The following is a 72,089-nucleotide window of genomic DNA, read 5'->3' on the forward strand; positions in this document are numbered from 1 at the left end:
ATGGTCAATGTTAAACTTGTAATGTTCAAACTTATGATTTCTCGATCTCTAAGTAAACTGATAAAACCAAATTATATTGATCACACTAGCAATTCATTTGAGCACGGCCATGCATTTCTCAGTCTCACTTATCGAGGGGCTCAAAAGATATCTTTCTTAAAGAGAGGAACAAAATCTATCTTGATTGTTCAATATCCTCTATATAATTTCTATTATGCTCAATCATAACATTTATGATTATCCGATTAAAGATAACATTTGGTTATGTCAAAATATAACAGTCCATATGTTGAAAACTATTACAATCTTAAGTTAAAGGATTAAAACATAACTATTTTGAGATTCACTTATGACAATAACCCATGTAGTGATCTCAATGTGGGTCCATCCAATACTTTATTCTCTAACAAGTATCTATAATTATTGAATTATATCAATATACACATAATCATCTCATGATTATCAATCAATAATCATACTAGTCATATTTTATTATTATCACCATAAGAATAAGTAACCAAGGATGTTAATCATTATTATGTAATATGCAAAAAAATAATAATGATAATAAAACCTCTTTTATTAATAAATAAAATGACATACAAAAAAGTCCAAGATAATGGTCTAGAGCAAACACACTAACAAAACTGCTTACTTAGAATTTCACGGGGATTACCACCTCAGTCCCATGCACAAGGGAGAACATGGTTTCCCTTGTGGCTGTTCTCGGGGTTGTTTTATATGCCCAGAGTATGTGGAGTAATTTCTCGGGCCAGTTGCTCTTGGATTTATCGAGTTATTTCTTTAACCCTTGTAGGATTGTCCTATTTGTTAACTCAGTCATTCCATTGGTTTGAGGATGGTTTGTTATGCTGAATTTTAAGTCAATTTTCTATTTTCTGCATAAATCTTTATACTTAAAACTCGCAAATTGAGTTTCATTGTCAGTGATTACTACCTTCAAGACTAAACCGGGTGAAGATATTCTTGCTGGCAAAACAGATCACCTATTGGGTGGTAATGGACTGAATTGCCTCTGCCTTAGCTCATTTGATAAAATGATCTACCGCCACTATCATGAACTTTCTTGACCCAGTTGCTTTTGGGAGAGGGCTAAGGATGTCTAGCCCCCATTGAAAGAAATGCTAGGGGCTTCCAATCCCTGCTTGCATCTCTCCAGGGGTCCTTGGAATGCTTGCATGCGCTTGACATTGACAGTATTTCTAGACGAGTCCTTTTGCATCTTGCATTATGGAGTAATATCCTTGCCCAAATACTTTTCAGGAGATAATTTGAGCCCCTTCATGACTTTTGCAATCTCCCTCGTGGATATCTTTAAGGATTTCTCAGCCTTCAACCTCCATTACGCATCGTAGCCATGGTTGAGTTGATGATCTCCTATATAGCCAACCATTAATTAGTGCATATTTAGAGGACCTTCTTATTACCTATTTAGTCGATAGCTCATCAGCTGACAGTTCATCCTCCATCAGAAATTTGTATGTCGGTGTCATCCATATTTCACCTTCCTCAATAGGAAAAGACTCCTTCTCGTTTATTGTTGATGTATGTAGCTCTTTGAACTAGAATGGTTGAGTCAAATGTTGTTCATCTGCTGCCGCCATTTTTGTCATATAATTAGTTCCCTCGTTGTCACTTCTTATCACCTGGTGAAGTTCACAATTGCCCTGTCCATCTTTGATCCTCGCCATTAAGGAGCAGACCTTTTCTTCGTATTTGACAAGGTTAGGCTCCCAGAATTTAAACTGTCATTGGTACTGATTAACAACTAACTGTGAGTCACTAAAAATAATAGACTTCTGTATACCTATTTTTGCAACAATTTTCAGTGCCATAATCACTGCCTCATACTCGGCTATGTTGTTTGTAGCACTAAAGGTGAGCTTTGCTGCGTAGTGCAGCTGTATCCCGGTTTGGCTCTGTAGGAGGATTCCAATTTCAGAATTTTCAGCTCCACAAACACTGTTCACCCATACTTTCCATTCTTCAAGGGCGATTCTGAAGTTCCTAGAGGTGGAGTCATCTCTGTAATGAAATCAGCTACTGCCTGCGCTTTCATCACATTTATAGGGACATACCTAATGTTGAAGGTTGATAGCATTATCGCCTTGATGGTTATGGCCTATGGAGTACCCTTTGCAAGGGATAATTTGTTCTGACCTCTAGGGTGTATGACTCAAAATAGGGATGCAATTTTGTGGCAGAAATCAAGATTACGAACGCTAATTTTTCAAGAGGGGGATAATTTAACTCCGCCCTCTTCAAAACTTGGCTGGCGTAGTAGACTGGGTTTTGCTCCCCTTTATCCTCTCGAATGAGCACAAAGCTTAATGTTTTCTGCATCATACACAAATACAAAAACAGGATCTCGCCTTCGACGGCCGAGCATAGCAAAGAGGGAGATAATAAAAAAACTTTAAAACTTTTAAATTTTCAAATACTTCTACACACTCTTCCCTCCATACAAATTTATTTTTGTCTTTTAAGGTTTTAAAGAACAGGAAACATCTTTTGGCTGAGTATGATATAAATCGGCCAAGAGCCATAACCTGCCCATTCAATTTCTAAACATTATTTATGGTTCCAGGGACCTTCATATCTTGGATGGCTTTCATTTTTTTTGGTTTTACTTCTATACCTCTTTCTGAGACTATGTACCCTAAGAATTTTCTAGCCTTTACCCCAAAGGTATACTTTTTTTTTCAGGATTAAGCTTCATACCTGCCTTATCTAGTACGTCGAAGACCTTTCGGATGTCACCTGGATGATCTTCTAAGGATCGGCTTTTTACCACCATATCATCCATATATACCTCAACCGTTGACCCCACCATATCTTTGAAGATGCCTGACACCATCCTTTGGTAAGTTACCCTTATATTCTTTAGTCCAAACGACATCACCTTGTAATAGAAAACTCCGACATTGGTGATGAACGCAGTTTTTTCTGCATCTTCAGCATCCATCATGGACTGGTGGTAACCTAAAATAGCATCAAGGAAAGAAACCAATGTATATCTTGAGGTAAAGTCTACTAACCTGTCGATGGACAGGAGTGGATAGTGATTGTAACGACCCGGAAATCGATACCCCTCTGTAACGGTCCGAACCGCTACCGGCGCTAGAATTCAGATCGGCTTAAGGCCGCCGAGACCCGTAGCAAGCCAAACATACCTCCTATCACCTGGTCAAATCCCATACATGATCAAAACATTAATATAAAAGCTTAAACATCTGATGTAAATACCGAGCTTGACCTGTATGCAACATAACTGAAACATAAAGAACCCCCTACTAGAGCCCTCAAAAACTCTAGCTGGGTCAACATAACATACATCAAGTTGGGATCACATCCAAAGAGCTAGAACTTAACCTATGCATGCATCAGACCAGAAACATAAGACCTCCACTAGGGTCCTCAACAAACTCTAGCGTGGTAAACAACACATGCCACAAGTTTAGTTCAAACACAACTCAACATCTAAACATAACATACATCATGTATTAAACAGGGACTAACCAAGTCTTAGGACCAAGCACAGTACTAATACATAAACCAATCTCTACTTTACGTTACATTACATTATCTTACAATCCATTACATCAATTTACAATACATGTCCACACTAAAAGTACTAATCTAATACTATTACATAAGCAAAACCTTTACTCTTGAGACTTCCCGATCGACCTCATACCTGCAACACTGGGGTTAGGGGAGAGGGGTGAGCTAAAAAGCCTAGTGAGTAGAAACAAAGAAAACAGTTCATTAATTACATGCTTACATGAAATGCGTCACAGCACAAACAAATCATATCACGGATTGGACCCAACCCCAAAACATCCCTAAGCTATTTGCCCAGCCCCCATGAAAGGTACCACAGGACTTCGTAATGCCTGGCCCAGCCAGGTCTTATCCATAGGGCTAGTGGGGTCGTCCTTGGTCCAATCTCCATCAACAGTAAATAATGCAATGCGTCATATTCGTGTAACTAGTGCAATCAACCTATTACATATAAACATGATGCATGAACATGCTTTAGGCATTTGCTTTCTTAAAGTAAAAGATTAAGTTTAGTTCTACTCACCTCTGGCAGACGCTGAACTGACAAAACCATACCCCGAGGCCTGAACGCCTCCCTGTGACTCCCCTGTCCCTTCTTCCTCCATGCTAACATCCAAATTCCCATCCCTTCTCTGATCCTCTTCCATAACCTCCCTCACATCTGAAGAACTTCCTCCTCTGTCTATCCCCCTTCTGCTAGCATTAAAAGACCTTCTAGGGTCCCTTAACACTCTTTCTCTGTTTGCTCTACAAGACATTGCCCTAGGCAATGTAGGAGGACGGGCGCTCGTGCCCTCATCCTCAGGTGGCACTCCAGTCAATCGTGCAGATCGACGAGTTCCTCTCATCCTGTTTTCTGAAAAACAGTACACATTACACAAACATTAGCATCATATGGTTCATGTGGGCACACATGAACCCTCATCACATATACATCATTCATCTCATAGCTTCAATGCACATGTATATAATCATGGCATTTCACATCATCATACAAGACAGGACTCCACATCCTATCCTAGAGGACATGATCTTTCCTATTGTGCTTGACCTTCTATAATATCTATGAGCCCGACACTCTAGGTCTGATCCTATGAACCTAGGGCTCTGATACCATTCTGTAACGACCCGAAAATCGGAACGCTACCGGCGCTAGGATCCAGGTCGGCTTAAGGCCGCCGGGACCCGTAGCAAGCCTAACATGCAACCTGAAAACCTGTTTAATCACATACATGATCAAGAAAATACATAAAAATTAAAACTTTTCTTTTGTTCAAACACCAAACTCAACCTGTGCATGCACTGAACATATCATAAACATAATCATAACCCCTCTGTGGGATCTCAACAATGCCCCAATGGGCGATACATCATACGTTGAGTTGGTTTGCATACTCATCATAAAATATTTAAGATCATGTATTAAAAGGGATATCTTATACATATAGTCCAGCACAACCTCTACTCCTCAAGGTCATTACATACCTAAAACTGTACTTTTACATAACATTAATACATTTATCATGTCCACACTATCTATTACATACACATGACTTCATTACTCTTACGGATCTCCTGGTCTACCCTGTACTTGCAATCCTGGGGAAAATGGGAGAGGGGTGAGCTACTAGAGCCCAGTGAGCAGAATAATGAAAACATTTAAATCATATGGCATCATGGAATGCATCACATCACAGCTAATCATATCAAGGATGAACTTGTCACCAATAGCCCTCTACATGGTCCAACTGTGCCAGAACGTAGAATGGGTCCTGGTCTTTCCCTTACATAACATATCATATCATAACAGTCCAACTGTGCCAGAACGTAGAATGGGTCCTGGTCTTTCCCTTACATGGTGCCAGCGAACGTAGAATGGGTCCCACTGGTCTTACATTTCGTACTGTACATATCACATCGTCATATCATAGATCGAGGGCTTTGGATCATCCAACGTTCATCCACATCAATCAACAATAAAGTATGCAATGCAACATATTCGTGAATTCTAATGCAACAACCTAGTACATCTCATGGCATTCATGATGCGTGAAACATGTTGAAAGTCCATTATTTGCTTTAAAACATAATAAGCTATTCCACTCACCTCTGGGTAGCTCTGACCAGACACTGGAGCAGCTGACTCACTGCTGGGGTCCTCGGTTCCTCGGTTCCTCTGGTCCGAACCTACACAGGTGGACTCAAATGAGGGACCAAACAAACATGAACATAACTCTAAACTACTCCCCAAAAACCCCCTAAAACATCATGGAACAATCATAGAAAAACATGCAAGAGAGGGCTGGACAGGGCACTTTCGGCGGCATGTTCGGCGGCCGAAAGTCCCTCCAGAGCCGAAAGTCAGGCAGGTTCGGCGGCACCTTCGGGGCCGAAACTCCCAGACAGAGACGAAAGTCCTCTTTCGGGGGCAAGCTTCGACAGCCGAAGGCTGCCTCCATAAGCATGTTCGGCGGCCCAAAGTTCCTTCGGCTGCTGAACCTGGTTTCTCCCTTAGTGGCAGAAATTCAGCTCTTCAATGCACATTGCCTCCAAAACTACCCAATCATGCATAAACCTATCCTACAACATTCCCAAATATGCACAAACAAGCATATAAGTTCCTAGGGGCATCAAACCAACAAAAACCCCAACTACAACACAACAAACAACTCACATTGTTCATAAACACATATAAAACCCATAAACCTAACTATGAGCTAAACATGCATTTTACCCCATAGATCTACTTAAAGCTTGCTTAAAACATGCATTGAGCTTAAGATCGGCTCTTACCTCGTGGAGATCGAGAGAGAGACGACCCAAACTTGGAGATGGGAGGGGTTGAGTTCCCTTGAACTTCAAAGCTCCAAAACTTTGCTCAAAGCTTGAAAATCTTCAAAACAAAGTAAAAACTCATGAAAATCGAGTAGGATTGGAAGGAAAGAACTCATGGTCGGTGAGGAACGACGGAGAGCTCACCTTGGCCAAAAATGGGGAAAAAGCTCGCCCGTTTTCGGCTAAGGGACCCTTTTATAGTGGCTGGCCAGGCCACGTTCGGGGGCCGAACGTGCCTCCGCATGCATGCCATGTTCGGCGGCCGAACTTGAGGTTCGGCGGTCGAACCTGGACTTTCCTCACTTATGCTTTCGGGGGCCTAAAAGCGCTCCCGAAGGCATGCATGTTCGGCGGCCGAACTTGAGGTTCGGCGGCCGAACCTGAGTTTTCCTCCAAGGTTGTTTTTATGCAAAAACTCATTTCCAATTTACTTAAAACCATGAAATACCTTAAAACATTTTATGAAAACATGTTTCTACCCTACTAGAGGCTTCCGACATCCGAGATTCCACCGGACGGTAGGAATTCCGATACCGGAGTCTAGCCGGGTATTACAGAACGTGCCTCCACATGCATGCCATGTTCGGCAGCCAAACTTGAGGTTCGGCGGCCGAACCTGGACTTCCCTCACTTATGCCTTCGGGGGCCTAAGGCACACCCGAAATGCATGCATGTTCAGCGGCCGAACTTGAGGTTCGCTGGCACTATGTAAGAGAAAGACCAGGACCCATTCTACGTTCTGGCACAGTTGGACTATGTTATGTTATGCTATGTAAGAGAAAGACCAGGACCCATTCTACGTTCTGGCATAGTTGGACTATGTAGAGGGCTATTGGTGACAAGTTCATCCTTGATGTGATTAGCTGTGATGTGATGCATTCCATGTTATCATATATTTTAAATGTTTTATTATTCTGCTCACTGGGCTCTAGTAGCTCACCCCTCTCCCAATTTTCCCCAGGATTGCAGGTACAGGGTAGACCAGGAGGTTTACAAGAGTAATGAAGTCATGTGTTTGTAATAGATAGAATGTGGACATGATGATTTGTAAAATGATGTAAAGTTATGAGTAGTTATGTAATGTAATGATATTGAGGATTAGAGGTTGTGCTTGACCTATGTGTAGGGTATCCCTTTTAATGCATGATCTTAAATCTTTTTATGATGTTTATGTAGACCAACTCAACATATGATGTTTTGCCCATTGGGGCATTGAGGAGATCCCACTGAGGGGTCATGTTTATGTTTATGATTATGTCCAGTGCATGCACAGGTGGAGTTTGGCATATGAATGAAAGAAAAGTTTTAAATTTTTATGCATGTTCTTGATCATGTATGGGATTAAACAGGTTTACAGGTTGCATGTCAGGCTTGCTACGGGTCTCGGCGGCCTTAAGCCGACCCGGATCCTAGCGCCGGTAGCGGTTCGATTTTCGGGTCATTACAGAATGGTATCAGAGCCCTAGGTTCATAGGATCGGACCTAGAGTGTCGGGCTCATAGATGTTCTAGAAGGTTAAGCACAATAGGAAGATCATGTCCACTAGGATAGGATGTTGAGTCCTGTCTTGTATGATGATGTGAAATGCCATGATTATATACATGTGCATTGATGCTATGATATGAATGATGTATATGTGATGCGGGTTCATGTGTTTCCACATGAACCATATGATGCTAATGTTGTGTGATGTGTACTGTTTTTCAGAAAACAGGATGAGAGGAACCCGTCGATCTACGAGATTGACTGGAGTACCACCTGAGGATGAGGGCACAAGCGCCCGTCCTCTTACATTGCCTAGGGCAATGTCTTGTAGAGCAAACAGAGAAAGAGTGTCAAGGGACCCTAGAAGGTCTTTTGATGCTAGCAAAAGGGGGACTGATAGAGGAGGAAGTTCTTCAGATGTGAGGGAGGTTATGGAAGAGGATCAGAGGAGGGATGGGAATCTGGATGTCAGCATGGCGGAAGAAGGGATAGGGGAGTCACAAGGAGGCGCTCAGGCCTCGGGGTATGGTTTTCCACCCCATTATCCACCCTTCCCACAGGGTTCAGGGTATCCGATGGGAGGCACATCGGATTATTCCAGCTTTAACCCCTACCCTACCTACATGCCTTATCCACCTTTCTATCCACCTTACATACAGTACCCAGCTTATCCACCCTCACCCTTCTATCCTAACCCGGCAAACCCCACCTCGGGGAATGCTGCACCCCCACCTCCACCACCTACAGAACCAGCAGCCCCAGTTACTCGACCTCCTAGACCTAGCTCAGCTGGTGGGAGCAAAGTAAAGATGACAGATTACCTTAAGCTGGATGCTCCCAAATACAAGTCAGGGGATGATCCCTTTGAGTACCTGAGAGTAGTGAAGACAATAACTGATGAACTAGGGGCTGATGATAGCAAGGCCATTCAGATGGCAGGGTTCACCTTAAAGTGCAAAAAGGCACGGGAATGGTTCAAGTGTTATGTGGACCCGAGACTGGACGGCATGACATGGGAGGAATTTGCGAATGAGTTCGCTGGATGGGCTTTTCCAGACAGTTCCAGAGAACTGAAGATGATTGAGTTTGAGCAACTGAGGCAGACAGAGCACATGAGTGTAGAGGAGTTCACGGATAAATTTTTGGAGCTATTGCCTTTTTCGGGGCAAGCTTTAGATACAGATACGAAGAAAGCCAAGAGATATGTTATGAAGCTGCATTCTAGGTACTCCTCGTTGATTCAGTCAGTTGAGAAGGAAAGTTTCCACACTGTGGTGGATATGGCTCGAAGGATAACACCACCAAGAAGCCGAAGAAGAATAAGTTTTGGAATAAGTTGAAATCCGGTCTGGGTTTTGGCGGTGGCTCGAGCTCAGGCTCAGATGGTACAGAATGCCAGAGATGTGGAAGACCGCACAAGGGAGTGTGTCGAGCTGGGACTAATACATGTTTCAGATGTGGACAGGAGGGACACATGGCTCGGGAGTGTCCTAGAGCACCTTTTATGGGCCAGCCCCAGCAGACAGCTTCTGGTAGTGTGGCACAGCCAGCAGCTCCAGCCACAACTCAGGGTAGTGGCAGAGGTAGAGGGAGAGGGGCAGCCTCTTCTTCTGGTTCCCGAGGTGAAGGTCCATCAACTCTAGCCAGGATCTTCACCATGACTCAGCAGGAGGCTAACACATCCAACACCGTGGTGTCAGGTAATCTCGTCATTGGGTGTTCTGATGTGTATGCATTAATGGACCCGGGTGCATCTCATTCATTTATTGCTCCGAGAGCCGTCGAGAGGTTGGGTCTGATAGTCTCTGGGTTAGAGTGTCCCCTATGGGTCAATGGACCGAAGTGTGACCCGTCAGTGGCAGAGTCAGTCTGCCAGTACAGTCCAGTTTTTGTTGAGGGAAGATGCCTCTCCACCGACCTTGTGGTTCTAAATTTGACAGATTTTGACGTCATTCTAGGGATGGATTGGCTATCTACCCATGGTGCTACCTTGGACTGCAGAGACAAGGTAGTCAAGTTCAGAGATCAGAACGGGTCAGAGGTCGTCTTCAGAGGAGACAAGAGGGGTACACCTAGAGGTCTGATATCAGCTCTTCAGGCTCGTAGGTTGCTTAGGAAGGGATGTCAGGGGTATTTGGCTCATGTGAGAGAGCTAGATAGTCAGGTCAGGGAGCCAGCCTCGGTGCTAGTTGTCAGAGAGTTTCAGGATGTTTTTCCAGACGAGCTTCCAGGGTTACCACCTGCTAGGGAGATAGAGTTCGAGATAGAGTTGATGCCTGGAACTAGACCGATCTCTATCCCTCCCTACAGGATGGCCCCAGCCGAGTTGAAGGAATTGAAAGAACAGTTGCAAGAGCTGGTAGAGAAGGGCTTCATCCGACAGAGTACCTCACCTTAGGGTGCTCCGGTCTTGTTTGTGAGGAAGAAGGATGGATCCCTTAGACTTTGTATCGACTACAGGCAGTTGAACAAAGTCACTACCAAGAATAGGTACCCTCTGCCAAGGATCGACGATCTATTCGACTAGCTAGCCGGAGCGGGTTGTTTCTCCAAAATAGATCTGAGATCTGGGTACCATCAGCTGAGGATAAGAGAGGAAGATGTGCCAAAAACAGCTTTTAGGACCAGATATGGGCATTTTGAGTTCCTTGTAATGCTGTTCGGGTTAACCAACGCCCCTGCAGCATTCATGGATCTCATGAACAGAGTGTTTAGCCAATACCTGGATTACTTTGTTATCGTCTTCATAGATGATATCTTAGTGTATTCTAGGAATGCAGAGGAGCAGGCCCATCATCTGAGGTTGGTTCTGCAGACCTTGAGGGAACATGGCTTGTATGCCAAGTTCTCTAAGTGTGAGTTCTGGCTGAGGAGCATCTCATTCTTGGGACATGTAGTGTCAGAGAATGGAATAGAGGTGGACCCCAAGAAGATAGAAGCTGTGGCTAACTGGCCTAGACCCACTTCAGTGACAGAGATTAGGAGTTTCTTGGGTTTGGCGGGTTACTACAGGAGGTTCGTTCAGGACTTCTCAAAGATTGCAGCTCCTCTAACCAGACTAACCAGGAAGAATCAGAAGTTTGTGTGGACTGACCAGTGCGAAGAGAGTTTTGAAGAGCTTAAGAAGAGGTTGACTTCAGCACCAGTGTTAGCTTTGCCAGCTAGCAGTGAGGATTTCACGGTCTTCTGTGATGCATCCCGAGTGGGACTGGGTTGTGTGTTAATGCAGAATGAAAGGGTAATCGCTTATGCTTCTAGGCAGCTGAAGAAGCATGAGTTGAATTACCCCACACATGACCTGGAGATGGCAGCAGTAATCTTTGCACTCAAGATGTGGAGGCACTACCTCTATGGGGTTAAATGTGAGATCTTCACCGATCATAAGAGCCTGCAGTACATCCTGAGTCAAAGAGATTTGAACTTGAGACAGAGAAGATGGGTGGAGCTGCTGAGTGACTATGATTGCAAGATTCAGTACCATCCGGGTAAGGCGAATGTTGTGGCAGATGCCTTAAGCCGGAAATCACTTGGCAGTTTATCCCACATATCGGTAGAGAGGAGGCCAGTGGTGAAGGAGTTTTACAAGCTCATCGAGGAAGGTGTACAGATTGAGTTGTCTGGTACAGGTGCTTTGGTAGCCCAGATGAGAGTGGCACCCGTGTTTCTGGAGCAGGTGGCTCAGAAACAGCATGAGGACCCAAAGTCAGTAAAGATTGCCAGGACTGTTCAGTCAGGCAATGATAGTGAGTTCAGATTCGACAGCAAGGGGATCCTCCGCTATGGGAGCAGACTATGTGTATCAGATGACATAGGGCTAAAAGGAGACATTATGAGGGAGGCTCATAATGCAAGATACAGCATTCACCCCGGAGCCACCAAAATGTATCAAGATTTGAAGAAGGTTTATTGGTGGCCAGCCATGAAGAAAGAAGTGGCACAGTTTGTGTCAGCCTGCGAAGTATGTCAGAGGGTGAAGCTGGAACATCAAAAGCAGGCTGGAATGCTTAACCCGTTACCTATTCCAGAATGGAAATGGAAAAATATAGCTATGGACTTCGTAGTGGGGTTACCGGCGGCGTCCAACAGATTAGACTCCATATGGGTGATTGTGGATAGACTCACCAAATCTACTCACTTCATCCCTGTCAGGAGTGGCTATTCTGTGGACAAGTTGGCGCAGGTGTATGTTGATGAGATCGTCAGGCTGCATGGGGTTCCTGTTTCGATAGTGTCAAATAGAGGGCCCCAGTTCACCTCCAGATTTTGGCAGAGTCTGCAGAACGCCATGGGTACCAGGTTAGATTTTAGCACTGCTTTCCATCCACAGACGGACGGACAATCAGAAAGGACCATCCAGACTATAGAGGATATGCTCAGGATGTGTGTGCTGGACTTTGGCAGTTCTTAGAGGCAGCATCTACCTTTGGTGGAGTTTTCCTACAATAACAGCCATCATGCTAGCATCGGGATGGCTCCATATGAAGCTTTATATGGAAGGAAGTGCAGATCACCTGTTTGCTGGGAAGAAGTTAGGGAAAAGGCCTTGGCAGGGCCTGAGCTAGTAGAGATTACCAGCAGGGTAGTACCCATAATCAGAGAAAGGATCAAGACTGCTGTAAGCAGACAGAAGAGTTATGCAGACATCCACAGAAGACAGGTAGAGTTTCAGGAGGGGGATCTGGTATTGCTCAAGGTGTCTCTTATGAAAGGAGTGGTTCGCTTCGGGAAGAAAGGTAAACTAGCCCCACAATACATCGGACCCTTTGAAATCTTGCAAAAGATTGGGAATGTGTCGTACAAGCTGGATTTACCTGCTTCTATGGAAAGAATCCATCCGGTTTTCCATGTTTCAATGTTGAGGAAGTTTGTGTCAGATCCGAGCAAGGTTCTTAGTGAGCTTGATGTGGAGGTCCAAGAGGATCTCACCTATGTTGAACAGCCAGTCCGGATCATAGACACCCAGATCAGAAAGCTAAGAAACAAGGAAATTCCGATGGTGAAAGTCCTGTGGAACCACCACAATTTGGAAGAATGCACTTGGGAGACACGGGAGTCTATGCTCCAGCAGTACCCTCATCTCTTTTAAGGTTAGATCTCTATGTGTTTATGTGCTATGTATGTATGTTATGTTTTATGCCATGCTATGTGCTAGTTGAGGAACATTCGGGGACAAATGTTCTTAAGGGGGGGAGAATGTAATACCCGGCTAGACTCCGGTATCGGAATTCCTACCGTCCGGTGGAATCTCGGATGTCGGAAGCCTCTAGTAGGGTAGAAACATGTTTTCATAAAATGTTTTAATGTGTTTTAGGGTTTAAACATGAAAGGAAATGAGTTTTTGCATGAAAACAACCTTGGAGGAAAACCCAGGTTCGGCCGCCGAACCTCAAGTTCGACCACCGTTCAATGCATGCATTTCGGGTGTGCCTTAGGCCCCCGAAGGCATAAGTGAGGGAAGTCCAGGTTCGGCCGCCGAACATGGCATGCATGCGGAGGCACGTTCGGCCCCCGAACGTGGCCTGGCCAGCCACTATAAAAGGGTCCCTTAGCAGAAAACGAGCGAGCTTTTTCCCCATTTTCGGCCAAGGTGAGCTCTCCGCCGCGCCTCACCAATCTTGAGTCCTTTCCTTCAAATCTTTCACGATTTTCATGAGTTTTTACTTTGTTTTAAAGATTTTCAAGCTTTGAGCAAGTTTTGGAGCTTTGAGGTTCAAGGAAACTCAACCCCTCCCACCTCCGAGTTTAGGTCATCTCTCTCTCGATCTCCACGAGGTAAGAGCCGATCTTAAGCTCATTGTATGTTTTAAGTAAGTTTTAAGTAGATCTATGGGGTAGAATGCATGTTTAGCTCATGGTTAGGTTTATGGGTTTTATATGTGTTTATGAACAATGTGAGTGGTTTGATGTGTTGTAGTTGGGGTTTTTGATGGTTTGATGCCCCTAGGAACTTGTATGCTTGTTTGTGTATGATTGGGATTGTTGTAGAATAGGTTTATGCATGATTGGATTAGTTTGGAGGCAAATGTGCATAAAAGGGCTGAGTTTCTGCCACAATGGGAGAAACCAGGTTCGGCAGCCGAAGGAACTTTCGGCCGTCGAACATGCTTGTGGAGACAGCCTTCGGCTACCGAAGCTTGCCCCCTAAAAGAGACTTTCGTCTCTGTCTGGGAGTTTCGGCCGCCGAAAGTGCCGCCGAACATGCATGAGTTTCGCCTCTGTCTGGGAGTTTCGGCCGCCGAAGGTGCCGCCGAACCTGCCTGACTTTCGGCTCTGGAGGGACTTTCGGCCACCGAACCTGCCGCCGAAAGTGCCCTGTCCAGCCCTCTTTTGCATGTTTTTCTATGATTGTTTCATGATGTTTTAGGGGATTTTTGGGTAGTAGTTTAGAGTTATGTTCATGTATGTTTGGTCCCTCATTTGAATCCACCTGTGTAGGTTCGGACCCGAGGAACCGAGGACCCCAGCAGTGAGTTAGCTGCTCCAGTGTCTGGTCAGAGCTATCCAGAGGTGAGTGGAATAAACCCTTATGTTTTTAAGTAAATCAATTATACAGTTTTGAGCATGTGCATGCATCATGAATGCCATGTGATGTTTTAGGTTGTTTGCATTAGAATCCACGAATATGTTGCATTGCACATGTTAATGTTGATGTGGATGAATGTTGGATGATCCATAGCCCTCGACCTATGATGTGACGATGTGATATGTACGGTACAGAAATTAAGACCAGTGGGACCCATTCTACGTTCGCTGGCACTATGTAAGAGAAAGACCAGGACCCATTCTACGTTCTGGCACAGTTGGACTATGTAGAGGGCTATTGGTGACAAGTTCATCCTTGATGTGATTAGCTGTGATGTGATGCATTCCATGTTATCATATATTTTAAATGTTTTATTATTCTGCTCACTGGGTTCTAGTAGCTCACCACTCTCCCAATTTTCCCCAGGATTGCAGGTACAGGGTAGACCAGGAGGTTTACAAGATTAATGAAGTCATGTGTTTGTAATAGATAGAATGTGGACATGATGATTTGTAAAATGATGTAAAGTTATGAGTAGTTATGTAATGTAATGATATTGAGGATTAGAGGTTGTGCTTGACCTATGTGTAGGGTATCCCTTTTAATGCATGATCTTAAATCTTTTTATGATGTTTATGTAGACCAACTCAACATATGATGTTTTGCCCATTGGGGCATTGAGGAGATCCCACTGAGGGGTCATGTTTATGTTTATGATTATGTCCAGTGCATGCACAGGTTCAGTTTGGCATATGAATGAAAGAAAAGTTTTAAATTTTTATGCATGTTCTTGATCATGTATGGGATTAAACAGGTTTACAGGTTGCATGTCAGGCTTGCTACGGGTCTCGGCGGCCTTAAGCCGACCCGAATCCTAGCGCCGGTAGCTGTCCGATTTTCGGGTCGTTACAGTTTTGAAGCTGCATCGTTATCCTAAAGATCGCCAAGTGACTCTTGAGATCAGTTGTTCTATCATACTTATCCAAGCTTGGCAACTTGAACTTGCTAGGTAAAGTTTCTGCTAGGATCTCTTCTGACAGAGGTGAGACATTGTCCAGGCCATAGTCCTCCTACTACTCCTTCTGGTACTTTTGCGCAGCTCGAACCAGCTTCCAATCAATGTCCTTTGGAGTCTTGTCCGATAATTCCTCGTCCTCTAACTTGGCCTTTCCTTTGAATTGCTTTAGTCCGAGTCCTTAGGGTCTCAATGGAAGCTTCTTCCTTTATCTTAGGAGTCATAAATGAGCCCTCCTCCCGAGCTTTATATTGCTCGAGGGTAGCCTGCAACCTTTTAATGTACTGAAGCATTTACTAGTTATTCAGTTTGCTGAGGTTTGTCTCATTGACCATAGAGGGTGTGTTTTGTCCACTACCAGAGGTGGAAGAAATGATGGCACCTTTGTTAGCAGCAGCTCGTGAATTATCAGCCATTTAAGAAATGGAAAAAAAAAAAAAGAAAAGTGTCTTTTTAACAAAAAGAGAATAAAAGACGATTTTAATCCAAATGAATAGAGATAATTCAATGGAGTTTTTCGGTAACGGAACCAAATAATGTGGCTGGAAACAGAACTGAGTTGTGATTGATCAATTTGCAAAAAAAAAGATGTGAGGTGGTTGGCACCTATGGGCAACCACTTTGATGTTCAAGTCAGTAGGCTAATAGAATGGACAAATGTAATGAATTGCTTAGAACTCAGAATAATTGTGCAAGAATGCGTACTTTGATTTCTGTGCACATTAATTTTTACATTGTAAGAAGGTGGAGTTGATTATCAAATCTTATGGAAATCCGACTGGTATCGGCTAGTAGATAAGGAATTTTGCGATTATAAGTGTAATGAGACATGTTAGATTGTATCTGCTAACGATAACTTTCCGTGAAGTCTCGTCCTAGTCAAGAGAGGGCGAGTCTTAGTGAACAACCGAGCACTACAGTGTCCGGATCTTTTGTTTATAGATAAGTCTTGTTATGTGATTTTGTCTTATGATAACAGTCCATAATTTATTTTGGGAGATTATTATATTACATTAAATAATAATAATAATAATAATAATAATAATTATTATTATTAAAATTATAATAAATAAATAATATATTTAATAAATAATATTTAAACTTAAAATTTGTACTTTCAAAAATTTTGATGCCAAATCTATCAATATATTTTTTTCATAAAATAAAGAATAATAATTTAGAGGGAAATTGAAGGAAAAAGGAAAGAAACACACACACACACACACATATATATATATATATATATATATATATATATATATATAAAATAGATTAAAAAGTGTTTTAATTAGATAAAATTAAAAGAATCTTAAGAAAAAAAATAATTGAACTTGATTGATGAAATTGAAAATACCATCACTGCGGATGAAAACTATCCCAAAGCACTCTTGCAAAATACAAAATTAGGAATGATCTATTTAGTGTTTTAACATTTTTAAGCTGTAAAAAATGATGAAATTTGGAGTTAATTTTAAAATTTACTTAGTTTGAAATATTCACTTCTACAATGACGAAGGAAAAACATTTTATTTTTTTTTTTATAGTCTATCGATTATTATTCGCATATCGTGTCTGTATATGAAAAAGCATATTTATGAAAATAGATGAGAGCTTTATTGCATTGGATACCTCTTTTGCCTTTTTAATTAATAGGTTTCCTTTGGCTTAAAATGAAATATATTTTAACGTTAATTAATGATGACATGAAAAACAAATAGAAACTTTACTAGGAAAATTAAACAAAAGAAAGTAATTAATAAGAAAAAAAAAAAAAAGCGATGGTCTGAGATGGTTGGAAGAAAAAGAATCTCCTATGTTCATGCCTAAAAAGGTGGAAAAGCAATAATATTAATAAATACAAATCAATGAATTAAGCATGTTTGTTTGAGTGGAAAACAATAGTTTAATTAAGGCATTTAGATGGGTCCCAATATTTAGCATAGTTGTTTCCCATGTATCTTTCTTTAATTTTTTTCTTGGATTGAGTGTCCATTTAGTCATCTTATTCACATCTGGCAAAGCAAATTTAGGAAGCTTTTGTTTGGAATCAAGCTTTTCTTGCTTTGAGAGATTGGACAGACATTTTTCTTGGTTAGAGAGTTTGGCTTATTCAGCCATCCACTTTGATTGTTGATTTGGATGTATTTTGAAGTTTATCTTGTTAAAAAAAAAAAAAAAAAAGAATTTAACCCCACATGAAATAGGGCTAATATTGATTTAGCATGTTAATTTTTAAGTAAAGATCTTAAGATTACTCTTAAAAAATTAAGAGTTTAACCATATATTCTTTGCAAGAAGATTTTAGTGGTATAATATGAGTTTCTATTATCCATGAAAATTGATATGAGTGATTCAATATTTTATTTTTAATTAGTACGAAAAATTTAATTTTTATGAAGAGAATAACTATATAAATAAAATTTAATCTGATATTTCTTATCATTTATTATCTAAATTTATTTTATTTTAAAGAACTAATCATAATTCATTTAAAATAGAGCTAACTATACAAACATATTTAATACTAATATACTAAACCGGAAATACATGTAATTAAGGCTGAGCAATATTAAATTTTACTAAACTGAAAATACTTGTAATTAGAGCCGAGTAATATTTAAATTAAAATTTAAAAAATCTATCAAACTAAATTAATTTAAAAATTATTTAGTTTTTTATTTCAAAAGAAATGAAATAAAAAATATAGTGAAATTAAGATGATTAATGTATGAGATTTACCCAATAGATCGATATGAACTGTGTTGTAATAAAATCTGTTGTTGTTGACATATTATTTTCAGTTCTTTTTTTCTTCCTTTTATAATATGAATTTAGAGATGGAAGGGATAAGAATATTCCATTCTATCATATTCATAAATTTAGTCTAATAGTAAATGTATTTGAATAAATTTGAAAGATCTCTCCGTAAAAACTACGAGATCAATCTAAAAACGTTTTCAAAATTATATTTAGTTCAATTTTTATTTTTTAAAATTTCAACTCACTTCATTTTTCATCAAAAAAATTAATAAAATCAAATTGAAATAATTAGTGAGCAATCATATATTATTTTTTATAATATAGAAAAATTAAATTATAATAAAAAATAAAATATTTTAATTTAATTTTAAAATATTAAAAATAAAATATAAAAAATAAAAAAAATATTAAAAAACTAATACACCGAACCGAATTGAATCACTTCTACTTTTTATTTTTTATTTTTTTAACCTATCAACGAACGATGTATCTTATCTTTCAGTATCTTAATTTATTTTACACATACTAGTATAACCTACCCTAATATATAATTAGTCATATACGTATATTTCATTAAGTCACATGATAAGATATTTTCAACTTTATTTGATTTGTTATAGAAATAATAATAATAATAATAATAATACTAAATAAATTGATCATTGATAATATAAAATATAATAATTTATTTTATCATCGAGAATGTGTTGTATATATTTGATTTTTTAAATATTAAAAAATAAAGTCCTTATTTTGTTTAAGAGTGAAAAATAATAACAAAGAAATATACTATTTTTCATTAATATAATACAAAAGCACATAACAAATTTATAAAATATATATTATATCCAAACAAAACCTAATTACAGAAAGAAAGAAAGAAAGAAAAAGGAATTGAAAGTTCTTCCCTGTTCCCACCACACCACTTTGTTGTCCCCTAAATAAATAACATCAATTCTCACAAGCCAACTCCAAATTCATCATGACAACAACAAAAGTAAACTCCAAATTAAACATATAACAATTAATAATTAACGTTTCTCTTCTTTAATTAATTCATCCTGTGCATGCAGGCACCTGATTCACTCAGTAGATTCCTTTGTTTTAAAACGATAAAGGAGCTTCTTTTTCTTAGAGGTTGTGTTGTCAATGGTGATCACAATCTTACCAGGTTCTCCCACTTTGAAACTGTTGCAGACTACTGGCTCTTCAGTTGCAGCCACCTTTCTTGCCTTCTGAATTATTACTGTGTAGCTTTCTTCAGCACTTGGTACAAATTCTGCCCCATAGGTCACATCCCATCCCACCACTCGGACTTCCCATGTTAGTAGACATGCCTGCTCATCAATCAGCCACCATAGATTCATCTTATTAGATCATCAAGCTTCATATAGTATTTCACTCGCTTTCTAGCAATTTGGTGTGTACTTTCATGAAAATTCTTACTTAAAGTTGATCCAAAAAATAACATATACGGTAAAATGCGTGTGTACGTTTCTATCTTAAATCCATCAAGATTTTCTTCATAATGCAACGAGTCTCAAGTTGATATATATTGTCATGTCATGCAAGCAGACATTTAATACGACAAGTTTCTTTTTCTTGGATTCTCAAAGAAACTAAATACGTACATTTTAAAATAAAGACGAAAGGTGATTAATCCTCTTACCTCAGAAAGACAGAATTCAACAGTGTGCTTTGCTGCAGGCTTCATTGTGACCTCAGTTACAGTATCGGCTGTGCAAAACTCCCCATCTTTACTCAGTCCTCCGTACTTAAGCGGTATTTGCTCAGCAGAAATGTACCTTAACCATGGTTAAAAAAAAAAATTAACTCACCACTTCAATCATGTAACATGTTCCAAAGAGAAAGGTGACGTAATTTTTATTTATATATTATACCAACCTCAAAAGGGTCTCTGCTGATTTGGATGGGCTAGCAAATACAAACTTGCTTCTAGTCCTCTGGGTCAAAAATGGGCTTATCATTCTATTAACTGCCAAATACCACCAAGGCACGTTGATGAACACCTGAAAGATCCCACATAATAACCCCAAGATTAAAAGGTGGAAACTTATGCAAATTTGAATAAAATATAAAAGAAAAAGTTGAATCATTAGAGCAAATGAAATGTAAATTATTACCTGTTTCGCGACAAATTCAGGGTAGTTGTCTTGAAGCAATTGAAGTGCTTGTTTGGTAGCTTGTCTAAGCTCCCTCTTGCTAGGTCCAGGAGAATTCTTCAAGTCATTGACCTGTACGATTGTGGAGATACCACCAGGTTTGAAATCCAATTTCCTAATACTCTTTTCCAGGAACTGGATTCTCCACCTCAGGAATCTCTTCCTCTTCTCTTCATCAGAAAAGCTCTTCCGGTAAAGATCTTTGTCTTGGAATTCACCATACACATTGTAGCATACTGGGTGTCCTTCTTTATCAAACCCATGCATAAAAACCGCCTTACCTAAATCATCACCCAGGTCTTGTTCAAGCAATTCATCAATGCCAAACTCTTTTCTCCATTGAATAGTGTTCTTGAGCATTGTGAATGCATCTCTTACCTTGAAATCCCTTGCACGTAGAAATTTGAGAAGAATCACATCGCTCCTTTCATCTGCTAGAAGTGGAATACCCCAGATGGATACTTCCTCTGGTGGGACTGATATAGCATTTTTTGCTTCCTCTTTGTCTGTTGATGTAGACTTTGCTTCAGACTCTTTTTCCGGAGGCAAAGTCTGCTCCTGTGTAGCAGAAGAAGAGACTGCCACTATTGTCTCTTCAATGGCTTCCACAGTCTTTGCGCCGTCGTCGTCTGCAGTATCAGTAGCAGCAGAAGCAGCATCCACCTTTTCTTCAGTAACCTCATTTTCCACCATTTCAATCTTTGCATCTTTTACGACTTCGTCTTTTGTTTCTACTGCTGCAACGTCAGGCTCTGCCTTTACATGTTCTTCTTCTGATGCCGGTGTTGCCTCTTGGGCTGGTTTTTGCTCCTCCTCTGCCCCGACAGCTTCTTTAGCTTCTTCTCCTTCGTTGGCTGCTGCCGCTGGTGGAGGTGGTGTTGTGGCCCCGAATTCATGCTTGTTAAGAGCTTCTTGAACTAGTTCTCTAAGCTCTTCAAGCCCTTTCTTCTCAGCATCCGAAAGGTCAGCAATTTTGGTGCTCTCTTCTTTAAAACAAACAGACTCAGGGACCTTCTCATCATTCTCGCCACTGGATTTGGACACCTCAGTTTCTACAGCTTCCTCCACCTGCAGCTTTGGCTTCACCGGTTCCTCCTCAGTTTCCGGAACTGGTGGTGCCTGTTTCTCAACCACAGGAATTACTGGCAGCTGTGGTGCTGGAGTTGGCGTCATTTTCTCAGCCTGAGGAACATCAGCAACAACTACCACTTCTTCTTCCACTTGGGGGACATTTCCCTGGGGAGCTTTTTGAACCTCCTCAGCCATAGTTGATTTTACTGACTCAGGAAGAGAGATTCAGAGAAAGAAAAAGAACCGTTGGTTTAGTGATGGATGAGAGGGGGATATGGAGGAGGCAGTTATATAAGGAGTGGGGCGGAGGAAGTGGCAGTAGCGTGGTTATGGTGAGGCGTGGGGCATTAAAGGGGAAAAAACCGAGCTGTCAAGCTCAAAGAAGCCAGCTTGGAGAAAAATTAGTGAGAATGCGCGGGGACCCAGTACTGTCCGATTAACAATCTGTCCACTTTTTTTTCTTTATTCGTTATAGAAATCATCGGCGTATGTGCCGGCATTTTCATTTGTGTGGGGTCTTTGAGGGTGTGGTGGACCTACTACCAGTTTCTGCCGTTCCCCAACTGCAAAGTTGAAAAAATGCAACAAGGGCATGAGACTGTTTGGACACCTAGGATCCTTTGAAATCCCATCTGTTGCCAAGGGCTTTACTACAATTTACGCTATAATGTACACGTGGTACAAACCACGGTTATATTATTTTTAAGAAAAAAATTATTATTTAATTTTTATAATATAGAAATTTATTATATAATTCATTAATTTTAAAAATATATTAAATTTGTTACCTTGGTAATGAAAAAGAGATAGTTTTGTGGTTAAATGGATGGTTGTCGGGTGGGGAAGTTGTTTAGGATGTTGTAGTGCAGAGGTGCTTTCCTCATCATCTATCGGACATCGTGGCTGCTTATGTCTCTAATTATGGTGAATAGAAGTTCAGGGATTATTTGCCTCATGCTACTCTGATAGATATTTTTTTATTTTTCCTATGCTTTTACAAATATAAATAAATAAATATATTAAATAAATAAATAAATATATTATTTTTATTGGATTATAAATAAAAATATTAAATAAATAAATTTGACTTATCTAATTAAGAGTTAGGTTTGAACTTAAAATAAATTTTAACATAATTAAAAATAAAAAATAATTTAATCAAGAAAATAAATAAATATAAAGTGATCGCAATGCACTGGTGAGTGATGAACATTTTATTTTTATAAATACATATTAAAAAAATAATTTATTTTTTATTATTTAATTTTAATTTAAAAAGTAAAATATATTAATAAATTTATATAAACAGAGTTTAATTAAATAACTTTTTCTTTTAAAAAAATCATTTTTCTTAAAATGATTTAAAATTTTCTATTAAAAAATATTTTTTATTAATTAAATTTTTTAAATATTCTAAATATTAAAAAATATAAAAAAAAATTTATTGAAAAATATTTTTCGTAAAATAAAAGAGCTGAAATTGATAAAATATTTTTGCTTTTATATTATTTAAATATTTAATCCAAAATAAAATAGCTAAAATTCAAATAAAATAAATTTTAATTTTTTTTAGTCTATTAAATAAAAAATTGAAACATTTTTTCATAATTATATTATAATTTTTTTTTAAAATAGAGATGAGAATTAAAATATGAAAACTCTTAAATTTACTTAAATACATTTACCATTTATCATCAAATTAAATTTGTAAATTATAATTTTAGCATCTTAAATAATAAAATCAATTATTTCAATTTTAACTATTTATCTTAATCAATTTTAATTAAAAAATTTTTAATTTATAAATCATGTTATATAGAATTATTTTTTAAAAAAAATTATTGGATAAAAAAATTATAATATTTATATTAATTTATATTTATATTTAAAATTTTAAATTTTTATAATAAAACTAAACTTTTTTATTTTATCTCAATTATAACCAAAATAACTAAATTGAATTTCAAAGTTATTGAAAAATTATGATATAATTCCTAAAATTTTATTTGACTAATAAAATAATTCTTAAATATATATTTTTATTTTAATAATATTTTTTTATTAATTCTATTTTTTATTTTTTATTTTATTTTTATACATATTATAGTTTAATAAAAATTTAAAATTAAAAAGTTATAATATAAAATATGTAATATTTTATTTTAATTAATACTATTGATATGAAATATAATTTTTATTGAATCGACTAATAAATTAATATAGTTTGCTTATTATATAGATAAGCAGAATAATTAAATATCTCAAATAATTTATCCGATATGTGATTAACATATATGATTTTTTATAAAAATTATAAAGGATAATTTTATATGCTAAAATATATAATATTTTATTTTATTTAATATTATTAATATAAAATATAATTTTTTAAATATTAAAAATATATAAATAATTTATAATAATAAGTATATATTTTCAATAAAATAATTAAATATAATATTTATATATGATATTTTATATAGTAAAAATTTATTAATAATAAATATTTATTTAATATTATACATGATAAATATAAAATAAATATATTATAAAAATTTATTTATAATAAATATTTATTTAATATTATATGTGATAAATATAAAATATATATTTTTAATATAAAATTTAAATTAAAATATTATATGTTTATTAATATACAATTTTAGGATTATATTTTCATTTTTTATTAATTTTTTTAGTTATAATTGTGATAAATTAAAAAAATTTAATTTTATTATTTAAAATTTTAAATTTTAAATATAAATATGAGTTAAATAAATATTTAAATTTTTTTATTTAATATATCTTTTAAAAGGTAATCATATATGTTATAATATGTAAATTAAAAATTTTGATAAAATTAATTAGAATAAATAATTAAAATTGAATTAAAAATTTTTGTTGAAAGTTAATTGAGATGAATGACTAAAATCAAAACAAAATGCGAAAGAATTTACTTTATTTTTAACCTTACTCTACGGTGCATATTACTCAATTCTCTCGAATAGGAAACACCCCGCCGCCGCTCCACCCCATCCCCACTTCCCTAGGCACTAAGTCCCTCGCCGTCGCTGCTGTTGCTTATTCTTAGTCACGCCGCAGCTGCTCCTCCTCAGTCACGCTGGTGTCTCGCCGCTGCTTTTTCAATTGCGCTCCTGTCTCCCCACTGCTACCCCTACTCCATCGCCGCTGCTTCTGTGTCCCACGGTCACGACGCAGGTTTGTTTGAATACTTGAGATTTGTTGCTGATTGGGTTTCTATCTTTGAATGCTTTTTTGTTCTGTTTCTGAAATGGGTTTCTATCTCCACGGTTTCTCAACTCTTTGAATGGATAAATATTTTGTTTCTGAAACTACTGAGTTTTGTGTGTATATGTTGAGACTTGTTAAATTAGCACATATGTGATTTTTTAATCTGTATGTCATTGTATTACACGACCAAACGACATGAGAGAACGATTAACCTCCTAAATCATGAGGGATAACAGTTATCCAATTACATGGAAGAAGAGCTAATTTGCAGCATACATGCTATTTGCATTTTACATATTATCCTCAAATGATAAAATTTTTAGTATTTGCCTATTTCTGAAGCCAGTTCTTTTTACTATTTGGTTTTTCTCCCTTGTTGATTGTGCTTTTACTTGGGTTCAAACTTGTAATTTACATATAGTTAATCGGGTTAGGGGGTGTTTGGGTAATGCTCAACAGGTTTAGTTTAGACGCGGGTGGTGAAGTATCATTCTAAATAAGTTTAGGTAATATATGTAAATGGGTTCGGATTTGGGTATTCTAAATTTTGTGGATTGGGACAGGTGCTGGTAGTGAAATATAATTTCTAAATGTGTTTGGGTAGTATTCGTATAAAGGGGTTTGGATTTGGGTATTTTAAATTTTGCAGATACACTTCCTAAGAAAAAGTGGTTATACTGAAAACAGGAAAAGCCCTAGAGAAAAGAGAAGAAATGTGGTCTCTTCGCAGGTTGTCTTCTTCGTCATTGCTTGGCAGTTATGGTGGCTTCAAATGCATCTCTTACATGCCCTCTAGATTTTCTGCTTTTTCTCCAGGTCAGTTCTCTGTGTCTATCTCTTGGGTAGGTTCTTTCATTTGATTGAAGCTCTATGAATTATTTGGCTGCTGTCTGTTTTATGAATGATATTGGTTTCATCTCATTTTTGCTTTTTAGTGTTTCAATTGATTTTGATAAGTAGATAGTTTATTAATTGATACTCTCTGATTTTTGTATGGCTCATGTCCTTGAGTTGTTGAATTTCAATATGAAAAAAAAAAACTAGTAGAAATTGGATGAATTTGTAGTTACCAAATTCATCCAATGAGAACAACAGCAAACTCTAAATATTGATGTGAACCACCTGAAGAGCCACATGAGCAGAACTCAACCATGAAAACGGCTTGTAAAGGGAGGGTTCCTAGGAGCTTATAGATTTCTTGTCACCTCTCGGAAAAAAAAGTATATTTTTTATTTCAATAATGTGCTATGCATTAAATAATGGTAGTTTACATCATATTCAACAAAATGAGGCTGAAAGTGGAACCAAATTCTGTAACTTTGATTGTTATGTCGCAGGGGTATTATGCATATGCAACTTCACTCTTAAATCATCAAGAATAAGCCATTAGTTGATGCGGTATGTGCCAAATTCAATCTTGAGAATATATAGGAAATTGGGTTGTGTCAATGAACTGAACTATTTTAAAACTCACTGCTATAAATGAAATTAAGCGTGGCTGTAATAGTTTTGGATTACTAATGAAAATTAAGAAATGAGGGGAATGTTAAATTTGGATCAGGTCTAACTCACCAAAAAACTAGCTCAAGGCGAACTCAAGGGAGGAGTGCCTAACACGCTTATAAGGAGTACATTACCCCTGTTCCAAACTATTGTGGGATTCAACACGCCCTTCACGCTCAGGACTATGCCGGAGCATGACATATTTATGGGAGATCCAACATCAGTGAAGAGACTCTAATACCATGTTAAATTTGGATCAGACTTAGCTTACCTCAAAAGTTAGTTCAAGGGGAAGAGTGTCTAAAGCTCTCGTAAGGGCACATTATCCTATCCCAAACCGATGTGGGATTCTCTGTACCCTATCCCAAACCGATGTGGGATTCAACAAAGAAGTTTAATGTTAGGGGAGGGAAAGAGAAAGGAAAGGTGTTTTGGAATATTGGATTGGGGGACAGTAGAGTAACAAGAGTTATTAGCAATCCAAATTGTAAATTGTTTGCATACATGTGGATTTTAGACATTCTTCATCAAAATTTAAGCTCTAATTAATATCCTAATAGTTGATAGAAAACTTGTTATGTTCTACAGGTGGTTTGGATAATGGCAATAGTAGTTCACGTTTTGAAAATGTTTCTGCTCCGTATCTTTCAAGGTTCCAGAATTCTGCAGGTCTGGAAAAGGTTGAGTCTGGGAGGAATTCCAACCCCATGGACTTTGTGAGGGGAATAATAGAACATGATAATCCTAGATTTTCTCAATACAATGTTGAGCATAATGCTGATATTGTGCACATGAAGCTTATGCGAAATAATAGCTTTATTAGTGTGACAGATTCTAAAGGAAATACAAAGCTTGTGGTTACATCAGGTTCAAAGAAAGTGGTAGGCGATGGAAAAGCAACTCGATATGCTGCTGAAGCAACTGCAGAATATGTTGGAAGAAAAGCAAGAGAGATGGGGTTGAAATCGGTTGTGGTGAAGGTGGAAGGGTTCACTTACTTCAGGAGGAAAAGGCAGGCAATCATGAGCTTTAAGGAGGGCTTTTGTAATTCTCGAGCAGACAGGAATCCTATTGTATACATTGAAGATACCACTCGGCGTGCACATAATGGATGCCGACTTCCAAAAAAACGCCGTATTTAGATTATAGCATGTTAGCCATTTCTAAAATATTGATTGAAGTGCCTTTTAATCAGTATTGATGCTGTTTTGTTCTGTGGATGCCATTGACATACAAGATTGAAATAATTTCAATACTGCAATTATAGAACTGTCTGTCCTATCTATTCCATTGTTGTTTGAGCAATTTTCTCTATAGTACAAACTATTGAAAACTTTCTATCTGAATTTCAGCATATACATTTAGTGCAAGCATAGAGCAAGCATGCAGTTCATATCTTCTTATTGAAAGCATTCTATTGTATGTTGATGCTGCCCAAGTTACTAAAAATTCCATGTGATGTTTCTTGTGAAATTGAGAAAGTGGAACAAAATTATGAGAGGTTATTTTGATATAGGAAGTATTTGAGGTTACAACATAGAATCAAATTTCACTTCACTGAAGGAAATTAATGTTGGCAAAAAAGTAAAAAATCAAAAAATCTCACACATGGTAAAAATTCTTAGTAAGTGTATGACCATAACAAAGAAATAACAATGGTTTATCCTCTATGATCTGTTGGTATTCTACAATATCAATTTTGTTTGACCTGAGATGTTCTGCATCAACATTCTAATTTCTGTACCTATTATAAAAATGTCAAATTTACCTATTAACTGTACAGTGAAAATAAAAAAAAATATTAAATTTCATTTTTTTATCAAAATTTACTCCATAACTATCATTAGAATACCTAATAAATCAGAATAAGGTCAATTTTACCCTCTAAAATTCAAACAAGTGATGACTATTTGGTATTTTAATAATAGTTTAGTGGTAAATTTAGATAAAAAATAAAATTTAGTATTTTACTTTATTGTATAATTTAAACGACAAATTTAGACTTTTAGTGGATTTATTAGATTACAACCTTATCTTATCCAGTAATGCAGCAAGCAAATTCTCCATTATCTTGCAACTTATTTTCTTTAGATGCACAAGAGATAAATTCTTTAACTTTTTGGACCTCTCTTTCCTTCCTGTACTATATGCTTCATTTTGCTTCTTTAATTGTTATATGTATAGGATAATAATGAAATTCAGGTACTTTTTTTTGTTTGAAAAATTCTTACTTATACCCGATCAATCATAAACTCAAAATACATATGAGTGAATTTCATTTATTTTTTTATGAAAGATTTATCTGTATGCATCTTGCGTTTATGGTAAACTAAATTCAGATAAGTTTTTTTCTAACGGTTAATAATATACATTTAATTGATATTTGATAAATTTTTTTCTCCACCTGCTCCATGATAGATCTGACTTTTTACTTGGTCCATCATATGGGTCCCTCAAATGGGTCTCTCAATGTTCTGTTTGATGAAAGGACCTGCAAAATAAGGAATAACGGTCAGGGGTCTACCGGGGATGCCCCGGTGGAGATCCTCCGACGTTTAAGTCAGATTCTATGAATTAGAGTAGTATATCTAGGCAAGAGTTGCAGAGAAAAAATAAAAAATAGAGTCCCCTCAGGAGCCGGAAGAAGAAGAGAGAGCCTTCCCCTTGAAAGAGAAGACCCCCCAGTCTATAGTGCTACCTGTCAATGTCACTCAGACCCGTACGTACGGACGTGTCAGACCCCTCCACGCCAGGCGGCCATTTAATTCTCCCTGTCACGCATGCGAATAGGGTTGGTGAGTGACTGGGCTTGCTTCCCTATTAGGCCTGTGCTCGTATCTGATCCGAATTGCCCTGGGTTGTTGGTCCCGGGCTTGTGAAATCGGGCCGTCTTTCGAGCGTATGGTCTGATGGGCTTTAGACTTGTGGCCTTCTTTTGGATCCGTCCTTATTCCTGAGCTAGGAAAGCCAGGCGGTTATCAATTGCCCCTTTACCTCCTCGGCAGTTATTCCATGACTGGCGAGGGGGTAAATCCTTAAGCTCTATTAATGACCGTGTAGCCTGAGAACTGCTCTTGTCGAAAGTGTCCTTTTCTTGCCTTTTTATTTTTTTGTCTCTTTACTTTGATGTTTGAACGTATGGCGATATAGAGATGTGTATTCGATGATGAATGATATTTCACCTCGGCATGTACCTCATCATTATTTTTCACTTAGACCGTCTTCTGGCTTTGTCAATTTTACTTAATTGATGGACCAGGCCGGCTCTACTAAGACTTTGCTAGTCGAATTGATCTGATCTAAGAGCTCGGAGCCTGGTTAAGCTTCTGACTTGCGAGTTTTTCTTATTCTCATGAGGGCATTTCTGTTTTTGACTCACGGTCTCGTCAATGTTGCGAGCTCGGAAATGTAATACCTAAAGAAATGTCTTATTTGTATGAGTGCCCCACTTTAGATGATTTTAAATCTTGTTCTTGTTACGAGCTCGGATACCTTGTTCCTCTTGAGATAACCTTCTGGCAGTCAGTGCGGTTTGAGCTGTGTGCTCTACTGGATAGAGAGCTCGTTCTTTTGTCGTTTTCCTCTTCCTGGGTTATTCTTGCTAAATGTTTGTTTATTGCAAATTAATCCGAGTTGTGAGCATGGTCCTTTGCCTTCGTTTATCCTTTTATGCGTTCCTGCATTTGTGGGCCTTTTCATAGAGGGAGCTCGGTTCTCTGTTATTTCTTCTATACTTAGCTTTATTCTATTTGAGTGTTTTCATATCGTGAGTTCATCCGAGCTGGGAGCTCGGCTCTTTGCTTTTTGCTTAGGCTTTTATGCCTATAGCCTGTGACGCTGCTTGTATCGCGAGCTCGGGAGTTCGGAATTTCATTTTCTTCACTTTGGTGCCCCGAGCTCTTTTGTGAAGTCAGACTTAATTTCTTGCTTTTTGTCGAGCCTTATACAGGCTGTCTAACTGTTTGTTTGTTCGGTTTTGACTTTTCTTTTATAGGCTTATAGCATTGCCGTTACAGACATAAGGCCCTTCCAAGCTTCTGGGGAGATCAACCCTGGATTGAAGAGGTTGGACTATCTTTTTTGGACTTGACTATACTGCGGTTCGATTCTTTTGTATCTTAATGAATCAGGGCTTCCTACTATCCCTGAGTCGACCCTGGATTGAAGAGGTTGGACTATTTGTTTTGGACTTGACTATACTGCGATTCGATTCTTTTGTATCTTAATGAATCAGGGCTTCCTACTATCCCTGAGTGTTTTATGGGCTGTCTGCCCTCGAGCGTTTTACGGGCTCTTGGCTGCCTAGACCTCTCTCTAGGCTAGCTGAGCTGATTTAGTGCCAGCAGTTAATTCTCGAGGTTGATGCCTCTTATGATTGCCCCTGATTCTTTGTTTGGTTCTATATTTTGGTATGCATTTTGCTTAGGATTCGCCTCGCTTTAATTCGGTCTGCCTATTGGATTTACCAGTACCGAGCTCATTTTCTTGAGATCGGCATGGTGCTTTGGCGCTTTGGCGCCGCTAGCCTTACATTGGCCGTGAGTAGTATTGCTACATGATACAGGCGTTGGGGCGCCTTAGTTTAATTTCGTTATATGCTGGCTATTTTGCGAAATCTAGGTCTTATTAGCTTGAATCCGAGCTCTTTTCAGATTTTTTATTTCTGTTTCAGTACCCTCCTGAGGTCAGCACGGCGCTTTGGCGCTTTTGGCTGTTGTGTGAGATCAAAGTCTCTTTACCTTAAGATTCAAGTTCCTTGTGGAGGTTGGAATTAAGCTTTTCGTTTATTGTCTAGGACCTCAGTTTTTGTGAGATCGGGGCTGCGTTTTTATGAGTTGTTTTTGCTTGTTGCATCGGGAGATCTTGGGGATCCCGGCCGTTTTTGCTCCAAGAGATCTTGGGGATCTCGCCGGCTGTTTTTGCTCCGGGAGATCTTTGAGATCTTCGCCGGCCGTTTTTGCTCCGGGAGATCTTTGAGATCTTCGCCGGCTGTTTTTGCTCCTGGAGATCCGTTTTTGCTCCGGGAGATCTTTGAGATCTTCGCCGGCCGTTTTTCTCCTTTAGGTCTTGCGCAAAATTCGGACTCTGTGGTCTTACTGTCGCTTCGTCATCTCAGTGATTCAGAAATCGTTCTGCAAAATAAGAGCTTGCACATAGCGTATATAACAAGAAGGCTCGTTATTAATTCAATAATATTTATCAATAAATAATATGTCGCACAAGACACTTTAACTCTATATTTCAGTTTTCGATGATGATGATTAATAATTAATTGCTTGCAGTAGTAGTGAATCGTGCGTAAGCTAATAAATCATTTATGATGGCATTGTTGTAAAGAATTTGGATACTTACCTCCTAGTAATTAAGAGCCACGTCGGCCACTTTTGTATGAGTTGCGTTGACGCGTCACTTTACTCCAATTCCCTCAACCTCACTCTTGAAAAATTGATAATTTCGGTATTTGGCCGACCTGCTGCAGTCCGAGCTCCTTTCTCATGATCGTGGCAATTGATGATTTCCCATTGTATCCCTGTCGCACTGAAGCTTGAGAGGCGCTGTTATCCAACCAAATTGGATGGCTATGAGTCGCGCCTGGCTGCTCTACAACATCATTCCATCCGACCTGAACTGCGAGTCTGATCTCGAACATGGTTCCGACCTCAACGTGTAATAATACTGTGATTGTTGGATTTGCCGAGCTTCTTTTCAGTCCTGCTACTCCGGCCAGCGAAACCATTGATGGTCCTATTAGTAGTGCTTGATCAGTCGTCCTCTCGACAGTCAGACAGACTAATGTCGACCATGCCGACCCGGGTATCTCAATTCACATTGCCTTCAAGCTGGACGACATACAGAGTCTGAGTTCATCCACCTTGATCTGCCTGGATATTTGATCATTTCTTATTGTCTTCAGGTTGCCCCGATACTTGAGGGGCGCTGTCTGCAACCAAGTTGGATGGCCATGAATCGTGTCCCATCCGACCTCATGCCCTGGAATTTTATAGCCGATCTGCCCCTCTCACCTTGACAATATATACACGGCCACCTCACAACTTCAACAAATGTATATATTACACATTCTTTTTTCCTTTTATAGAAAAGATTAAAGTTTATACTCATAAACAAGTATTTCTATCTTGAAATTTTGCTTCACCAGATTTCAAAGAAAAAACCAGCCGTAATAAAATCTAATAAATATTAAAATAAACTATCTGAAATGCTATCAAAATATTCTTTAGCACAATGAACCTTTCTTTTCAGCTGGGTTATTCGCTCAAACTTTCATGCCTTATGTGGGTCTCAATGGGTGGATCTGGAAACTTTAGAGATAGTAAAATCTCTTTCGTTTCCCACAGACGGCGCCATTTGATAAATCTTTTTCTCCTCCTGCTCCATGATAGATCTGACTTTCTTTTTGGTCCATCATATGGGTCTCTCAATGTTCTGTTTGATGAAAAGACCTGCAAAATAAGGAATAACGGCCAGGGGTCTACCAGGGATGCCCCGGTGGAGACCCTCCGACGTTTAAGTCAGATTCTATGAATTAGAGTAGTATATTTAGGCAAGAGTTGCAGAGAAAAAATAAAAAATAGAGTCCCCTCAGGAGCCGGAAGAAGAAGAGAGAGCCTTCTCCTTGAAAGTGAAGACCCCCCCAGTCTATAGTGCTACCTGTCCATGTCACTCAGGCCCGTACATACGGACGTGTCAGACCCCTTCTCCACGCCAGGCGGCCATTTAATTCTCTTTGTCACGCATGCGAACAGGGTTGGTGAGTGACTGGGTTTGCTTCCCTATTAGGCCTGTGCTCGTATCTGATCTGAATTGCCCTGGGTTGTTGGTCCCGGGCTTGTGAAATCGGGCCGTCTTTCGAGCGTATGGTCTGACGGGCTTTAGACTTGTGGCCTTTTTTTGGATCCGTCTTTATTTCAGGGCTAGAAAAGCAAGGCGGTTATCAATATTTATTAAAAAAATTATAATTAGTTTATTGTACTTTTTTATGATTGTCTTAATTGTTGTCCCTTGAGGCAACCCAAGAGGGGGGTGAATTGGGTTTATAAAAATTTAATGGCAAAGACAAGAAATTAGAAGAGAATAGGGAAGAGAAAAATCAACACAAAGATTTATAGAGGTTCAGCTATCCAAGCCTACGTCCTCTCCTCAAGGTCCACTTGAGAGTTCAACTCCACTATCAAATCTTCTTTGGGTGAAGATCAAAACCCTTACAATCTTAGAGCAAGCCTTTGCTCTTTACAAATCTCTTTTTCCACTCAAGAGCAATTCTTTGCTCAATGCCACACTCACAACAACAGAATCTCTCAATCAACCTTTACTCACTCTGAAAAGCCAACCAATTACAACTCAAAAACAGGCTTTCAAGAAATTAATGCTTTGGCTCAAGGTTTAGAGAGAGAGAGAATGAAAAACGCTGTAATCTCAATAAATGTTTTACTTAGATGGTTGTTGTAACACCTTAACATCAAAAACAAGTTGTATTTATAGTTCTATCATAAATATGGCCGTTGGGGATGCATTAAATGCAAATAGAGCCGTTTATGTTCAGAAATAACCGTTATACCGTGCCCAGAAAAACTCAGGTTCGGCGGCCTAAGCTTAGAGTTCGGCGGCCGAACCATTTGAGGTGAAGAAACTATTCCTTTAAAAAAGAACTTTCGGCGGTCTAAAGTCAGAGTTTCGGCGGCCGAACTTGGGTGACTTTCGTCTTTGTTTCTCTCTTTCGGAAGCCGAACTTTAGGCTTCGGAGGCAGACCCAAAACACACTTTCGGCGGCCGAAGGTTAAATGTTCGGCGGCCGAAAGTGTGGGACTTTCGTCTCTGTCCCTCACTTTCGGAAGCCGAAGGTTACTCTTTGGGGGCTGGTTGAAAAATCCACTTTCGGCGGCCGAAAGTCAATGTTCGGCGGCCGAACATAGGGGACTTTCGTTTCTGTCCCTGACTTTCGGAAGCCGAAGGTTGTGTTTAGGTGGCACAAAAAATCCTTCTTTAAAACTTTGAAAAATCATAACTTAGGCTACAAAAATCCATTTTTCAATCCGTTTGAATTTTTATAACCTATATTTTTAGAACTTTTATTTTGATGAAAAATAATTTCAAAAACACTTCTTTTAGAAAATTTCATTTTGATCCCTGAAAGTCAAGTACTTAGAAAAAAGGCCATATCTAAAAGAACTTTTAGAAAAGAAAGAACCTTGAGCCATCACAATCAATTACTTGAAATTCACAATGAATAGAATATAACAAAGCATAAACAAAAATAATTTCTTATCCCTTTCTTGTGGTATGCTTCCATAATTAGCACTTTTCACTTTTGTGACTGAAGCAATTCCATTTATTTTAATAAGGGACCTGCAAGCTCAATACAAAATACCTTTGAAGATAATTAGTAGCACACCAATTGTTTATTAATCATCAAAACAAGGATTAAGACATTTAGGTCTAACAATCTCCCCCTTTTTGATGATGACAAACAATTGGTAATCAATAAAATAATAATCATAGGTGTAGTGTGTGCATTTTAAAAATTACTCCCCCTTAATGTGCTCTCCCTGTCAAAAATACTTTATGCCATATTTAAAATGTGAGAAGGCACATAAGGGAGGTTTTGACTCAATGCAATGAGATGCAATGGATGGATCCTATATGAATGAATGAGTTCCAACAAAAATGCATCTCAAATGAAAGAGCTGTAAATACACACAATATTCACAATCCAAGAGAGAGAAAAATATTTAATCCAAAAGAGTCAAACAAAAATCAAGGTATTAACAAAAAATAGTCAATATCCATAAAAATTAAATTATCAAATGTATACATAAGTAATACCATCTCTCCCCCTTTTGACATCATAAAAAAAAATACCACAATATCAGAAGGGAAAGAACAACAGCAACTAGATAAACAACAAAAAAATATCACTGAGGCGGCTGAAGAGGTGGCACTCCAGATGACTGCTGAATGAAGTGCAAAATCTGTCTCTGCTGCTCGATCATGGTCTGCTGCTGGTCTGTAAGGCGTGCTAACTGCTGCTCCATCTGAGTCTGGCGATCAGACATCTGAGTCTGGCGATCAGACATCTGAGCAACCTGCAACTCCAGACGACCCATGGCATCATACAGATCAGATGCAGTCCGAGAAGATGTACCCTGCTCGGTGGACCGCCCGGTACTAGTATCACCACGGGGAGCTCGCTCTGTCTCACGATCAGCAGGAGAAGCATCATCTGACTCCTCATCAGAACCATCATGTGCCTGTGCTGCTGCATGTGCTGCTCTGCGAGCTGCAAAATCTCTCCTAGAATTATAAAATTCATTGCCTCTCCTAGTCAAACCCATGTGGTGGAGGGTAGCCTCAGTATAGGGGGTGTACTCACTAGACAAAGGTAAGGCCGACTCGGTACCTGGGTCAACACCTAGGGCTCGGAGAAGAAGAGTAAGATGATGACCAAAGGGGAGACAGCCTCGACTCAGCCTAAGGGAGTCTGCTATAGAGTGAATCATAATATGTGGCAGGTTAAGGGCTCGATCCTCTAGTAGACAAGACACTACAAACATGTCAGAGTACGAGAGTGCAGTCCTATGACCCGATCTAGGGAGAACCTCATAGGTGACTATGTGGTGAACAACTTTAGGGAGAGTGTTGAGGTCATAGGCCTTAAGCCTAGAGGGCTCCTCACGATCTACGTCTCCTGAAATGACCCTAGTCTGGTGAAGGGAAGAGACCTCACCAGTGATCCACTTATGAGTGGTGGAGACAACAGCCCCAGAGTTGGGGATACCTAGGTGACGAGCAATGATGTCAGGAGTGAGGTAAACCCTCTGACCATTTACAAAACTGACTAGGTGAGGGGGAGTGTGACGGGTGAAGGTGTGTAGGTTTGCATAGAACTCCCTAACAATTCTAGGATGGGTGTCGGATGGAGTGATAAGAAGGTGCTCCCAGCCCTGAACAATGAAGGACTGTAGGAAACCATGAGAACGAAAGAGCTGAACACTGTTAGCATGAATGGTTCTCCCAGGATGAACAAACCTGAGAGAAAAAGGCTGAAAAACAGGATCATGCTCTCTAACAACAGGAAACTCAAAGGGTGGAGAGGCAGGAGGGTCAGAGGAGGGGGACCTAGGAGCCTCAGACTGTCTACTAGATTGACCTCTAAAATATGGATGTCTACGGGCTGTGGTTTTTCTACCCATGTTACCCAAACAACAGCTACAGAGGCAAATGAAAAAAAAAAATAGAAGAACTAACCATAAGCAGCAATACCACAAAACTCAGCTCATAATCAACACAAAATCTCAACCAGGAAGCATCACAGTCATGCATTGATATATAAAGTCCTAGCTAACAAGATAACCCAGCTAATCACAACAATAAGATAACCCAGCTACTCAGTTACTGCACCATGGCCATATTCAAAACCAGAAATAAAAAAAAATCTGATGCTTTATAACTTGCAAAAACATAAACAAATATCTAAGACAAAACCAAGCAAATCAACCCAGCTAACCGCGTGTAAAAAATATACTCAGCAGATTTTACAAAAAAAGAAAATACCAGCAGAGTTTATATTCACCCAGATATCAGAAAGGAATATAAAGAGAGCTAACAGAAAATTAAACAGGCAGTTTGTATACATATACCCAGCTATCAACAAATTAACCCAGTTAACAGAGAGCAACAAAACAAACAACAAAAGAAAAAAAATTCAGCAGATTTTAAATACTCATATCAACAAAACTCAATAAAATCACAACCCTAAAGATCAAAACAACAGAAAATAATAAACAAAAATAAGGAAAAAAAAAAGAGAGAGAAAACAAAACTTACCCAAATGAAAAAGCTCGAAATGGGTTCCGTGAGAAGAGAAAAAATGTGTTTTGAGGCGTTTGAGTGAAAGGAAAGATGAAAAATGGAGGTTTTTGAGGAAAAAGAGGCTCAAAACGGGCGATTTGGGAGAGGGAGACGAAGAGAGCTTCGGGGAGAGAGAGAGAGCTTCGGCGAGAGGGAGAGGGCGCGCGAGGAAGACGATGAGCTGTCGCGGGGGGTCTTTAAGGGACGCGCATTTTCGGCGGCCGAACTAATCTTCGGCGGCCGAAACTGGGCAAGATTAGGAGGCCGAACTTAAACTTCGGCGGCCGAACTTCACAATGTTCAGCGGCCGAATAGAATGTTAGGCGGCCGAAAAGGATAAAAGACAGAAAGACATAAAATTTCCTGCTTTTCATATTGCCCTTGAAATTGAAGGTTAGGGGGCCGAAAGTGCCTCCGAACCTGGAATTTTTGGGCTTCCCCTCCCCCTTTTTTTTTTTTTTTTTAAAAAAAAAATTAAAACTATATCAAACAATTTTGACAAGCTTTCAAAAAGATACAAAAAAAATACACTCAACAAGCAACACCATCTAGCATTCCCAATTCCCTTTTAATGAAGTTAAATCTTTCTTCATTTAAAGGTTTAGTGAAAATATCAGCTAGTTGGTTGTTTGTATCCACAAACTCAAGAACAACATCACCATTTAACACATGATCACGAATGAAATGATGTCTAATGTCAATATGCTTAGTTCTAGAATGTTGAATGGGGTTCTTGGTTAGATTGATTGCACTTGTATTATCACATTTAATAGGAATGTGATCAAAAGATACTTCAAAATCTCTTAATTGTTGTTTAATCCAAAGGATTTGACTACAACAAAGACCCGCCGCCACATATTCGGCTTCGGCGGTTGAAAGTGCAACCGAATTTTGTTTCTTGCTACACCAAGAAACAAGAGATTGTCCTAGAAGTTGACAAGTACCCGAGGTACTCTTCCTATCAAGAATGCTTCCAGCAAAGTCGGCATCCGAGTAGGAACATAAACTAAAGGATGAACTTCTAGGATACCATAACCCCAAATGCAATGTACCATGTAAATATCTAAGAATGCGTTTAACGGCATGCAAATGAGACTCTTTAGGACATGATTGAAAACGTGCACATAAACATACGGAAAACATGATATCCGGTCTAGATGCGGTGAGATATAAAAGGCTTCCGATCATACCTCTATAGAGCTTTTCATCAATAGGCTTACCCTTTTCATCCCTGTCAAGCTTGGTGCTTGTGCTCATTGGAGTTCTACTTGGCTTGCTATTCTCCATTCCAAACCTTTTGATTAGCTCCTTTGTGTATTTGGCTTGGTTGATGAAGATGCCATCCTTAGCTTGTTTGATTTGAAGCCCAATGAAGAATTTAAGTTCTCCCATCATGCTCATCTCAAACTCACTTTTCATAACTTTAGAAAACTCTTCACACAAACACACATTAGTAGCACCAAATATAATGTCATCAACATATATTTGCACTACAAGGATGTCATTTCCATGATTTTTGACAAAAAGAGTTGTATCCACTTTGCCTTTTGAAAAACCATTTTGCAAAAGAAAATTACTTAGTCTTTCATACCAAGCTCTAGGAGCTTGTTTTAAACCATATAAAGCTTTAGACAATTTAAAAACATGATTTGGAAAGTTATGATTTTCAAACCCCGGAGGTTGCTCAACATAAACCTCCTCCTCAATAAAACCATTTAAAAAGGCACTTTTCACATCCATTTGAAAGAGATTAAAATTCATGTATGATGCATATGCAAGCAAGATTCTAATGGCTTCTAATCTAGCTACGGGGGCAAAAGTTTCATCATAGTCTATGCCCTCCTCTTGGTTATAGCCTTTAGCTACCAACCTAGCTTTGTTTCTAATGATATTGCCATCTTCATCAAGCTTATTTCTAAACACCCATTTGGTGCCTATGGTGGGGTGATGTTTTGGTCTAGACACTAAGGTCCAAACCTTGTTCCTTTCAAATTGGTTGAGTTCTTCTTGCATAGCAAGAATCCAACTCTCATCACCAATAGCCTCATCTATAGATTTAGGCTCTATATGAGATATGAATGCAATATTATTACATACATGTCTAATAGAAGATCTAGTAGTTACCCTTTGTGATGCATCACCAATTATTAGATCCTTGGGGTGATCCTTCTTGTAGGCCCAATCCTTTGGTAAGTCATGTTGGACTCCTTGACTTTGTGTAATTTGCATTTGTTGCTCTTGAAGTCCAACTTTATCTTCCTTTGCCTCTATTGAATCCTCCTTGGGTTGACATTGATCTCCATGAGATTGAGGATCTTCAATGGTCAACTCATCAAGGTTACCTACAAGATCATCATCACAAGATACCTCCTTTCTAGGAGCAAAGGGATTAGATTCATCAAAAACAACATGCATTGACTCTTCAACTATCAAGGTTCTTTTATTGAATACTCTATATGATTTACTATAAATAGAGTATCCTAGGAAGATACCTTCATCGGTTTTGGAGTCAAATTTGCCTAGATTATCCTTATTGTTTAATATGAAGCATTTGCAACCAAAAACTCTAAAATAACTAACTCTAGGTTTCCTTCCATTCCAAAGCTCATAAGGAGTTTTATTTAGGAGAGGTCTAATTAAAACTCTATTTGAAACATAACAAGCCGTATTTATGGCTTCCGCCCAAAAATAAGTAGGTAAATTATACTCTCTTAACATAGTCCTCCCCATATCTAAAAGAGTTCTATTTTTTCTTTCAACAACACCATTTTGTTGGGGAGTCCTAGGAGATGAAAAATTATGAGTGATCCCTAACTTATTGCAAAAAGTTTCAAATTTTTCATTTTCAAATTCTCTACCATGATCACTCCTTATAGAAGAAATTTGAAAACCCTTTTCATTTTGAACTTTCTTTGTAAAACTTTTAAAAGCATCAAAACAATCATCCTTATGAGCAAGGAACACAACCCAAGTATACCTAGAGTAGTCATCAACTATAACAAACCTATGCATGCCACCAAGACTAGCTACTCTAGTTGGACCAAATAAATCCATATGCAAGAGTTGCAAGGGTCTAGAGGAGATTACCTTATTAATAGCTTTAAAAGAACTCTTAACTTGCTTACCCATTTGACATGCATCACAAACTTTGTCCTTTTCATATTTGATCTTTGGGAGGCCATCAACTAGCTCATCTTTGCTCAAATTTTTTAGGAGATCCATGCTAGCATGAGAAAGCCTTCTATGCCAAATCCAAGAGTTATCACTAATAGACACAAAGCACTTCATATCTAGGTTAGTCATAGCTTGTAAATCAATAAGATAAATATTTTCAACTCTTTCACCAACAAACAAAATTTTATTATCCGACATTCTAGAAACAAAACATGATTTTGATTCAAAGATAACTCTACAACCTTTATCATATAATTGACTTACACTTAATAAATTATGCTTCAAACCATCAACTAAGAGAACTTTATCAAGAATAGGAGAGTTTTCCTTACCGATTTTACCTATACCAACAATTTTACCTTTTCCATTGTCTCCAAAGGTTACTTGTCCACTTCCGTCTTTCTTTTCAAGAGAGATGAAGTGACTTGAATTTCCGGTCATGTGCCTTGAACATCCACTATCTAAATACCATTTGCTTTCAATTTTTGAGGATTTCAAGCACACCTAAAAAAAGAATTCAAACACTTTTAGGTACCCAAATGTACTTGGGTCCTTGGGGGTTAGTCATTCCACTATCCAATTTCCATATGCTACCATATCCAAGATGCAATTTTCTAATAGTACACTTATAATTGGTATGACCAAACTTGCCACAATAGTGACAATGACCATTGAACCTTCTTACTCTAGGTCCATAGGTGAGTGAGTGTGTTTGAGTTCTCATGTGGCCATTTCTCCTTTGTTTATTGAAGGCATGTGAGCAAGAGATATGATTAGAGTGGTGATTTTATGAACTATAAGTGTGTGTTCTATAATGATCATTTCTCTTATATGCAACTTGCCTAGGTGTGTGTCTTATATGAGTGTTGTAACTAGTAGATTGGTGTACATGTGCATTCCTTGTAGGTGCATTCCTCATAGACAAATCACTACTAGAATCTTTAGGCATATTTCCATTTGAGCTAGAAACCTTAGGTTCATGTGAGTTGGTAGCTTTAACAAAAACGGTTTTAGAAAAATTTGCTTGAGTTGATTTATCATAGCCAAGGCCATACTTGATGCTAGGAGACCTTTGAGAGTCTAAAATCTCATCAAGTTTGTCCTTGCCTTTTAAAAATTTTGAAAGAGAATTTTTCAACTCAAGGATTTCATTTTTCAAATTTTTATTTTCTAGTGAGAGCTCATCTAAGGATTTTTGTAAAGAATCATTTGAGAGTAAAGGTTCCTTAGGTGAGTTCTCACTTTCCTTTTTAAATCTAGCTAACTCACATTTCAAAATTTTATTTTTCCTATGACTCTTTTCAAGCTCATCATTCATCAATTTTAAAGCACCTACAAGTTCATCATATGAAAACTCAACATCATCATCATTTAAAGTAAAGTCATCAAGAGTAGTTACCTCATCGGAGCTTTCCTCTAGAGCCATGAAGCACATGTTGGCAATTTCATCACCAACCTCCTCTTCTTCGGAATCACTTGACTCATCCCATGTTGCTTTGAAGGCCTTCTTCTTGAACTTCTTGATAGGCTTCTTCAACTTGGGACAATCCACTTTGTAGTGACCCGGCTTATTACATTCATAGCAAATGACTACTTCTTTTTTGCTTGATTCACCCTTTTCCTTTCTAAAATTCTTCCTTGGGATGAACCTTTTATTTTGGAGAAGCAACTTCCTTATTCTCCTAGTTACCAAGGCCAATTCTTCCTCACTTATCTCTTCTTCTTCCTCACTAGTATCTTCGGAGGCTACCCTTAGAGCAATGTTCTTTTTCATCTTGCTAGGTTCCTCCACTTGCTCTCTCTTTAGAGTCATCTCATAGTCAATGAGGTTCCCCAAGAGTTCATCCAATTGCACTTTGGTCAAGTCTTTGACATCATTTAAGGAAGTTACCTTTGGTAGCCATTCTTTAGGTAGACATCTTAGGATTTTCTTCACCAACTCTTCATTTGTGAATGTCTTCTCAAGAGATTTCATCCCTCCAATGATCTCAATGAACCTATCATACATTTGGCTAATAGTTTCATCGGATTTCATCTTGAACAACTCATATTGATAGATGAGGGATTCCATCTTGTTTTCCTTGACTTGATTGGTACCTTCATGAGTGACAACCAAAGCATCCCAAATTTCCTTGGCGGTGGACTTCATGCATACTTTGTTGTACTCACTTCTACTAAGAGCACAAAACAAGATGTGAATGGCTTTGTCATTGAGGGCTACCCTTCTCTTCTCTAGCTCACTCCATTCACTCTTAGGTTTTTGCTCTTGGTTTCCATCAATGAATCTTGTGGGAAAGAAAGGCCCATTCTCTACAATGTCCCACAAATCAACTCCTTCCGATTTAAGGAAATAATACATTCTATTTTTCCAATATAGAAAGTCATTTCCATCAAAGAAAGGTGGTCTCACAACCGATTGACCTTCTTGAGAATTGAGGGCTGCCATTTGATCTTTACTCCAAGATAATTATATCTTCAAGAAAGGGAGACTTAGCTCTGATACCACTTGTTGTCCCTTGAGGCAACCCAAGAGGGGGGGTGAATTGGGTTTATAAAAATTTAATGGCAAAGACAAGAAATTAGAAGAGAATAGGGAAGAGAAAAATCAACACAAAGATTTATAGAGGTTCAGCTATCCAAGCCTACGTCCTCTCCTCAAGGTCCACTTGAGAGTTCAACTCCACTATCAAATCTTCTTTGGGTGAAGATCAAAACCCTTACAATCTTAGAGCAAGCCTTTGCTCTTTACAAATCTCTTTTTCCACTCAAGAGCAATTCTTTTCTCAATGCCACACTCACAACAACAGAATCTCTCAATCAACCTTTACTCACTCTGAAAAGCCAACCAATTACAACTCAAAAACAGGCTTTCAAGAAATTAATGCTTTGGCTCAAGGTTTAGAGAGAGAGAGAATGAAAAACGCTGTAATCTCAATAAATGTTTTGCTTAGATGGTTGTTGTAACACCTTAACATCAAAAACAAGTTGTATTTATAGTTCTATCATAAATATGGCCGTTGGGGATGCATTAAATGCAAATAGAGCCGTTTATGTTCAGAAATAACCGTTATAGCGTGCCCAGAAAAACTCAGGTTCGGCGGCCTAAGCTTAGAGTTCGGCGGCCGAACCATTTGAGGTGAAGAAACTATTCCTTTAAAAAAGAACTTTCGGCGGCCTAAAGTCAGAGTTTCGGCGGCCGAACTTGGGTGACTTTCGTCTTTGTTTCTCTCTTTCGGAAGCCGAACTTTAGGCTTCGGAGGCAGACCCAAAACACACTTTCGGCGGCCGAAGGTTAAATGTTCGGCGGCTGAAAGTGTGGGACTTTCGTCTCTGTCCCTCACTTTCGGAAGCCGAAGGTTACTCTTTGGGGGCTGGTTGAAAAACCCACTTTCGGCGGCCGAAAGTCAATGTTCGGCGGCCGAACATAGGGGACTTTCGTTTCTGTCCCTGACTTTCGGAAGCCGAAGGTTGTGTTTAGGGGGCACAAAAAATCATTCTTTAAAACTTTGAAAAATCATAACTTAGGCTACAAAAATCCATTTTTCAATCCGTTTGAATTTTTATAACCTATATTTTTAGAACTTTCATTTTGATGAAAAATAATTTCAAAAACACTTCTTTTAGAAAATTTCATTTTGATCCCTGAAAGTCAAGTACTTAGAAAAAAGGCCATATCTAAAAGAACTTTTAGAAAAGAAAGAACCTTGAGCCATCACAATCAATTACTTGAAATTCACAATGAATAGAATATAACAAAGCATAAACAAAAATAATTTCTTATCCCATTCTTGTGATATGCTTCCATAATTAGCACTTTTCACTTTTGTGACTGAAGCAATTCCATTTATTTTAATAAGGGACCTGCAAGCTCAATACAAAACACCTTTGAAGATAATTAGTAGCACACCAATTGTTTATTAATCATCAAAACAAGGATTAGGACATTTAGGTCTAACATTAATAAATTTGCGAGAGTAACAAATTTTTTTGAAAATAAATAAATTTAGTGTGATGGATTTACATAAAAAAATTTTAATTTGTGATAAATCGACAGATTATTAGATTTAGTGATTGCATTGTCAATAAAAATTTGTTTGATATTATTGAAATTTTGATGACAGAATCTAAAATTACTATGACTATGACAACACTATAGCATTGCCAAGTCTGTTGCTAAATTTAACAGTAAAATCTTTGTTGCAAAAGTTAGCAAACAATATATTAATGTCGTTTTTGAATGTTGAAAATTCATTGATGAAGCTTTAAAAAAACAATAATCATATCCTTTTTATAATATTAATTATGAAAAGTTCCTTAACTTGATGAAAAAAATATAGTTTTTTTTTTATAAATAAACAAACGTATTTAAATTATTTTAATAATAAAACAAAAATATTAATTAAAGATAAAATCTAAGGAGATATAATGATTTAACATTCACTCCGAGATCTTTAGCGACAAAATTAACGATGGAATGAAATTTGCACTAATAATTAAAAGTAGCGAAATTTATAATGGATTAGTGATTAACTCTATTCAAAGTCAACAATGACAATTTGGCCATAGATTAATCATATAGTAGTGACTTAATACGTGGCAATACTTAATGTCTCTGATTCATTAGAATTTCTAATTTTAAAAGTTAAATCCTAATTTCACAATCGGATTTCACAACCTTAATTCCTTTTTGTATTATCTTTCATTCCTCTCACTATTTTCATTCATTATAACATAGTGGTTTGTCATAATAGTTATCATCATTGTTGCATTGTATAAACTTCTTTATGAAAATCACTAAATTAATTCATGACGTTCTATTTCTCTACTATTTTCATTCATTATGACGTAGTAGTTTGTCATAATTGTTATCATCATTATTGCATTGTGTAAACTTCTTTCTGAAAATCACCAAATTAATTCATGATATTCTCCATAAAAAGAAAAATATAAATTTTCCGTGAATCTGTCTTTGTAGTTAAGCCAAGGAGATTTCTTTACTATTCAAGCAATCATGTATATCATTGTCAATAATGAAATTTAAGTTTATTGCTATATGAAATGCTATTTGGTTAAAGCAATTTCTAGTTATTTGGGAGTTTCAGTGGTGCTATTTCACCATTGACCATCTATTGTGACAATTAAAGAGCAATAGTTTACACGAAAGATCTACGATATCATGAAAAGATCAAAGACATATGCATCAATTATAATTACACAAGGGATATGATTGTATACAGAGAAGTAAATATGGAATATATTTTTACACATGAGAAATAACTACGAATCCTCTTATTATAAAAAATATTTTTCTAAGCATATAAAGTCATTAAGTTTGCATAAGGGTAATGTATGTTTTTTTTTCTCCCTTTATATTCATGTTAAGATAAATTAATATTATTCAATGTTTTATGACAATAATGCAATTCATACATACTATTTTATTATCATATAATCTTGTTATAAAGGTATGTCTGCCAGATAGATGATGCATCCTCATTTAGTATTACTTTGTTACTACACGAGATATAAAATATTAGATAATTATAAGTTTTATTTTATCTATGGATAAACAACAAGAGCTCAAAACTTATAATGCTGAATGTCATTTCAAAAAATATTGAGGTTAATTATTGGAGATAATTATATTAAATGCATTAATTTTACGTGAATAAGTCACATTATCTGCTGAAATAGAATTCTAATAAGAAATAAATAAAAGAGAGAACTCAAATTTGAGTACTAGGAATAGAAAGAATATCATAGCATGTGATTCATAATATATTACTCGTGACTCATATATAGAAATACAAGCAATGATCTCTACTTATCATAGTGTAAAATCCTAAATGATAAGTAATCTTAAAATAATACTCTTTGAACTCAAATCAATTACTTAAATTTTAATTTAATATTTACTATTTTAGAATATAAGATGATTATGAATGATACAATCTAACGAGATATTTTTAGAAAAGTAATTGAGTTAAGATAGAGACTAGTTAAGAGAAAAATCATTTTGTATTTAGCCGATTAATTATGTTTATTTATAAATAAAACATAATTATAAACTCAAATTAAATATTTCATCTATACATAAATTTATCATTCAAGCGATTATATATAATATTTGAACTCGAACTATGTTATGTTATGATAATATAGTCTATTTGTTAAGAATGAAAAATGCAATCTACATGATAATGTGTCCTATTATAGATAAGTGCAAAATGAAAATAGTTGATTCGTAATAGTTTCAGTATCTTATATAAAACAAACTCATATTTAATTTTTAATTTAAAATAAACTTTAAAAAATTGAACATAAAATTAAATATTAAAATAATGTGCAGCATCATGGTTTGGTGGGTAGTTTGTGAGTTAAGTGTATATATATATATATTGGTCTTCGCTTGTGTATTTTCTTTGAAAGGGCTATCTCCTGTACACACATTCAGAAAACATTTTTCTACGTCAAAAGTGGAACAAAAGAAAACAATCAACTATATGAGAAGCTATCAAATAGGATTTTTTATTCAAGCTCCATACTGAATCACTGTAGAAAAACAATGCGATTTTAGGACTCTTAGATTATGAACTCAAATTCATTGTTTGTTCTTCCGTGATTAATGCCAACGGTTGAATCTGGAAAATTCTTATTTTTTACAACACTATACAAGTTATCCCGCTTGCTAAGAAACCTCCGTTTAATTGCACATGTCCTTCGACATGTTTCAAACTGTCACTACAAGATTCTCAATTATTACCAATGGATTTTTACCGCTAATCCTTTAACGGTGTTGATCGATTGCTATAATTTATTTATTTTTTTTTATCAATCCATATGATAAATCCATAGTAAATCACAAATGAACTTAAAATCCATCGACAATTTTTTTTATACATATAAAAGGAAAAAATATTGTTCAATTGAAATAATAATTTTTTTTTCTATTATGTTTTATTAATTGTTTTTAAATTTAGAATTATTTTCTTATTATAAATATATTTTATTTTATATCCAGTAATTACTAGAACTACATTATAATGAATTACATTATAATGAATGGGAAAAATGGTATTATATTAAAGAAAATGGAAAACATATTGCAAATACGATAGAAAAGATAAGAAATAATTAGAGAAAAGTAAATAAAATGAGAGGATATTGGGGAAAAAAACTAATTTCTTTTTTCCAACAAAAGTGAGGGAAAATTGCAAGTGGTAGTCGTTGGCTCACCTGAAGATTTCTTTTTCACGTAGGCAACCAAAGAACTAGGAGAGAATGGCTTCTGGATCATTAGTTCTAGCAACAATGGAAAGAGATTGAATTGGAAAGCACACCAGCATACCTCTTATCTAATGTCCAGCAGTAGAGAGAGATTAAGAAGATACGAGCTGAACATTATGAGACTTGTGCTCAAGAAGGAAACGAAGAAGAAGGGGGGTTATGTGAACAATCATGCCATTCACAGGAAAGATGGGAAGCTTGCATTGAGAAAACAATGTTAGGCATTCAATTTCTCAGTCATACAAACGTAGATAGCCCATTCCCAATGTTAATGCCTTCAAAATATGACAAAAATTCAATTCAACTAGCTGGTAAGTTCTACCTGCTGGAAGAATCATCAGTGCACCTCTTCTTCTCAGATGGCTCCTCTTTCTCCTCATTCTCTTCCCCATCAACTCCTTGATCTTCTCTTGAATCAGTTTCACATCTTTTCCTCTGAGGGATTACTTGAAAGAATGAAGCCTTCCAATCTTTTGTTTCCAAGAACTTGAGGAGTATCTCTATTACTTGGTTTACTGTAAGGACCTGCAATACATCAAACAATATGCAGAGTTTGCATGCATGATCAAGAGATTCGTGGATTTGGAGTCTACTCTTTTGTTTGGGAAATCAACATGCCACAAGATAAGAAAAGGAATATCATCTATCCTAAGCTAATGCATTGTATTGGATGGTAAAAATATATTAACTAACAACTTTATTAGTGGCTGAATATAGTGAAAGAGTTAAACTAAAAATTGGGAATTGTAGAGAACCTAGAGAGTAAGGGTTTTAGCATAAGTAGAAGCAGGGCAGATAATTGCATTTCGAGTTTATCTCTTGTAGAATGAATGGGGGAAGGTTTGATTTAATGGAGTTTTAGTGCAAAAATGCAATCCATTTAAGTATTTAGGTTCTATCACCTAGAAGAATGAAGAATAATGGGTAGCATAAGATCAAAATATGATGGATGAAATGGAAGAATGCAATAGGTGTACTATGCGACTATAAGATCCCTAACAAGCGAAAGGTGAATTCTATTTAAATGTGGTCAATCCAGCTATAGCATATGAAATTCAATATTGGCCATACAACATACTCACAAGATAAATGTGGGCAGAAATACAGATATTAAATTGGACGTCTAGCAACACGATCATAAATAAGAATTAAAAATGACCAAATCTATCAGAGAGTGCATGTAGCACATATTAGAGATAACATGAGACTGGGTAGATTGAAATGGTTTGGTCATATCCAACATATTGAATGCCCCAGCACAGAAGTGTCATAAGTTAGTGGCAGCATGAGTGAGAAAGGTAAGGGGAACCTAAAAAGATGAGAAAAAAAATAACATCAAAAGATTTACAATTTTTACATATCAATACAGAAGTAGTTTCAATTTTTACATATCAATACAGAAGTAGTTTCATCAGAGATAAATGACGAAAAAGGATTCATAAAGTTGACAACAACTAGTTTGGAAATAAAATTTAATTATTGTGTGATAGCAGTAGACTGTCTTTGTGGGCCTAGCTGCCGCATGGTAGGTTAACATTAAAATAAAGACCTAGAGGATTTGTAGTACAAAATTTAATTATTGCCAGAAATGCATATTATGTGTAACCCTGCAAGCACATTCATTTCTGCCCACACTCTGCAGCCTATTTATGACTTCTAAGCTCTAATTTGTAGCACAAAACTTCACAGATTAAGAATAGCTCCAGCACTATGTTAATTGGACTAGAAAGAGAAGCTCTAGCACAAAACCATTTACACCAAGGCCCCTTTTACATTGTTTCTTAACGGCAGTGCTAATCACATTCCTAGTTTCTAATTTGGCAAAATTAGAGAATTTGTATAGTTTTTATATATGTAAAAATGCAATGAAACAAATGCAAGTATAAGTCAAGTTGACGCCTAGAGAAAAATAAATGCAAACATCCGATCTGATACCTGAGAACTTGACATCTTCAAGTGAGTGCCAATAGGTAGTTTCGCAGTTTGGATTCCCTGCTCTTGTGCTTTCTTCATGGTTAACCCCTTCCACCGATTACGATCCACTAACCCACCAACAATATATAATTTTTGGGGATCAAGTTCATCTAGCTCCTTTTCAGCATCAGCCGTAAGATAGACAAGATTTTCTTTCTCATCTTCCAATGCTTCAATATATGATCGACTTTCTTTCTCAATTATCCATTTGTCAAATCCTGGAAGCCTCTGCAATTGGTTCTCCATTTCTCCCTTGCAACCTGTCAACCAGAGGTGACAAGGAGAAGGGCATCTTCCATTCACTGCATAGCAATACATAATCTGCACATTCGTTTAATAAGATTAATAAGAGCATATTCAAACACCACAAGGCAAGTTCATTCTTCTTTGGTTGTTTCTATCAAACAACAGTCGATGATAGTGTAATCTTTGCCTCATAATTTCACTCAATCTCGTTGAAATTATCATTGATTTGAATTGAAATTGCCAGTAACAATTATATATAGAGTAAATTATAGCTGGAAAGACCTGTTGAACAAGGCTGTGGATCTCAGAGGAGGTCATGAGATGAGAGAATTCGAGATCAATGACGATTTTTTGGCCGTGGGTTTTGGCCCCGGTGAGCCTCTGTATTTTGCTTTCTCTTTCCTCAGACCGTTTCTCCATTCGCTCCTTCCGGAGCTCTCTTCTCGACTCTATCAGTTTTAGCCTCTCCTCTTCTGAGACGCCGGCGAGGGCTTCCTCCCATTCCTTGCGCTTTCTCTCCGCCTCTCGCTTCTTCTGCTCTTTAATTAAGGCCTTTTTCTCTGCTTTCTTGGCCTCGTATTTCTTCTGCTTTAATAACTTCTTTTGGGCATTTTTCGAGAGAGGAGGAGGTGGCTGATCACCTTGTGAAGGACTTGGCTGTAAATCAGACAAATTCTGGACGGCATTTTGGTCATTCTGCGCAGCATCAGCATCACCCTCCATTGCTATGCTTGCTGGAGCAGTGGTCTGGGTTTAAGCTTCAGCAGAAAAGGAGGGTGTAGGGTTTCCCTTCGGCCGCCATGTAGATTTATCATAAATGCTCTACGACGTCGTTACATTAAGTGCTGTCGACTGCCCCACTTTTTTAATTTTATTTTTTAATTATTTTTTTTTAAATCTAAAAATGGTCATATATTATGAATGTCGATTTGGATTACATAAAAAATACTATGAGGTGGGATAACATTCCACTCTAAATAGCCAGATATAGAAACAGTTGCTCTTACTAGGCAATACGCACACTGATTCGCTGACTTCTTCGTAATAAGACCAAAATAAGACTTATCCTGCTTGAAACTCTTCATAGCTTGCATGGTAATCATTGAATTTAATTTCACAATAATTTTATACCTTCATTGTTTGGCTTTTAACCAACTTAATGCCTCCTTCATGCACAAAGCTTCCGCCATTAAAGAGTTCATCATTATAAGAACTATCATCAATTTACCATCCACACAACCTCCATAACTATTATGAATTATCCGGACAATACCTGTTCTTTGCGCAACCTCCTCATATGCAGCATCTGTATTGCATTTCAGCATACCTGCTTCTAGTGGTTTCCATACAGCTAGATAATTAACACCAACTGAATGACCAACCCTTCTTGCTGCAAGAGTAACCTGCCAAGCAGTACATATCTGTCTAGTCCAAAAAATAATAGATTCTACTATTAGCCATTTATTCTCTCAAACCACTTAATTCCGACCAACCCAAATATACCATATCACACAAAAGAACTCAACCAGTTGTTGTTTAGACACATACTATTATATAACTTGAAGCAATTCAACATGTGTTTAAACTTGTGGCCAAGTAAAACCACTGAATCTAAGTCAAACCGAACTCACCAATGAACATTGAGTAAAAATATGGGTCACCGTTTCTGCTACTGCACCACAGATCGGACAGCGATCATCAAACATTACTCAATTCACCATTAGATTTTGCAAAACTAGTAAAATATTGTACGCTAATCTCCATATAAAATTTGCAATTCGGCGATACCTCTACCTTTCAAATCCAGCCCCAATCAATTGCAAATTGATGCTGCTATTGCCTTTGTAAAATTAAAAAATTATATCCACTACGAACGGTGTATATTCCTCTACTATCCCACCACCATAGCCAACAATCATCTCTATAAGCACTCCGTAGAGGTATTTCTTTATTAACTCAATTTCATATTGGGAAAACACAACTTTCAAAATATTATCATCCCATTGTCTAGAATTTGGCAAAAACAGATCAGACACACGCACTTCTCCGGCACCTGTATTGTTTATCGATTCCACAATTGGCAAGCTTAGATCAGGTAGCCATCTATCCAAAAAAAACATTAGTACTCCTACCATTTCCTATTCTTTTAATACAACCACCTAATAACAACTTCTTATCGTCAACCACACTCTTCCAAATGTAACTCTGATTATTACTGTGAGTTGCCTGCAAAATTTATTTTTAAAAAATAACTGACCTTGTATAATCTTGCTACTAAAGAATCTGGGTTTATAAAAATCTCTACCCTTGCTTAGCAACAATAGCTACATTGAATTTCTTTAATAATCAAAAACCCAGGCCACCCACATCTTTCCCACAAGCCATTTGATGCCAACTACACTAATGGATACCATACTCACTATCTACAGTATTCCTCCACTAGCACTTATTCATCATTTTCTCAATAGCATCATAAACATATTATGGAAGAATAAAAACAGACATTAGATAGTTTGGGATTGCCTGAATTATCATTTTTAATAGCACCTCCTTGCCAGCTCGCGATAACAAGGAACCTTTCTATCCCTGCACTCTCTTCCAAACTTAATCAAGCACATAACTGAAAACTTTCTTCTGATTCCTCCCAAAAACCAATGGTAGGCCCAGATATCAATTAAAAAACTTAGTCTCATGAATGCTCAAAAGAGGAGAAACACCATTTTCTTTGGCATATGGAATCGAAGCTATGGTTCCTATGGAGTTAAATATTACAATATTATGATGAGAAGGGTAACGGAAAGAAATTGAGGAGCAACCCAGATGCTTTGAAAGAATTACCAGATGCTGCCAGCATTTGAACTGCTGCATATCTAGAGAGAGCAGCCAGGTACCACGATCGCAAAGTTAAGGAAAGAATATTAAAGGTAGGAGACTAGTCCTAAGAAAGTTAAAGGCCATTGGAAAAAGAGAAGGTCAAGGGAAGCTTGCACCGACATGGGAAGGACTCTTCAAAATCGTACGAGTTATAAAGTCAAGAGTGTTCCATTTGGAAGATTGCAATAGAAAAAAAAAAAAAAAAACACATGCTTGGAATGTACAACATCCTAAAAGGTATTATGTGTAATTTTGTATCAATCCAAAATCTTTCAAATATTTCCCTTGAATAGCTGTCAATTTAATTGCCTTACTAAATGTTAGAATAATTAAATGTTTGGTTTACAAAATTTCAGTTGACAATGCATTGATTTCTTTGAATTACGTAAAATAACATTGCTGGCCAGACGTATGTTTTATGTTCGTTAGTAAAATCAACCTTTTATGAAAAACATTATTCAGTAACCTAAAAGTTTATAAAGAACATTGTCAATGCACACATATTGTGCGAGCTTTACGCTGCAGAAAGGATTTAAGAATGAGGAACAAGGTTAACAAGTCATAAGCACCAGTAAGGCCACAAGGGTAAATACCAAGTAAGACTAACAATTGGAAGGGCTAATAAGGCCTTAGTATTGAGACCAAGTGCTCAAATGAAGAGAAGGTCTAAGTGACGAGGTTAAGTGCCCAAACGAAGAAAATGTCGAAGTGTCGAGGCCAAGTGCCCAAAGGAAAACAAGGCATGCCCAAAGGAAAACAAGGCCTAAGTACTCAAAAGAAGACAAGGCTTATGTGCCGAGGCCAAGTGCCTAAACAAAGACGAGGTCTAAGCATTAAGGCAAGTGCCTAAATGAAGAAAAAGCCTAAATGTGCTCAAACGAAGACAAGGACTAAGTGCCCAAACGAAGACATGGTTTAAGTACCCAAACGAAGACATGGCCTAAGTGCCGAGGCCAAGTGCCCAAACATAGACAAAGCATAAGCGTTGAGGCTAAGTGCCCAAACGAAGAAAATGCCAAAGTGCCCAGGCCAAGTGCCAAAACAAAGAAAAAGCCTAAGTGCCTAGGCCAAGTGCCTAAAATAAAGAATGTGCCTAAGTGTCTAGGCCAATGTGCCCATAGAATGACGAGGCTTAAAACAGCCTAGAAGATGTCAACGAGCCAAAGAGCTCGGAGGAAGACTCAAACCTAAACAGCTCAGAAGACCACTCAAGGCTAAATAGCTCAGAAGATGACACCAAGCCAAAGAGCTCGAAGGAAGACTCAGAGCTAAATAACCTAGAAGATCGGAGAAATACTTAGGGTTAAATAGCCCGGAGAATGACAAAGAGCCAAAGATCTCGGAGAAAGACTCAAGGCTAAACAGTCCAGAAGACGACAAAGAGCCAAAGAGCTCGGAAGAAGACTCAAAATTAAAGAGCCCAAAAGATAATAAAGAACCAAAAAGCTCATAAGACAACTCGAAAGTAGAGGCAAAATTATTCAAAGATTGGAAAAACATTACGACCTTCTAAAAAACTCCTCACAAAATGTATAAAGTAGGGGAAAAGCTCGTATGCTAAGGCAAGGTGGGAAAGAGTTGTCTTTATGATTAATTATAAGATTACTTATTTGTTCATTTATACAAATTTTAAGTCTAATCAGCTAGGCAAGCCATCAGGGCCAAGCAAAGTCAGAAATTACCTACCGGCCTTTACAAGACATTAACGCTTTATACAAATAATAGGGCTAAATATGTTTACTAGGAAGAAGCTAAGTTCAGTATAAAGTCAAGTATGAATTTTCATAAATATTGAAATGAAAAATAAAAATAAACACGAGTAGACAAATCGAGATTTCATTAATATAAAAACATATATTACAAGTGTAATGATCCGGAAACCGGACTGCTACCTGTAATACCCGGTTAGACTCCGGTATCGGAATTCCTACCGTCCGGTGGAATCTCGGATGTCGGAAGCCTCTAGAAGGGTAAAACCATGTTTTCATAAAATGTTTTAATGTGTTTTATGTTTTAAGCATGAAAGAAAATGAGTTTTTGCATGAAAACAACCAAGGAGGAAAACCCAGGTTCGGCCGCCGAACCTCAAGTTCGGCCGCCGAACATGCATGCGTTGCGGGTGTGCTTTAGGCCCCCGAAAGCATTAGTGAGGGAAGTCCAGGTTCGGCCGCCGAACATGGCATGCATGCGGAGGCACATTCGGCCCCGAATGTGGCCTGGCCAGCCACTATAAAAGGGTCCCTTAGCCGAAAACGGGCGAGCTTTTCTCCCCGTTGTCGGCCAATGTGAGTTCTCCGCCGTCCCTCACCAATCTTTGATGTTTTCCTCTAGATCTTTCAAGATTTTCATTTGTTTTAACTTTGTTTTGAAGATTTGAGCTTTTGAGCAAAGTTTTGGAGCTCGGAGGTTCAAGGACCCAATTCTCCCAACTTCGAGTTTAGGTCGTCTCTCTCTCTATCTTCAAGAGGTAAGAGCCGATCTTAAGCTCATTGCATGTTTTAAGTAAGTTTTAAGTAGATCTATGGGTTAGAATGCATGTTTAGGTTATGGTTATGTTTTTGGGTATAAATGTATGTTCATGAGCAATGTGGATGTTTGATGTGTTGTAGATGGGGTTTATGTTGTTTTGAGGCCCCTAGGAACATGTATGCTTGTGTTTGTGTGTTGTAGAATAGGTTTGATGCATGTTTGGAAGGTTTGGAGGCGAAATGTGCAAAAGGAGCCAAGTTTCTGCCCTTTGGCAAAAACCAGGTTCGGCAGCCGAAGGACTTTCGGCCGCCGAACATGGCTGGGGAGGCAGCCTTTCGGCTGCCGAAGCTTGCCCCCGAAAGGAGACTTTCGTCTCTGTCTGGGATTTTCGGCCGCCGAAGGTGCCGCCGAACCTGCCTGACTTTCGACTCTGGAGGGACTTTCGGCCGCCGAACCTGCCGCCGAAAGTGCCCTGTCCAAGCCTCCTTTGCATGTTTTTCTATGGTTGTTCCATGATGTTTTAGGGGGTTTTTGGGGAGTAGTTTATAGTTATTTTCAGGTATGTTTGGTCCCTCATTTGAGTCCACCTGTGTAGATTCGGACCCGAGGAACCGAGGACCCCAGCAGTGAGTCCAGCTGCTTCGGTGTTGTCAGAGTCAGCCAGAGGTGAGTGGAACTAAACTTAATCTTTTAAATTGAGAAATTAAATGTTTTATAATGTTTCATGCATCATGATTATGCAATAGGATGATTGCATTAGTTTTCACGAATATGCCGCATTGCATCAATTGTTGTTGATGTGGGTGAATATTGGATGACCCAATTAGTCCACGACAGGAAGACCAGGACCCCATTCTACGGCCTGGCACAGAGTAAGGAAAGACCAGGACCCCATTCTACGGCCTGGCACGGTTATGGGACTCGAAGACCAGGAGCCCGGAGGAGGCCCTGGGAAAATGGTAAGTAATGTATGTTATGACAGGAAGACCAGGACCCCATGCTACGGCCTGGCACAAAGTTAGCTTGGACTAATTGGTGACAAGTTCACCCAACCCTTATGTGAATTGTCTGTGTTATGATGCATTTCATAGAGCATAGTGTTAATATGTTTCATAGTTCTACTCACTGGGCTTTTAGCTCACCCCTCTCCCTTTACCCCCAGGCTTGCAGGTACAGTATAGCGCAGGAGTCCGGATAGAGTAAAGAAGTCATGTTTATGTAATAGCTAGCAATGGACATGATCAAATTGTAATGTAATGTCTTAATCAGTATAGATATGTAATGAGATGATGTTTATGGATGTTAGAGGTGTGCTTGACCATAGATTGTTGTTATCCCTTTTATCACATGATTTTAGAGACTTTTATGATGTTTATGTAAACCAACTCAACATATGTTATGTCACCCATTGGGGGCACTGATGAGATCCCACAGAGGGATCAATGTTATGTATAGTGCATGCACAGGTTGAGCTTGGTGTATGAATGGAAAGAAAAGTTTTAATTTTTATGTATGTTGTTGATCATGTATGGGATTATACAGGTTACAGGTTAGATGTCAGGCTTGCTACGGGTCCCGGCGGCCTTAAGTCGATCTGGATCCTAGGGCCGGTAGCGGTCCAATTTTCGGGTCGTTACAGAATGGTATCAGAGCCCTAGGTTCATATGGTCGGACCTAGAAGTGTCGGGCTCATAGTTGTGTTAGAAGGTCAAGCACAATAGGAAAGATCATGTCCACTAGGATAGGATGTGGAGTCCTGTCTTACATGATGATGTGAAATGCCATGATTATATACATGTGCATTAATGATATGCTATGATGTGTGATGCGGGTTCATGTGTGCCCACATGAACCATATGATGCTAATGTTTATGTGTTGTGCACTGTTTTTCAGAAAACAGGATGAGAGGAACTCGTCGATCAGCAAGATTGACTGGAGTACCACCTGAGGATGAGGGCACGAGCGCCCGTCCTCCAGCATTGCCTAGGGCAATGTCTAGTAGGTCTAGCAGAGACAGAGCAATAAGAGACCCTAAAAGGTCTTTGGATCTGGGTAGGAGCAGATCAGTCCGAGGAACAGTTCAGGAAGGAGCGTCAGAGGACATGGGGGATGATATGGATGTAGAGCAGAGGAGGGATGGCAGTCTGGGAGTTAGCATGTCAGAAGAAGGAATGGGGGAATCCCAAGGAGGCACTCAGGCCTCGGGATTTGTTCAGCCACCTTACTACCCACCCTTCTCACAAAACCCTGGGTATTCGATGGGAGGCACATCGGATTACCCTAGCTTCACCCCTTATCCCACACAGATGCCATACCCACCATACTACCCACCATATTCACAATACCCAATGTATCCACCTCCACCTTACTATCCAAATCCAGAAAACCCTACCTCAGAAAATGTTGCACCACCTCCACCACCTACAGAACCAGCAGCCCCAGTTGCTCAGCCATCTAGACCTAGCTCAGCCAGTGGGAGCAAGGTTAAGATGACTGACTACATAAAATTGGGTGCTCCTCAGTATGAAAAAGGGGATGACCCATTTGTGTATCTCGAAAGGGTTAAAGTGATCTGTAATACCCGGCTAGACTCCGGTATCGGAATTCCTACCGTCCAGTGGAATCTCGGATGTCGGAAGCCTCTAGTAGGGTAGAAACATGTTTTCAAAAAATGTTTTAAGGTATTTCATGGTTTTAAGTAAAATGGAAATGAGTTTTTGCATTAAAACAACCTTGGAGGAAAACTCAGGTTCGGCCGCCGAACATGCATGCCTTCGGGAGCGCCTTTAGGCCCCCGAAAGCACAAGTGAGGGAAGTCCAGGTTCGGCCGCCGAACCTCAAGTTCGGCCGCCGAACATGGCATGCATGCGGAGGCACATTCGGCCCCCGAACGTGGCCTGGCCAGCCACTATAAAAGGGTCCCTTAGCCGAAAACGGGCGAGCTTTTCCCCATTTTCGGCCAAGGTGAGCTTTTCGCCGCCCCTCACCGATCTTTGATGTTTTTCCTCTAGATCTTTCAAGTTTTTCACTTGTTTTAACTTCGTTTTGAAGATTTGAGCTTTTGAGCAAAGTTTTGGAGCTTTGAGGTTCAAGAACTCGAATCTCTTCCAACTCCAAGTTTGGTCGCCTCTACTCTCGATCTTCAAGAGGTAAGAGTCGATCCCTAGCTTATAGTATGTTTTAAGTAAGTTTTATGAAGTTCATGGGGGTAGAATGCATGTTTAGGTCATAGTTATGTTTATGGGTTTTTGGTGTGATTTTTGATCAATATGAGTTGTTTGTGTGTTGTAGTTGGGGTTTTTGATGGTTTGATGCCCCTAGGAACTTGTATGTTTGCTTGTGTATGTTTGGGAATGTTGTAGAATAGGTTTATGCATGTTTAGATGAGATTGGAGGCACAAATGCATAAGGGAGCTGAGTTTCTGCCATTCTGGGAGAAACCAGGTTCGGCAGCCGAAGGAAACTTTCGGCCGCCGAACTTGCTTGTGGAGGCAGCCTTCGGCTGCCGAAGCTTGCCCCCGAAAGGAGACTTTCGTCTCTGTCTGGGACCTTCGGCCGCCGAAAGTGCCGCCGAACATGCATGAGTTTCGCCTTTGTCTGGGAGTTTCGGCCACCGAAGGTGCCGCCGAACCTGCCTGACTTTCGGCTCAGGAGGGACTTTCGGTCGCCGAACCTGCCGCCGAAAGTGCCCTGTTCAGCCTTTTCTTGCATGTTTTTCTATGATTATTCCATGATGTTTGAGGGGGTTTTTGGGGAATAGTTTAGAGTTATGTTCATGTATGTTTGGTCCCTCATTTGAGTCCACCTGTGTAGGTTCGGACCCGAGGAACCGAGGACCCCAGCAGTGAGTCTGTTGCCCCAGTGTCTGGTCGGAGCTACCCAGAGGTGAGTGGAATAACCTACTATGTTTTAAAGCAAATAATGTACTTTTTAGCATGCTTCATGCATCATGAATGCCATGTGATGAATTAGGTTGCTTGCATTAGAATTCACGAATATGTTGCATTGCATATGTTAAATGTTGATGTGGATGAATGTTGAATGATCCATAGCCCTCGATCTATGATATGACGATGTGATATGTACGGTACGGAATGTAAGACCAGTGGGACCCATTCTACGTTCGCTGGCACTATGTAAGGGAAAGACCAGGACCCATTCTACGTTCTGGCACAGTTGGACCATGTAAAGGGCTATTGGTGACAAATTCATCCTTGATGTGATTAGCTGTGATGTGATGCATTCCATGATCCATATGATTTAAATGTTTTTATTATTCTGCTCACTGGGCTCTAGTAGCTCACCCCTCTCCCATTTCCCCAGGATTGCAGGTACAGGGTAGACCAGGAGGTTTACAAGAGTAATGAAGTCTGGTTTATGTAATAGATAGTGTGGACATGATAAATGTATTAATGTTATGTAAAAGTACAGTTTCAGTCATGTAATGATATTGAGGATTAGATATTGTGCTTGACATTGTGTATGAGGTATCCCTTTTATTACATGATCAAAAATGTTTTATAATGTTCATGAAAGCCAACTCATCTCATTTGTATCGCCCGTTGGGGCATTGATTAGATCCCACAGAGGGATCACGTTTATGACTATGACTATGTACAGTGTATGTTCAGGTTGAGTTGGATGTTTGAAGGAAAAGTTTTAAATTTTTATGCATGTTGTTGATCATGTATGGGATTCTACAGGTTTACAGGTTATATGTCAGGCTTGCTACGGGTCCCGGCGGCCTTAAGCCGATCTGGATCCTAGCGCCGGTAGCGGTCCGATTTTCGGGTCGTTATAGAATGGTATCAGAGCCCTAGGTTCATAGGATCGAACCTAGAGTGTCGGGCTCATAGATGTTCTAGAAGGTCAAACACAATAGGAAAGATCATGTCCACTAGGATAGGATGTGGAGTCCTGTCTTGTATGATGATGTGAAATGCCATGATTATATACATGTGCATTGATGCTATGATATGAATGATGTATATGTGATGAGGGTTCATGTGTGCCCACATGAACCATATGATGCTAATGTTTGTATGATGTGTACTGTTTTTCAGAAAACAGGATGAGAGGAACCCGTCGATCGGCAAGATTGACTAGAGTACCACCTGAGGATGAGGGCACGAGCGCCCGTCCTCCTACATTGCCTAGGGCAATGTCTTGTAGAGCCAACAGAGAAAGAGTGTCAAGGGATCCTAGAAGGTCTTTTGATGCTAGCAGAAGGGGGACAGATAGAGGAGGAAGTTCGGCAGATGTGAGGGAGGTTATGGAAGAGGAGCAGAGGAGGGATGGGAACCTGGATGTGAGCATGGAGGAAGAAGGGACAGGGGAGTCTCAGGGAGGCGTTCAGGCCTCGGGGTATGGTTTTCCACCCCACTATCCACCCTTCCCACAGGGTTCAGGGTATCCGATGGGAGGTACATCGGATTACTCCAGCTTTAACCCCTACCCTACCTACATGCCTTATCCACCTTTCTATCCACCTTACACACAGTACCCAGCTTATCCACCCTCACCCTTCTATCCTAACCCGGCGAACCCCACCTCGGGGAATGCTGCACCCCCACCTCCACCACTAGCAGCCCCAGTTACTCAACCTCCTAGACCTAGCTCAGCTGGTGGGAGCAAGGTAAAGATGACAGATTACCTCAAGCTGGATGCTCCCAAATACAAGTCAGGGGATGACCCCGTTGAGTATCTAAGAGTGGTGAAGACAATAACTGATGAGCTAGGGGCGGATGATAGCAGGGCCATTCAGATGGCAGAGTTCACCTTAAAGTGCAAGAAGGCACGGGAGTGGTTCAAGTGTTATGTGGACCCGAGACTAGACGGCATGACATGGGAGGAATTCGCGAATGAGTTCGCGGGATGGGCTTTTCCAGACAGTTCCAGAGAACTGAAGATGATTGAGTTTGAGCAACTGAGGCAGTCAGAGCACATGGGTGTAGAGGAGTTCACGGATAAATTCTTGGAGCTATTGCCTTTTTCAGGGCAAGCTCTAGATACAGATACGAAGAAAGCCAAGAGATATGTTATGAAGCTGCATTCTAGGTACTCCTCGTTGATTCAGTCAGCTGAGAGAGAAAGTTTCCACACTATGGTGGATATGGCTCGAAGGATGGAGGCGAGTGCTATAGTTGAGGGGTCAGTGAAGCAGTCAGTGACCCAGTCTTCAGGGGTTAAGACCCCAGGCAGAGGAGGACCAGGTTTCTCTTCTCAGAGCGCAAGTAAGAAGAGGTGGGATAACACCACCAAGAAACCGAAGAAGAATAAGTTTTGGAACAAGTTGAAATCCGGTCTGGGATTTGGCGGTGGCTCGAGCTCAGGTTCAGACGGTACAGAATGCCAGAAATGTGGAAGGCCGCACAGGGGAGTATGTCGAGCTGGGACTAATGCATGTTTCAGATGCGGACAGGAGGGACACATGGCTCGGGAGTGTCCTAGAGCACCTTTTATGGGCCAGCCCCAGCAGACAGCTTCTGGTAGTGTGGCACAACCAGCAGCTCCAGCCACAACTCAGGGCAGTGGCAGAGGTAGAGGGAGAGGGGCAGCCTCTTCTTCTGGTTCCCGAGGTGAAGGTCCATCAGCTCCAGCCAGGATCTTCACCATGACTCAGCAGGAGGCTAACACATCCAACACCGTGGTGTCAGGTAATCTCGTCATTGGGTGTTCTGATGTGTATGCATTAATGGACCCGGGTGCATCTCATTCATTTATTGCTCCGAGAGCCGTTGAGAGGTTGGGTCTGATAGTCTCTGGGTTAGAGTGTCCCCTATGGGTCAGTGGACCCAAGTGTGACCCGTCAGTGGCAGTGTCAGTCTGCCAGTACAGTCCAGTTTTTGTTGAGGGAAGATGCCTCTCTGCCGACCTTGTGGTTCTAGATTTGACATACTTTGACGTCATTCTAGGGATGGATTGGCTATCTACCCATGGTGCTACCTTGGACTGCAGAGACAAGGTAGTCAGGTTCAGAGATCAGGACGGGTCAGAGGTCGTCTTCAGAGGAGACAAGAGGGGCACGCCTAGAGGTCTGATATCAGCTCTTTAGGCTCGTAGGTTGCTTAGGAAGGGATGTCAGGGGTATTTGGCTCATGTGAGAGAGCTAGACAATCAGGTCAAGGAGCCAGCCTCGGTGCCAGTTGTCAGAGAGTTTCAGGATGTTTTTCCGGACGAGCTTCCAGGTTTACCACCTGCTAGGGAGATAGAGTTCGAGATAGAGTTGGTGCCTGGAACTAGACCGATCTCTATCCCTCCCTACAGGATGGCCCCAGCCGAATTGAAGGAGTTGAAAGAACAGTTGCAAGAGCTGGTACAGACGGGCTTCATCCGACAGAGTACCTCACCTTGGGGTGCTCCGGTCTTGTTTGTGAGGAAGAAGGATGGATCCCTTAGACTTTGTATCGACTACAGGCAGTTGAACAAAGTCACTACCAAGAATAGGTACCCTCTGCCAAGGATCGATGATCTATTCGACCAGCTAGCAGGAGCGGGTTGTTTCTCCAAAATAGATCTAAGATCGGGGTACCATCAGCTAAGGATAAGGGATGAAGATGTGCCGAAGACAGCTTTCAGGACCAGATATGGGCATTTTGAGTTCCTTGTAATGCCTTTCGGGTTAACCAACGCCCCTGCAGCATTCATGGATCTCATGAACAGAGTATTTAGCCAATACCTGGATCACTTTGTTATTGTCTTCATAGATGATATCTTAGTGTATTTCAGGAATGCAGAGGAGCATGCCCATCATCTGAGGTTGGTTCTGCAGACTTTGAGGGAACATGGCTTGTATGCCAGGTTCTCTAAGTGTGAGTTCTGGCTGAGGAGCATTTCGTTCTTGGGGCATGTAGTGTCAGAGAATGGGATTGAGGTGGACCCCAAGAAGACAGAAACTGTGGCTAACTGGCCTAGACCCACTTCAGTGACAGAGATTAGAAGTTTCTTGGGTTTGGCAGGTTACTACAGGAGGTTCGTTCAGGACTTCTCAAAGATAGCAGCTCCTCTGACCAAGTTAACTAGGAAGAATCAGAAGTTTCTGTGGACCGACCAGTACGAGGAGAGTTTTGAAGAGCTTAAGAAGAGGTTGACTTCAGCACCAGTTTTAGCTCTGCCATCTAGTGATGAGGACTTTACAGTCTTTTGTGATGCATCCCGTGTGGGACTGGGTTGTGTACTAATGCAGAATGAGAGGGTGATCGCTTATGCTTCTAGGCAGCTGAAGAAGCATGAGTTGAATTACCCCACACATGACCTGGAGATGGCAGCAGTAATCTTTGCACTCAAGATGTGGAGGCACTACCTCTATGGGGTTAAATGTGAGATCTTCACGGATCATAAGAGCCTACAGTACATCTTGAGTCAAAGAGATTTGAATTTGAGACAGAGGAGATGGGTGGAGCTGCTGAGTGACTATGATTGCAAGATTCAGTACCATCCGGGTAAGGCGAATGTTGTGGCAGACGCCTTAAGCCGGAAATCACTCGGTAGTTTATCCCACATTTCGGCAGAGAGGAGGCCAGTGGTGAAGGAGTTTTACAAGCTCATTGAGGAAGGTCTACAGATGGAGTTGTCTGGTACAGGTGCCTTGGTGGCCCAGATGAGAGTGACACCCGTGTTTCTGGAGCAAGTGGCTCAGAAACAGCATGAGGACCCGGAGTAGTGAAGATTGCCAGGACTGTTCAGTCAGGCAATGATAGTGAGTTCAGATTCGACAGCAAGGGGATCCTCCGCTATGGGAGCAGACTATGTGTACCAGATGACATAGGGCTAAAAGGAGACATTATGAGAGAGGCTCATAATGCAAGATACAGCATTCACCCCGGAGCCACCAAGATGTATTAAGATCTAAAGAAGGTTTATTGGTGGCCAGCTATGAAGAAAGAAGTGGCACAGTTTGTGTCAGCCTGCGAAGTGTGTCAGAGGGTGAAGCTGGAACATCAGAAGCCGGCTGGAATGCTTAACCCGCTACCTATTCCAGAATGAAAATGGGAAAATATAGCTATGGACTTCGTAGTGGGGTTACCGGCGGCATCCAACAGAGTGGACTCCATATGGGTGATTGTGGACAGACTCACCAAATCTGCTCACTTCATTCCTGTCAGGAGTGGCTACTCTGTGGACAAGTTGGCGCAGGTATATGTGGACGAGATCGTCAGGCTGCATGGGGTTCCTGTTTCGATAGTGTCAGATAGAGGGCCCCAGTTCACCTCCAGATTTTGGCGGAGTCTGCAGAACGCCATGGGTACCAGGTTGGATTTTAGCACTGCTTTCCATCCACAGACGGACGGACAGTCAAAAAGGACCATCCAGACCATAGAGGATATGCTCAGAATGTGTGTGCTGGACTTTGGCGGTTCTTGGAGGCAGCATCTACCTTTGGTGGAGTTTGCCTACAATAACAGCCATCATGCTAGCATCGGGATGGCTCCATATGAAGCTTTGTACGGAAGGAAGTGCAGATCACCTGTTTGCTGGGAGGAAGTTGGAGAAAAGGCCTTGGTAGGGCCTGAGCTAGTAGAGATCACCAGCAGGGTGGTACCCATAATCAGAGAGAGAATCAAGACTGCTGCCAGCAGACAAAAGAGTTATGCAGACGTCCGCAGAAGACAGTTAGAGTTTCAGGAGGGGAATCTGGTATTGCTCAAGGTGTCTCCAATGAAAGGAGTGGTTCGCTTTGGGAAGAAAGGTAAACTAGCCCCACGATACATCGGACCCAAAGCGAACCACTCCTTTCATTGGAGACACCTTGAGCAATACCAGATTCCCCTCCTGAAACTCTAACTGTCTTCTGCGGACGTCTGCATAACTCTTTTGTCTGCTGGCAGCAGTCTTGATTCTCTCTCTGATTATGGGTACCACCTTGCTGGTGATCTCTACTAGCTCAGGCCCTACCAAGGCCTTTTCTCCAACTTCCTCCCAGCAAACAGGTGATCTGCACTTCCTTCCGTACAAAGCTTCATATGGAGCCATCCCGATGCTAGCATGATGGCTGTTATTGTAGGCAAACTCCACCAAAGGTAGATGCTGCCTCCAAGAACCGCCAAAGTCCAGCACACACATTCTGAGCATATCCTCTATGGTCTGGATGGTCCTTTTTGACTGTCCGTCCGTCTGTGGATGGAAAGCAGTGCTAAAATCCAACCTGGTACCCATGGCGTTCTGCAGACTCCGCCAAAATCTGGAGGTGAACTGGGGCCCTCTATCTGACACTATCGAAACAGGAACCCCATGCAGCCTGACGATCTCGTCCACATATACCTGCGCCAACTTGTCCACAGAGTAGCCACTCCTGACAGGAATGAAGTGAGCAGATTTGGTGAGTCTGTCCACAATCACCCATATGGAGTCCACTCTGTTGGATGCCGCCGGTAACCCCACTACGAAGTCCATAGCTATATTTTCCCATTTTCATTCTGGAATAGGTAGCGGGTTAAGCATTCCAGCCGGCTTCTGATGTTCCAGCTTCACCCTCTGACACACTTCGCAGGCTGACACAAACTGTGCCACTTCTTTCTTCATAGCTGGCCACCAATAAACCTTCTTTAGATCTTGATACATCTTGGTGGCTCCGGGGTGAATGCTGTATCTTCCATTATGAGCCTCTCTCATAATGTCTCCTTTTAGCCCTATGTCATCTGGTACACATAGTCTGCTCCCATAGCGGAGGATCTCCTTGCTGTCGAATCTGAACTCACTATCATTGCCTGACTGAATAGTCCTGGCAATCTTCACTAACTCCGGGTCCTCATGCTGTTTCTGAGCCACTTGCTCCAGAAACACGGGTGTCACTCTCATCTGGGCCACCAAGGCACCTGTACCAGACAACTCCATCTGTAGACCTTCCTTAATGAGCTTGTAAAACTCCTTCACCACTGGCCTCCTCTCTGCCGAAATGTGGGATAAACTACCGAGTGATTTCCGGCTTAAGGCGTCTGCCACAACATTTGCCTTACCCGGATGGTACTGAATCTTGCAATCATAGTCACTCAGCAGCTCCACCCATCTCCTCTGTCTCAAATTCAAATCTCTTTGACTCAAGATGTACTGTAGGCTCTTATGATCCGTGAAGATCTCACATTTAACCCCATAGAGGTAGTGCCTCCACATCTTGAGTGCAAAGATTACTGCTGCCATCTCCAGGTCATGTGTGGGGTAATTCAACTCATGCTTCTTCAGCTGCCTAGAAGCATAAGCGATCACCCTCTCATTCTGCATTAGTACACAACCCAGTCCCACACGGGATGCATCACAAAAGACTGTAAAGTCCTCATCACTAGATGGCAGAGCTAAAACTAGTGCTGAAGTCAACCTCTTCTTAAGCTCTTCAAAACTCTCCTCGCACTGGTCGGTCCACAGAAACTTCTGATTCTTCCTAGTTAACCTGGTCAGAGGAGCTGCTATCTTTGAGAAGTCCTGAACGAACCTCCTGTAGTAACCTGCCAAACCCAAGAAACTTCTAATCTCTGTCACTGAAGTGGGTCTAGGCCAGTTAGCCACAGTTTCTGTCTTCTTGGGGTCCACCTCAATCCCATTCTCTGACACTACATGCCCCAAGAACGAAATGCTCCTCAGCTAGAATTCACACTTAGAGAACTTGGCATACAAGCCATGTTCCCTCAAAGTCTGCAAGACCAACCGCAGATGATGGGCATGCTCCTCTGCATTCCTGGAATACACCAAGATATCATCTATGAAGACAATAACAAAGTAATCCAGGTATTGGCTAAATACTCTGTTCATGAGATCCATGAATGCTGCAGGGGCGTTGGTTAACCCGAACGGCATTACAAGGAACTCAAAATGCCCATATCTGGTCCTGAAAGCTGTCTTCAGCACATCTTCATCCCTTATCCTTAGCTGATGGTACCCCGATCTTAGATCTATTTTGAAGAAACAACCCGCTCCTGCTAGCTGGTCGAATAGATCATCGATCCTTGGCAGAGGGTACCTATTTTTGGTAGTGACTTTGTTCAACTGCCTGTAGTCGATACAAAGTCTAAGGGATCCATCCTTCTTCCTCACAAACAAGACCGGAGCACCCCAAGGTGAGGTACTCTGTCGGATGAAGCCCTTCTCTACCAGCTCTTGCAACTGTTCTTTCAACTCCTTCAACTCGGCTGGGGCCATCCTGTAGGGAGGGATAGAGATCGGTCTAGTTCCAGGCACCAACTCTATCTCGAACTCTATCTCCCTAGCAGGTGGTAAACCTGGAAGCTCATCAGGAAAGACATCCTGAAACTCTCTGACAACTGGCACTGAGGCTGGCTCTCTGACCTGACTGTCTAGCTCTCTCACATGAGCTAAGTACCCCTGACATCCCTTCCTAAGCAACTTACGAGCCTGAAGAGCTGATATCAGACCTCTAGGTGTGCCCCTCTTGTCTCCTCTGAAGACGACCTCTGACCCGTTCTGATCTCTGAACTTGACTACCTTGTCTCTGCAGTCCAAGGTAGGTCCATGGGTAGATAGCCAATCCATCCCTAGAATGACGTCAAAGTCTGTCAAATCTAGAACCACAAGGTCGGAGGAGAGGCATCTTCCCTCAACAAAAACTGGACTGTACTGGCAGACTGACACTGCCACTGACGGGTCACACTTGGGTCCACTGACCCATAGGGGACACTCTAACCCAGAGACTATCAGACCCAACCTCTCAACGGCTCTCGGAGCAATAAATGAATGAGATGCACCCGGGTCCATTAATGTATACACATCAGAACACCCAATGACGAGATTACCTGACACCACGGTGTTGGATGTGTTAGCCTCTTGCTGAGTCATGGTGAAGATCCTGGCTGGTGCTGATGGACCTTCACCTCGGGAATCAGAAGAAGAGGCTGCCCCTCTCCCTCTACCTCTGCCACTGCCCTGAGTTGTGGCTGGAGCTGCTGGCTGTGCCACACTACCAGAAGCTGTCTGCTGGGGCTGGCCCATAAAAGGTGCTCTAGGACACTCCCGAGCTATGTGTCCCTCCTGTCCACATCTGAAACATGTATTAGTCCCAGCTCGACACACTCCCCTGTGTGGTCTTCCACATCTCTGACATTCTGTACCATCTGAGCCTGAACTCGAGCCACCGCCAAATCCCAGATCGGATTTCAACTTATTCCAAAACTTATTCTTCTTCGGCTTCTTGGTGGTATTATCCCACCTCTTCTTACTTGAGCTCTGAGAAGAGAAACCTGGTCCTCCTCTGCCTGGGGTCTTAACCCCTGAAGACTGGGTCACTGACTGCTTCACTGACCCCTCAACTATAGCACTTGCCTCCATTCTTCGATCCATATCCACCACAGTGTGGAAACTTTCTCTCTCAGCTGACTGAATCAACGAGGAGTACCTGGAATGCAGCTTCATAACATATCTCTTGGCTTTCTTTGTATCTATATCTAGAGCTTGCCCTGAAAAAGGCAATAGCTCCAAGAATTTATCCGTGAACTCCTCTACACCCATGTGCTCTGATTGCCTCAGTTGCTCAAACTCAATCATCTTCAGTTCTCTGGAACTGTCTGGAAAAGCCCATCCAGCGAACTCATTCGCAAATTCCTCCCATGTCATACCGTCTAGTCTCGGGTCCACATAACACTTGAACCATTCCCGTGCCTTCTTGCACTTTAAAGTGAACCCTGCCATCTGAATGGCCCTGCTATCATCCGCCCCTAGCTCATCAGTTATTGTCTTCACTACTCTCAGATACTCAAAGGGGTCATCCCCTGACTTGTATTTGGGAGCATCGAGTTTGAGGTAATCTGTCATCTTTACCTTGCTCCCACCAGCTGAGCTAGGTCTAGGAGGTTGAGTAACTGGGGCTGCTGGTTCTGTAGGTGGTGGAGGTGGGGGTGCAGCATTCCCCGAGGTGGGGTTTGCCGGGTTAGGATAGAAGGGTGAGGGTGGATAAGCTGGGTACTGTGTGTAAGGTGGATAGAAAGGCGGATAAGGCATGTAGGTAGGGTAGGGGTTAAAGCTGGAGTAATCCGACGTGCCTCCCATCGGATACCCTGAACCCTGTGGGAATGGTGGATAGTGGGGTGGAAAACCATACCCCGAGGCCTGAACGCCTCCCTGAGACTCCCCTGTCCCTTCTTCCTCCATGCTCACATCCAGGTTCCCATCCCTCCTCTGCTCCTCTTCTGTAACCTCCCTTACATCTGAAGAACTTCCTCCTCTATCAGTCCCCCTTCTGCTAGCATCAAAAGACCTTCTAGGGTCCCTTGACACTCTTTCTCTGTTGGCTCTACAAGACATTGCCCTAGGCAATGTAGGAGGACGGGCGCTCGTGCCCTCATCCTCAGGTGGCACTCCAGTCAATCGTGCAGATCGACGAGTTCCTCTCATCCTGTTTTCTGAAAAACAGTACACATCATACAAACATTAGCATCATATGGTTCATGTGAGCACACATGAACCCTCATCACATATACATCATTCATATCATAGCATCAATGCACATGTATATAATCATGGCATTTCACATCATCATACGAGACAGGACTCCACATCCTATCCTAGTGGACATGATCTTTCCTATTGTGCTTGACCTTCTAGAACATCTATGAGCCCGACACTCTAGGTCCGATCCTATGAACCTAGGGCTCTGATACCATTCTGTAACGACCCGAAAATCGGACCGCTACCGGTGCTAGGATCCAGATCGGCTTATGGCTGCCGGGACTCGTAGCAAGCCTGACATATAACCTGTAAACCTGTATAATCCCATACATGATCAACAACATGCATAAAAATTTAAAACTTTTCCTTCAAACATCCAAATCAACCTGAACATACATGTACATAGTCATGATCATAATCGTGATCCCTCTGTGGGATCTCATCAATGCCCCAACGGGCGATACAACATGAGATGAGTTGGCTTTCATGAACATTATAAAACATTTTTGATCATGTAAGAAAAGAGATACCTCAAACATAATGTCAAGCACAATATCTAAACCTCAATATCATTACATGACTGAAACTGTACTTTTACATAACATTAATACATTTATCATGTCCACACTATCTATTACATAAATCAGACTTCATTACTCTTGTAAACCTCCTGGTCTACCCTGTACCTGCAATCCTGGGGAAATGGGAGAGGGGTGAGCTACTAGAGCCCAGTGAGCAGAATAATAGAAAAACATTTAAATCATATGGATCATGGAATGCATCACATCACATCTAATCACATCAAGGATGAATTTGTCACCAATAGCCCTCTACATGGTCCAACTGTGCCAGAACGTAGAATGGGTCCTGGTCTTTCCCTTACATAACATATCATAACATAACAGTGTCGAACTGTGCCAGAACGTAGAATGGGTCCTGGTCTTTCCCTTACATAGTGCCAGCGAACGTAGAATGGGTCCCACTGGTCTTACTTTCCGTACCGTACATATCACATCGTCATATCATAGATTGAGGGCTATGGATCATCCAACATTCATCCACATCAACATAAAAATATGCAATGCAACATATTCGTGAATTCTAATGCAAGCAACCTAATTCATCACATGGCATTCATGATGCGTGGAACATGCTGAAAAGTTCATTCTTTGCTTTAAAACATAATAAGTTATTCCACTCACCTCTGGATAGCTCTGACCAGACACTGGGGCAACAGACTCACTGCTGGGGTCCTCGGTTCCTCGGGTCCGAACCTACACAGGTGGACTCAAATGAGGGACCAAACATACATGAACATAACTCTAAACTACTCCCCAAAAACCCCCTAAAACATCATGGAAAAATCATAGAAAAACATGCAAGAAATGGCTGAACAGGGCACTTTCGGCGGCAGGTTCGGCGGCCGAAAGTCCCTCCAGAGCCGAAAGTCAGGCAGGTTCGGCGGCACCTTCGGCGGCCGAAACTCCCAGACAGAGGCGAAACTCATGCATGTTCGGCGGCACCTTCAGCGGCCGAAAGTCCCAGACAGAGACGAAAGTCTTTTTTCGGGGGCAACTTCGGCAGCCGAAAGGCCTGCCTCCCTAGCCATGTTCGGCGGCCGAAAGTTCCTTCGGCTGCCGAACCTGGTTTCTGCCAAAGGGCAGAAACTTGGCTCCCTTATGCATTTATGCCTCCAATCTCATCCAAACATGCATAAACCTATTCTACAACATTCCCAAACATACACAAGCAAACATACAAGTTCCTAGGGGCATCAAACCATCAAAAACCCCAACTACAACACACAAACAACTCACATTGCTCAAAAACACATATAAAACCCATAAACCTAACTATGACCTAAACATGCATTCTACCCCCATGAACTTCATAAAACTTACTTAAAACATAACATAAGCTAGAGATCGACTCTTACCTCTTGAAGATCGAGAGTAGAGGCGACCAAACTTGAAGTTGGGAGAAATTCGGGTTCTTGAACCTCAAAGCTCCAAAACTTTGCTCAAAAGCTCAAATCTTCAAAACGAAGTTAAAACAAGTGAAAAACTTGAAAGATCTAGAGGAAAAATATCAAAGATCGGTGAGGGGCGGCGGAAAGCTCACCTTGGCCGAAAATGGGGAAAAGCTCGCCCGTTTTCGGCTAAGGGACCCTTTTATAGTGGCTGGCCAGGCCACGTTCGGGGGCCGAATGTGCCTCCGCATGCATGCCATGTTCGGCGGCCGAACCTGGACTTCCCTCACTTGTGCTTTCGGGGGCCTAAAGGCGCTCCCGAAGGCATGCATGTTCGGCGGCCGAACCTGAGTTTTCCTCCAAGGTTGTTTTGATGCAAAAACTCATTTCCATTTTACTTAAAACCATGAAATACCTTAAAACATTTTATGAAAACATGATTCTACCCTACTAGAGGCCTCCGACATCCGAGATTCCACCGGACGGTAGGAATTCCGATACCGGAGTCTAGTCGGGTATTACACCAGGACCCATTCTACGTTCTGGCACAGTTGGACATTGTTATGTTATGATATGTAAGGGAAAGACCAGGACCCATTCTATGTTCTGGCACAGTTGGACCATGTAGA

The 72,089-nt window shown here is 40.0% G+C and overlaps 3 protein-coding genes across 5 annotated transcripts; 1 reads left to right on the top strand and 2 right to left on the bottom strand.

The window, feature by feature from the left end:
- Positions 1-19,023: 19,023 nt before the first annotated feature.
- Positions 19,024-21,777, bottom strand: LOC110629031 (patellin-3). Its single transcript, XM_021775870.2, has 4 exons — positions 20,348-21,777; positions 20,109-20,233; positions 19,873-20,008; positions 19,024-19,540 (listed from the first exon to the last, which is right to left on the bottom strand). The coding sequence occupies exons 1-4, from the start codon at positions 21,650-21,652 to the stop codon at positions 19,286-19,288; spliced, it is 1,821 nt and encodes a 606-aa protein (XP_021631562.2). The 5' UTR covers positions 21,653-21,777; the 3' UTR covers positions 19,024-19,285.
- A 2,636-nt stretch (positions 21,778-24,413) lies between these two features.
- Positions 24,414-27,545, top strand: LOC110629384 (probable ribosomal protein S11, mitochondrial). Of its 2 annotated transcripts, none has more exons than XM_021776324.2 (3): positions 24,414-24,676; positions 25,359-25,525; positions 26,801-27,545. In XM_021776324.2, exons 2-3 carry the CDS (start codon positions 25,423-25,425, stop codon positions 27,352-27,354), a joined length of 657 nt encoding a protein of 218 aa, XP_021632016.2. In that variant the 5' UTR covers positions 24,414-24,676; positions 25,359-25,422; the 3' UTR covers positions 27,355-27,545. The 2 variants fall into 2 exon arrangements, with proteins under 2 accessions (XP_021632016.2, XP_021632015.2); XM_021776323.2 differs by having other exon boundaries at positions 24,415-24,676; positions 25,397-25,525.
- Positions 27,546-47,716: 20,171 nt separating this feature from the next.
- Positions 47,717-50,551, bottom strand: LOC110629115 (tRNA (guanine(9)-N1)-methyltransferase). Of its 2 annotated transcripts, none has more exons than XM_021776021.2 (3): positions 50,042-50,550; positions 49,475-49,834; positions 47,717-48,064 (listed from the first exon to the last, which is right to left on the bottom strand). In XM_021776021.2, exons 1-3 carry the CDS (start codon positions 50,480-50,482, stop codon positions 47,858-47,860), a joined length of 1,008 nt encoding a protein of 335 aa, XP_021631713.2. In that variant the 5' UTR covers positions 50,483-50,550; the 3' UTR covers positions 47,717-47,857. The 2 variants fall into 2 exon arrangements, with proteins under 2 accessions (XP_021631713.2, XP_021631714.2); XM_021776022.2 differs by lacking the exon at positions 47,717-48,064 and adding an exon at positions 48,684-48,848 and having other exon boundaries at positions 50,042-50,551.
- Positions 50,552-72,089: the final 21,538 nt, after the last annotated feature.

Source organism: Manihot esculenta, chromosome 13, assembly GCF_001659605.2.
Source record: "Manihot esculenta cultivar AM560-2 chromosome 13, M.esculenta_v8, whole genome shotgun sequence".
NCBI lineage: Eukaryota > Viridiplantae > Streptophyta > Magnoliopsida > Malpighiales > Euphorbiaceae > Manihot > Manihot esculenta.

Coding starts and splice junctions, on each gene's coding strand:
- LOC110629031 (XM_021775870.2), bottom strand. CDS start 21,652: ATGGCTGAGGAGGTTCAAAAAGCTCCCCAGGGAAATGTCCCCCAAGTG. Junction 20,234..20,347: donor CTGAATTTGTCGCGAAACAG/GTAATAATTTAC, acceptor GGGATCTTTCAG/GTGTTCATCAACGTGCCTTG. Junction 20,009..20,108: donor TCAGCAGAGACCCTTTTGAG/GTTGGTATAATA, acceptor ACCATGGTTAAG/GTACATTTCTGCTGAGCAAA.
- LOC110629384 (XM_021776324.2), top strand. CDS start 25,423: ATGTGGTCTCTTCGCAGGTTGTCTTCTTCGTCATTGCTTGGCAGTTAT. Junction 25,526..26,800: donor ATTTTCTGCTTTTTCTCCAG/GTCAGTTCTCTG, acceptor TATGTTCTACAG/GTGGTTTGGATAATGGCAAT.
- LOC110629115 (XM_021776021.2), bottom strand. CDS start 50,482: ATGGAGGGTGATGCTGATGCTGCGCAGAATGACCAAAATGCCGTCCAG. Junction 49,835..50,041: donor TCCACAGCCTTGTTCAACAG/GTCTTTCCAGCT, acceptor ACGAATGTGCAG/ATTATGTATTGCTATGCAGT. Junction 48,065..49,474: donor TGAAGATGTCAAGTTCTCAG/GTATCAGATCGG, acceptor GATGTATTGCAG/GTCCTTACAGTAAACCAAGT.